The sequence below is a fragment of the Megalobrama amblycephala genome, linkage group LG7 (assembly GCF_018812025.1).
Source record: "Megalobrama amblycephala isolate DHTTF-2021 linkage group LG7, ASM1881202v1, whole genome shotgun sequence".
Lineage (NCBI taxonomy): Eukaryota > Metazoa > Chordata > Actinopteri > Cypriniformes > Xenocyprididae > Megalobrama > Megalobrama amblycephala.
In genome coordinates, this window is record NC_063050.1 from 50,692,799 (window position 1) to 50,748,521 (window position 55,723).

The window sequence follows — 55,723 nt, forward strand, 5'->3', positions numbered from 1 at the left end:
ATAATCATGTTGGAAAGGTCACGCGTGACGTAGGCAGAAGTACCGCGGTAGGGCGAAAAACTCCATCTCATTTTCTCCTCCAACTTCAAAATCATCCGACATTGTTACTTTACCTTTTTTGTAAAGGCTGTTTGACTTAGTCTTTGCATGGTTCGCTTTGTAAACACTTGCTCTGTACTTCCTCCTTTCCAACATGATTACGTCATGCGTTGTGCATCGCAGAGCAGTGCAAGACAAGCATTTGTGATTAAAAAGTATATAATTATTTTTTATTTTTTTTTTTAGAAAATGACAGATCGTTTCACTAGATGAGACTCTTATTCCTCATCTGGGATCATGTAGAGCTCTTTGAAGCTGCACTGAAACTGACATTTGGACCTTCAACCCGTTGAACCCCAGTGAAGTCCATTATATGGAGAAAAATCCTAGAATGTTTTCCTCAAAAACCTTCATTTCTTTTCGAATGAAGAAAGATATAAATATCTTGGATGACATGGGGGTGAGTAAATTATCAGGCATATTTGAATTCTGACGTGAACTAATCCTTTAAAAGCAATGCAGCCAAATTTGCTAACTTGAAGTTTTGTGTACCAGAATATCTCCCAGCAACTTTATTTTTTATTCGAGACATATTTAATAGTAAACCATTCTTCACTCTAACCAATTTTAATAAATAAGACCATCCACTTTATAGGTATATAATATAGAATATATTAGTTTAGTTATTCTTATGAAAAGAAATCTTTGCGTTGAGAATTTGCAGTCGTGTCCTGCTCAGCCTCTCCTTCCGCACAAATCCTACCAGCCCTACAAGCAAATAAAACTCGGCCCACATGGCTTGTTCCCATGATGCATTAAACCCTATGAAAACGGTCAGCGTGGGACTGATAAACCAGAGGGCTCTTGTCAAAATATGCATACAGTAAACGATTCAAACTTGTACGTCTATTTTAAGTTGCTTTCGAAATCCGAGTGGCTTGATTTGAGGTGATTTGGATCGGTCAAAAAAACGTGTGTCATACATTTTGCGACATACACCAACAATCACAGTGATCTCACTGCCGAAAACAACAAGAAAGGCATAGTTGACTGCGACATTCCCTTTCACAAATCATATGTCAGTTATGGTATCTACATGGACTATAAATAAAATAAACAGTTTAGATGATGGGAAGCTAGGAATCCTGCCGGTCTGCATGCTGCTGACTGCTTGGGGGCGTGTCTGTGGAAGCCCCGCCCACTTCCTGTCCATCAACACCAAGGCCCAACCCCTCATCCATCTGTTCCAGTTCGCTTTGGTCCAGTAGCTCAAAGTCCTCTTCTTCTGTGGGTACAAGCGTCACGTCCGGCTGCTCTTCGATGCTCGCTTCGGTGACGTCAGCGTCCTCTTCCTCTACGTCGGCTTCTTGGGCAGACGGCAACTCGAGGGGCGATTCCATCGGGCAAGGAGGCATTTCGGTGGGAAGGAACGAAGCCATGGACGAGCCTTCGCTGGCCTCCGTAGACCGCAACAGGGCTGAGAGAGTGTTCTGTACTACGGTTGAGATGGCCGTGCTCACTATCTCCTCGCTGAGGGCTTCCAGGGACCTAGCGGGTTTTGATACCGTTCCCTCTTTCTCAGTACCCACAATGCTTTGGTCTGCCCCCGCCGCTTGTCTGTGTCCATTGAAGTGCGTGTTGACAAAGTGGAGCGGAGATGCTAAGTGCTGGATGAGGAGGCTGGCCGGAGACAGGGCTTCCTCCTGGAGCTCGGAGCTCGAAGCTCCCGCCTGCTCAGACCCGATAACGCCCATCGGGAAATGGAACAGACCCGGTTCAATAGAAGGCATCTCGTCCACCGACGGAAACTCCGCTAGGTCTCTAGTGAACGCCTCCTCCGGTTCACTGTGCACGCTCTGCTGATCCAGATCTGCTGATGAAAACAGAGCGAAAGCATTAATAAGAATCATCATCAATGTTAATTAAACAGTCATTCTGAGGTTGATTCTCCTGAAAAAATATGAACAGTGTGTCTCAGTGGCGCTTTCAAAACAATTCAATTACATCAACTGAATTAAACGATTCAATTTTATTTCGTATAAAATGAATGCACTACATTTACACACAAAATGTAGTGATACTGAAGAAGGAATCTTTTACAAATGATTTACTCAAATTCAAATTTACACAAAAAAGTTTAACAAAAGACTTAAACATAAATTTGAAATTGTGCAAGGTTTTTTTTACATATAATTTAATTGTGTTTTCAAAAATATATGTATCAATAATGAAAAATCTGAAACGGTTCCAATCCTCCGCCTTTCTGCAGTATTGATACACCGATACGAGCTGCGTTTTCTTGCTTTCTCTTCTCTTCCGACGGCAAAGTGACACACCCGCCCTCTGTCACTCATTCGTCTCATTCACTCCGGTTGAATAATGCTTGTATTGTGCATAATTTTAGTAATTTTGGGTTCACACCAAAAGTGTGCGAACCACTGACCTATAAGTGACGCTTTCATAAAGCCGCCTCTTAAACAGCTCGCGAGTACCAAATTGAACTTCTTTTTTCGTGGCTTATTGCGCTTAAACAGTCAAATACATACAAACTTATGTCAAAATGGCCGTCTTACGGAGCAAGTCGGTTTTGGAAAGTAAATAGTTGAGAGAAAACGCATGTTGTGTAACAGTATATTGGATCCGTGCATCAGCTCTTAAAGTGACAGCAGCCTAATAAACCTGCTGCTGTCTGTCATGTTCATCAAAGAACAAAAGAGAAAATCACTCGCTGCTCTTTACTGAATATGATTTGTAACTTTAATTTTAAGCATTAATCTTCATTTAATTTTTACAATGAAGATCAACAAATAACATATTATCTGTATGTTCGGTAGATAATGTCAGTTTTCCCTGTGGTATCGAAAATCAATATTTTTCAAGGTATCGTATCGAAGTTGGAAATTCCATCATGACAACACCAATATAATTTACATATAAATTCAAATTTAATTCAAAAGTTTCAACAAATTATTACAACAAAAATCAGAATTTAAGATTTAACCTAAGAAATTTGGTACTTGCTTTTAATAATTAATAAGGGGTTAATAAGGGGTTTATTTTATTTAATTGAACACAGTCTGGACTAGCTGAGAATTTAATGTTTCTAATATATATTTGCATTTTTTTGCTTAATATTGCTCAGTAAAACTTTCACTGAAACTGCATTATCAATTAATTTATGTTCAAAAACTTGTTAATGTTTTTAAAAAAAGTTTTGTTTTCAAGTTTCAAATTATGATTTTTAAATATACATAGATATCCAGGCTAAATTATTTCACATAAATGATACATTAAGAGTGGTAAAATTTAACAGTTAAAGAAAATCTTATGAAATATATTAAATATGTTATTATACACGTTATATACACTACTGTTCAAAAGTTTGAGTTCAGTACGTTTTTTTTTTTTTTTTTAATTCAGCAAGGACATGTTCAATTGATCAAAAGAGACAGTCAAGACATTTATAATGTTACCAAAGATTTCTAATTACAAAAATGCTGTTCTTTTGAACTTTCTATTCAAAGAATCCTGAAAAAAATGATCACAAATGCACACAATTTCATAAAAAGAGCTAGTTTTAAGACTGTGGTGCACTGAAGCACTGGTACCTTCAGAGACGTCTGTGAGCTGTGGTGTCGTGGCTCTGGACACGGAGAATCCTCCACTCTCCAGGATGGACGCCTCCTCATCGGACAGCTCAGAGTCTGTGATGGCCATCGCCAGAGCCGTAGTCTTCACATCCACCTGCTCCAAGAAGAAACCAATCAGTGACTGGAATTACACTAGCCTTCAAAAGTTTGGGGTCACTAAGATTTTTTTTTTTTTTTTTTTTTTTTTTTTAATAAATAGAAATGAATCGTTTTATTCAGCAAAGACCCATTATTTATAAAGACATTTATGTCATTGCAAAAGTTTTCTATTTAAGAAAAAATTTTTTTTATTGTTTGCAGTATTTGAGTACACTTGAGCTTCTTGTTGCCCGTCAGATGTGCGCACTTTTTAAAAAATATTTTTGATTTTTTTTTGCAAATTTATTTTCTAATTCAAATAAATGCTGTTCTTTTGAACTTTCCATTCTTAAAAAGTCCTGAAAATGTATCATGGTTTCCACAGAAATATGAAGCAGCACAACTGTTTTCAACATTGACAATAATAAGAAATATTTCTTGAGCAGCAAATCATAATATTAGATTGATTTCTGAAGGATCATGTTACTTTTTCACATGTATTGACTGAGCTCTCCTGTGCCCATGATGAGAGAAATAAAGCACAGAGGTGTTGTGTGCACTGTGTGAACATGGTATTGTTATTCTAGACTAAATAAGAACATGCATTTACTCATCTCACTTGCACAAAAACATTCAGTATTCCTCAAAATGAATAAAAACTGTGAATGCAATCTCAGAATTTTATGCAAACCTGTAATAATTAACTATATTAAATTACACAAATATACTTTATGCATTTAATCTCACTTTATTATCCAATGTCTTTGCTGCTGACCTTCAATTATCTAATTCAAGCATTCTAAAAAGCAAAAACTTTGGATTAGATTTAGAAATAAGAGTGTTGAGCTTCCTTTGCCTGTATCCTGTTCTGTATCCAGAATGGCAGCACAGCGGAGAGGTTTGTTTGAGCTGCGCCCTCTACTGTACAGGCGTAAATATGTACTTCCTTCAGCCTGAGGTTTATTCATTTAAAGGTCCCGTTTTTCGTGGTTTTTTGAAGCTTTGATTGTGTTTATAGTGTGCAATATAACATGTGTTCATGTTTCGCGTGTAAAAAAAAAACAGTATTTTTCACATAATTTACTTATTTGTATACCGCTGTTTCCACTGTCATAAAAACGGGCTGATGACTTCCTTGTTCTATGAAGTCCCTTCTTCAGAAATACGTAACGAGTTCTGATTGTGCCAGCGGTTCCTGTGTTGTGATTCGACAGCTCTGAGCGCACCGTGCCCGGAAAGGTCACGCCTCTTACCATAACGTGGAGATGCACGCGCTCAGTGTTATTGTAAACATGTCTTTAATTTTACCCTATCAATTTGAGCCGGAATCAGACCCGGTGATTGGACTGCGGGATGAAAATAACAGCGTTTCGACGACATGGCGACAAACACACTCTACAAACGCAACTCTTGTGTATTCCTGTGGGCGGAGGTTAGTCAAAAAACTGTTTTAGTGACGTCATTAAAGAAGGAAGTAGAGGGATGTAGTCCAAACTGGCCGTTCGATGTAGGCGACTTCTGTTAAATAAAATATCTCGCTTGGCATTGAACTTTGAGCTTTAAAATTTTACAGATTTTATTTATACTCTAACAACAACATTACACACTAACTAAAGTTTGAAACATGGGATCACGAAGAACGGGACCTTTAACTTTTGCTGTGAAAGGGTCTTAACATTTGCCGAAAATAGACCTTTCAAACCAGCCTAGATGAGAAAACGTAATGCAAAAGTATTGTAATGCATTACTTTTCATAAAAAGTAACTAAGTAATGCAATAAGTTACTTTTTTAAGGAGTGATGCAATATTGTAATGCATTACTTTTAAAGGTCACTTTCCCCAACACTACCCAACACTGTCTATTAAATATAGAATATGGATGAGATATAGTGTTAGGTTATGACCCCTCATCACCAAAGAACATGAAACTAAGACCCCTGTGTCAGAGGACACTCACAGTAGGAGCGAAACAGGACAACTCCTCCTCACTCTCGCTCTCCGTCTCTGCCCTCGGCTCGTCACCCTCTTCCTGCTCCTTCTTCAGCTCTGCGTGCACACACACATGCACACACACAGAGAGAGAGAGAGAGAGAGTCACACTAACAGGAAGGGACACACTTAACAACCTTCTGTGTAAACAATATTACTGATGTCAGCAGCAGAAACGCCCAATATGTCGACATCATTATTTTTTTGTTTGTTATCAGTTGTTATCAGTCTGATGATGCATGCAAATAATATTAGGGATTAGTAATTTCGTTTATAAGTACAAGCAGAATACTCAACTTTTTTTTTTTTTTTTTTTTTTTTTTTTAACTCTATTAACATCTTAATGCCTGATTTCACTACTTGCAAAATATAGTCTATTAAATAACAATTTTCTCATATTGGTAAACCTCTAACCCTAACTAGCAGCTTAAAATCTTTATCACCATTTATAATTTAATTCCTAACCCAACATGCAACTGTACATAATATTATCTGTCTTTAGTATTTCGTGTTTATTTTGATATATATATATATATATATGATATCATTAGCAGTCTAGGACACTAATTAAAGGCAACGCTCTCACTTCTCTTGTCGTATTTGCGGCGTTGTGTGTCTCCTTTCATGCTGTAGTCGAGTTTCATCAGTATGGGCTCCAGTCCGGTGTACATTTTCTGGATCAGCTCATGATAGACCACCAGCGGCCACAGCAGCACACTCAGCACTAATGCAGGAGACAGAAACACACAGTTAACCTTTTCACACACTACCGTTCAAATGCTTGGGCTCAGTAAGAGTTATTTAATACTTTTGATGTTCGAAAATGGGTAACACTTTACAATAAGGTCTTATTCGTTAACATTAGTTAATGTATCAACTAACATGAACTAACAATGAGCAATACATTTGTTAATATTAGTTAATAAAAATTAAGTTGTTCATTGTTTGTTCATGTTAGTTCACAGTGCATTAACTAATGCTAACAAATACAGCTTTTGAGTTTAATAATGTATGAATAAATGTTGAAATTAACATTAACATTAACTAAGATTAATAAATGCTGTAGAAGTCTTGTTCATTTTAACATTTAATTCATGTTAACTAATGTAGCTAACTAATGTTAACTAATGACACCTTGTTGTTAAGTGTTACCCAAAAACATTTTCAAATTATGATGTTTAAATACAAATAAATATGTCTAGGGTAAATTATTTCATTTATCATTAAATTTGTTCATAATTTTACCACATTAGATAAAATTTATCCCGGACGAGCCCCCAAAGGACTACTAAAGAAAATCATATGTTAATAAATATGTTATATACAAAGTGGGGTTAGTAAGATTTTTATTTTTTGGAAAGAAAAATGAATACTTTTATTCAGCAAGGACATAAAATTTAACAAAAGTGACAAAAAAAAAAAAGTTTTACAAAAGTATTCTGTTTCAAATAAATGCTGTTCCTTTGAACTTTCTACTCACCAAAAAAATCATGAAAAACATTGATAATAATCAGAAATGTTTCTTGAGCAAGCAAATCAGCATATTAGAATGATTTCTGAAGGATCATGTGACACTGAAGACTGGAGTAATGATGCTGAAAATTCAGCTTTGATCACAGGAATAAATTACATTTTAAAATATATTCAAATAGAAAACATAAAAATAATATTTCATAATATTACTGCTTTTACTGTACTTTCTAGAAAAAGAAATGTTAGAAATGTGACATGATGAAATATACTTAATTTTAAGTCTTAAATATTCACCACTGAACCTGAATTAGTTCCATTTAAATAAAAAAAAATCTATCTATCTATCTATCTATCTATCTATCACCATATTATATCTTCTGGAGCAATATAATCATCTTTTTATTTGCTTCTTTAATATTTACAGTAGCAATGCAAAATACAGTGTGCTAGTGTTATGTAAGTGCAGAGGTGGACTTGAATGGTTTGTGTGTTGCATAATTTGAGTAGCTGGTGCAAAAGGGCATCAGTGTGTGCAAAAGTGATATATGGAAATAAACAAACACAACAGATGGAAGTTTGCTCACATATGATGTAGGAGATCATAATCCCGGGAATGTAATGTCCAACCAGGGCCAGCAGTAAACATCCTGAACACATCATGATGCAGAACTGATAAGATGAAACAGAAAGATTGATTAGTAAACCCTTTCTGGACATACACTACCGTTTAAAAGTTTGGGGTCAGTAAGATTTCTTAAATGTTTTTGAAAGAAGTCTCTTCTTAAATATTATTACAATTTAAAATAACAGTTTTCTATGTTCATATATTTAAAAATGAAATTTATTCTTGTGATCAAAGCTGAATTTTCAGCATCATTACTCCAGTTTTCAGTGTCACATGATCCTTACAGAAATCATTCTAATATGCTGCATTTCTTTTTAAGCAAGCTTTTTTGTACCTTTATAAATCTCTTTACTGGCACTTTGATCAATTTAATGCATCCATGCTGAATAAAAGTATTACTTTCTTTACAAAATAAATGAACAAATAAATACCATCCCCAAACTTTTGAACCATATTTTAATTCCAAATCATATTTTTTCCACAGAAAAAAAAAACGTAAAACCGGGTTTGGAAAGACATAAGGGTGAAAAAAAGCAGGAATGATAATTTTTTGGATCATTTCATTTAGGTTACAGAATCCTTCCCCCCACCTTGCCGTGGTTTTGTCGTTTGTACTGAAGCATTTCTTGGATGTAAAGGCTGAAGGTGAGGTAACTATCGGCGAGATGATGGCTGAGTTCCTCCACGCTTAACAGACGAGGCTGATCAGTTAGCGTTTCTCTGTAACAACATGCGCAATATTAACATGCACAGTCAGTACAAATTTAATAAGGAAACAATCTTAAGATACAGCAGAGCCAATATTATGCAAGGGATCCGTCCACACTTAAGGGACGGTGGTGCTGTTGAGACATGCAGAGATTATTCAAGGCACATACCGCTCAATGACAGACGCCTCTGGATGCCACACTGTAGAGAACAGAAGGATAAACATGAGCGAGGACAGAATAAAAGAGGCCCCTGTAACAAAGCTGAGAACATCTGAGCCTTGTGCCATTCTTATAAAATAAAAAAAATACATCATGATGTTTTTGCAGGGAATACAAAAACTAGGCAGCATTGTAAATTGTGCATTTTAATTGGTCATTAAGCTCCCTAAATACTATTTTATTGACTAGTTTTGCAATCCCTCCTTGTTTCGTAACACAGAGTTTATTTTTATTTATTTATATATTTTATGAATTTATTTAATGCAGGTAAACCGTATCATTGTGGAAACATTTTTACACCATTTTCCAATGGAATATATTTTAAAATTGTAATTTATTCCTGTGATCAAAGTTGAATTTTCAGCATCATTACTCCAGTCTTCAGTGTCACATGATCCTTCAGAAATCATTCTGTGCTAATTTGCTGCTCAAGAAACATTTTTAACTATTATCAATGTTGAAAACACTTTTATTTTGCATCTACTTTACCCATGACTATGTTCCCAGTTAACAAAAGACATTTATAAAGAAAATGCATTTGAGTAATAAATTAAACATTTGCAAAATTGTGTAAAACATACGGTATGTTACATAAGCTATGTTGCCTAGTCCTATTGTGTATGCGTTGTATGTGATGCTATGAATCAAAAACACAGTATAGTGTATCGATGCATTACCAGTGATCTGTGGCAGCTTGTCTTTCCATCTCTCCAGTAGAGTCAGTCCAATGAGAGACACGCTCAGGAGGAAGAGAGGTCTCAAAGATGTGGACGACAGGAGCCTAAAACACACATACACTGATTAAATAATCACATTCAGTTATAAAAACAACATATGACTCAGTTATATGATAGAAATAAGTCATGTATGTAACATCCAATATGGAATATCCTGCATAGCAAATCCATAATTTAAACAAAATTGGCTAATTTACTTATTTTATGTCTATTAATGACAAATATTTCTCAGTTTTTATTATGTATATGTTTAATACATTTTAGTTTTGCCATCTTTCGGTGAATTGTATTAGTGATCATAAAGAAAATACATATTTTGTATTTGTTCAGAGGGGGTGTACTCATTTACGCTGAGCACTGATATACAAACCCGATTCCAAAAAAGTTGGGACACTGTACAAATTGTGAATAAAAAAGGAATGCAATAATTTACAAATCTCATAAACTTATATTTTATTCTCAATAGAATATAGATAACATATCAAATGTTGAAAGTGAGACATTTTGAAATGTCATGCCAAATATTGGCTCATTTTGGATTTCATGAGAGCTACACATTCCAAAAAAGTTGGGACAGGTAGCAATAAGAGGCCGGAAAAGTTAAATGTACATATAAGGAACAGCTGGAGGACCAATTTGCAACTTATTAGGTCAATTGGCAACATGATTGGGTATAAAAAGAGCCTCTCAGAGTGGCAGTGTCTCTCAGAAGTCAAGATGGGCAGAGGATCACCAATTCCCCCATGCTGCGGCGAAAAATAGTGGAGCAATATCAGAAAGGAGTTTCTCTGAGGAAAAATTCAAAGAGTTTGAAGTTATCATCATCTACAGTGCATAATATCATCCAAAGATTCAGAGAATCTGGAACAATCTCTGTGCGTAAGGGTCAAGGCCGGAAAACCATACTGGTTTTCGGGCCCTTAGACGGCACTGCATCACACACAGGAATGCTACTGTAATGGAAATCACAACATGGGCTCAGGAATACTTCCAGAAAACACTGTCGGTGAACACAATCCACCGTGCCATTCGCTGTTGCCGGCTAAAACTCTATATGTCAAAAAAGAAGCCATATCTAAACATGATCCAGAAGCGCAGGCGTTTTCTCTGGGCCAAGGCTCATTTAAAATGGACTGTGGCAAAGTGGAAAACTGTTCTGTGGTCAGACGAATCAAAATTTGAAGTTCTTTTTGGAAAACTGGGACGCCATGTCATCTAAAGAGGATAAGGACAACCCAAGTTGTTATCAGCGCTCAGTTCAGAAGCCTGCATCTCTGATGGTATGGGGTTGCATGAGTGCGTGTGGCATGGGCAGCTTATACATCTGGAAAGGCACCATCAATGCTGAAAGGTATATCCAAGTTCTAGAGCAACATATGCTCCCATCCAGACGTCGTCTCTTTCAGGGAAGACCTTGCATTTTCCAAGATGACAATGCCAGACCACATACTGCATCAATTACAACATCATGGCTGCGTAGAAGAAGGATCCGGGTACTGAAATGGCCAGCCTGCAGTCCAGATCTTTCACCCATAGAAAACATTTGGAGCATCATAAAGAGGAAGATGCGACAAAGAAGACCTAAGACAGTTGAGCAACTAGAAGCCTGTATTAGACAAGAATGGGACAACATTCCTATTCCTAAACTTGAGCAACTTGTCTCCTCAGTCCCCAGACGTTTGCAGACTGTTATAAAAAGAAGAGGGGATGCCACACAGTGGTAAACATGGCCTTGTCCCAACTTTTTTGAGATGTGCTGATGCCATGAAATTTAAAATCAACTTATTTTTCCCTTAAGATTATACATTTTCTCAGTTTAAACATTTGATATGTCATCTATGTTGTATTCTGAATAAAATATTGAAATTTGAAACTTCCACATCATTGCATTCTGTTTTTATTCACAATTTGTACAGTGTCCCAACTTTTTTGGAATCGGGTTTGTGTATATATACACTACCATTCAAAAGTTTGGAAACATTACTATAATTAATGTTTTCGAAAGAAGTCTGTTCTACTCATCAAGCCTGCATTTATTTGATCAAAAATACAGAAAAAAACAGTAATATTGTAAAATATTATTACAATTTAAAATAATGGTTTTCTATTATAATATACTTTAAAATATAATTTATGTCTGTGACTGTGATGCAAAGCTGAATTTTCAGCATCATTTCTCCAGTCTTCAGTGTGACATGATCCTTCAGAAATCATTCTAATGTGCTGATTTATTACAAATGTTGTGCTGCTTAATATTTTTTTATAACGTAATAAATTTTTTCAGGATTCTTTGATGAATAAAAAGTTAAAAAAGAGCAGCATTTATTTAAATTAAATCTTTTGTAACAATATACAGTACTGTTCAAAAGTTTGGGGTCAGTAATTTTTTCTTTCTTTTTTTGAAAGAAATTAATATTTTTTTTCAGCAAGGATGTGTTAAATTGACAAAAAGTCAAGTATATTGTAGAAAATATTTCAATTTAGAATAAATGCTGTGCTTTTTGACTATTTATTCATCAATGAATCCTGAAAAAAAGTATCACAATTTCCAAAATATATTAAGCAACACAACTGTTTTCAACATTGATAATAACTGAGTATCAAAATCATATTAGAATGATTTCTGAAGGATCATGTGACGCTGAAGACTTGAGTAATGATGCTGAAAATTCAGCTTTGATCACAAGAATAAATTATATTTTTAAAGTATATTAAAATAGAAAACCATAATTTTAAAATGCAATAATATTTCACAATATTACTGTTTTTTTTCTGTATTTTTGATCAAATAAATAAATAATAATAATAATAATAAGGGCTGTTCAATGTTTACATAATATATGTGTGCATACTATGCATATTTATTTTGTATTTATATACACATACATGTATATATATTTAAGATTTTTTTCCCTTAACTATATACACGTATATGCATGTGTTAGTAAACACAATTAATAATAATTAATAATATATATTACAATAATATGTGTTATATTATAAAACTGATATAATATAGATAGTAATACCATGATAAATGCCCGAAACAAACATGGTATTACCATAATAATAGTCTAATAACAAACCATAATCATACAACATTGTATTTACCCCTTACAAAAGAAGTACCATGTTTTTTGAACACATATCATTGTATTCTTAAATCTTTCAGTACAGTGTAAATACCATGGTACTGTATATGAATACGACATTCATGGCATATACAAAGTACCATGACTGTACTATAGTACTACCATAGTATTTTTGGTAATAGTATGCCACAGTAATCATGTGGTAATGTTATTGTACAGGATGACTTGTTATGTAGCATGATATATGTCCAAACCCCATGGTAATACTATGGTATATGAATGTATACTATGATATTAACATGGTTCCCCAAGAATACCATGGTAATCTAAAAACATAGCACATGTCCATAGCAACACCACGGTAAAAGTAGCGAGGCTTCCACAAAAGCAACACGGAGCACCTTCGACCTGAAGCATCTACTAACGAGCAGATTAACCAGATTACGAGCTACTCTTGAGGATTAACACCGTCCCTTCCCAATGAACCGCTTCATTCGCCGAAACCGAGCGTGCCTCACCAAAACAGCGTGTTGAGCGCGAGCGCGGCGATGATGCTGTGCAGCGGCCTCTCCCACACCAGCAGCCGCTGCGCGTAGATCACCGCGGGCTCGCACTGCGACAGCCACCCGCGTAGCCGCTCCCGCAGCCGCCGCAGCTCCGGCTCATCCTCCCCGCTGCCAGGCGCGGGGAACCAGGCCTCCAGACCCGCCGAAGAGGAAGACACCGAGGCCCGTCTGCTCGCCATTGTGACTCGTCCAGTGTTGTTTGTGTGTGTTGTTGATGACGGGGTTTGGTCAGGAGAGGCTCGTCATGGATTATTAGAAAAAACAGAAACACACTGTGGATCTTACAGGCTCTTACAGTGTCACATGTTCAGTGTTTACTGCGTCCGTGGGTGACATCTGCTGGCTGCAGCGCACATTTATTAGATTGTTTATTTACCAATTATTTGTTTTGATATTCTTTTTATAGTACGTATTAATTAATATATATATATATATTTTTTTTTTTTTTTTTTTTTTTTTTTTTAGAAATAGACCCTTTTCACAGACTGTGATGACGCGTTTTAACGGTCATCAATACCGTAATCCTGCAAAGTTTTTTATATTTTCATTTTTTTTTTAAATGTATGTACATTTATAACACTATACTTAGTATTATATTAACGTTACATCAAATTACAAAGAAAAATAACATAATAATAATGCTTGTTGTGCAAACTGAAACACATACTCGTTCACCGCTATAAATTATTTAACGGCTCTGACAGGGTTGCCAGGTTTTCACAACAGAACAAAACCCATAGACATATAATAAACAATATCCGCTTGTTAAGTCATGACGTAAGGAACGCCGTTTCCGGGTCCAAGCCTCGACTCATTTCACTTGAGAATGCCATCGACGACCGTTTATGAGTGCTATTTATTCATTTTAAACATCAATCATTTTAAAAAGTTAAACATTTGAAATACTTACAGTCTACACAACAGTCTCCGTGTTCACTGCGTCACAGACATTAACATTTTAACGATTTATAAAAGATGAATCATTGTCTGGCCATCTGGAATTTTGGTATGGAGATAAAGGTTATGATTATAATTTTTTTGTAGTATTACACCACATCATGTGTGTATATCAGCACCATTTGTTGTTTTCTTGTGGTATGAGATAGAGCGTTAGGACCCGGAAGCGCTGCCGCGTGACGTCAGACTTAACAACCGGATATGTCTATGACAAAACCTGCCAGTTGTGACGTCACTGTCGGCCGTTATGTCTGCGGTTACGCCCACTGAGTGGCAAAAAGAGTGAGTGGCGGTAGGCCTATTGGTTTTCAGCGTGAATGTGGCGAAAAACGATGGGTTACTTCTTTAGCTATTTGTTATTTAACGGCTCTGACAGGGTTGCCAGGTTTTCACAAAACCCGCCCAATTGACCCTTCGCAAAGACCCGCCCCTCCTTAGTTACTGTTGCTTTGTCCAACAAGCCATGGCGCTGTCACGCCACACGCAGTGAAAAATACATCGCGGAGCGAAGAGGACACTGACAACACGTCGACAGACAAGACAGAGCAGGTTACTTATGATATTAAACAAAGTCCTAGCTTTAAAAATGTGTAGTTTTTTAAGAAATTCAAACAATAAAAACCGTTTTGTGGCTCTTTAATGTGTCGTGACAGATTCGCTGTAGCGCCTCAGCTCAAGCGGCTCGTAAAGCGATCATCTCTTCCTACTAGTTCATTTATAGCATCAAATAAACATGAATGAACATCAGAAGGAATGTCGTTTCAAACGTGGAAAGACGTCAGTACACACCATTTTACAAGTTCAAGTCCACCGAGGTTAATCTTCTAACTCCTGACTGCTTTGTCGGACAAAATGGCGGATTCGGCATTCTGATTGGTTAGATCGCTTGTCAATCAAACTCCCAGCGAAGGGTCAATTGGGCTACTTTTACACTGTTGCCGAGGGTTGTTTTTTGTGTTCGTGGGGTTGAATCGACCCAAAATAACATGCTATTCTCTGGAATGCGAATTTTACCAGGGAAGCCCCTGAAATACTATTGGTCTAGTTTTGGGCTGGTTCTGAGGAGCAATTGGGCGGGTTTTGTTGTGAATACCTGGCAACCCTGTATGGGAGTGACGGTAAAAAAATCTTTTTCTCATCTGACTGCCGTTATCAGTCGCTTTCTAATTTTTTCCCTCTTTTTGAAAGTTATGTAAACACTATTGTGGAGTTTTTCCTTAGCTATTTGTGCAAATTGAAACACATTCTCATTCACCGCTACAATTTATTTAACGGCTCTGACAGGGTTGCCAGGTTTTCACAAAACCTGCCCAATTGGCTATAAAGTTATGCACGTGATGTCACCGTCGGCCGTTATGACTGCGGTTACGCCCACTGAGTGGCAAAAAGACTGAGCCGCAGCATTGGTTTTCAGCATGAATGCAGCGAAAAACACACAAAACACATCCAAAATGGGAAAGAGCTTTGCAATTGACTGTACAAGTAGATTTGACACAAAATCTGAGATATATTTTTACAGAATGCCAAAAGCTACAGAAAAAAAAAGAAGCAAATTGATTGCTGCAATTCACAGAAAAAAAATGGACTTCAGGCAGAAAAACGTGGATTTGCATTTATGAAATGTTGGATTTTGGGGTAAAATATACCCTATATATTGTATTGTTAATGTTGACAACCCGTCAATTAAATATTTACCATCTTATATTCTGCATAATCGGGTGTTTTTAAATAAACACTGACAAAAACTATACAAGTTTTAGTGCTGGACGATATGACGATATATATATATATATATATATATATATATATATATATATATATATATATATATATATATATATATATAGCATTGATATAAGTGACCACTCCGATTATTCAGACCTACCTATATTGTATTTATATAAAGCGTTCACAGGCAGATTTTGCTTTATGTATTTCCCCGGCGTCGAAATCAGACGTGTCTGCATGTCAATATCCATGGATAAGTTTTCTTTGACATGCTAAGGAACACTTTCGAGCCCAACCTTTAGTGTAATTCGTTAGTTTTACTCGCTTTTTCACAGTTTCCCCTATTAAATCCAGTCATGCAGCAGGTTCTTTTGCCACTCAGTCCAGCTGAGGGAGCGCGTTCCGATGGGAAAGTGACGTCAATGCATACCATATGCACGGAGCGTTCTTTAGAACTTCCGCAATAATATAAGCCAGCTGGAAAACTAACTTCCGGCGAGATGTCACTTGCTGGTGTGTTGAGCATCAATAGAGTAATACTTGGTTTATAATCAGAATATAGTGACTTAAATAGCATAGCATTAATTTAGTTATTCAAACGTAAGACGACATAAAAATAAAGACGTACCTCAGTGTTCTTCCTTGGCTAAATTCAATTCGACCATCAGTTTTCATACTTTCGTTTGAAAAAAAGCATCAAAAATTAAATATTTATTGTGCACTTTTAGATTCATTGACTGAGCTTGACTGACAGCTGCTGTTATTACAAAGGGAAAGGGCGATGCTCGCTTTCTGTGTAATTCACATGAAAAGTTATTGTTTTTCATGAGATTTTGTGAGTAATTCATGCCTCACATTGACAAACTTATTTTTAAACCTAGTTATTTTATAATGCTTAATATTTATTCAAAAGTGAAACTATTACAGGAAATGGCTAATATATGCACAAATAAATGCTACTATGCTGCCACCTGCTGGTTAAAGTGGTAATTAATGTCTTTTTTAATTTTTAAAAAAGTGTTTTCTATCAAATGTTGAAAACGTTCGGTTTTATAATGGGGACAATCTCAGAAGGATGAACAAATAATGTTTGTGGTCATCACATTAAAAATAACATTTGAAGCGCTGGAAGAAATTGCGTGTGCATGTCTAATTACAGACACTGCGTTTCTTAAATGGTCCCAATAGCTTCGTCTTTATTGCAACCAATAAAACTGGTTTATTGGCAAATTAGGTAAATGTGATAACTGCATTAAACACATGAATGCAACATTAAAAAGTCAACCATTGGTGGTTTTGTTGGTGGTGTGGGGGGGTTACGTTTTTTGGCAGGGATCCCGTTAAAATTCGCATTTTCGTGGGCTAAATATCATGTTATTGTGGTCGCTTCAACCCGCAAACATGAAAAACAACCCGCGGCAACACTGTTAAAGTAGCACAATTCTGCGGGAAAACCGTGGACTTGGCAACACTTGGCTTGGTTATATATTTTTGAAATTATATTTATTTATTAATATTTATTTTTTAAATATAAATATTTCAATAACATTGTTACACCTAACATAAAAATTTACTTTATTCATTTAATTAATCAAATATTTATTTTACAAATAGTTTAATTAAGTTTAATTTATTAATAAGTTTATTTTATTAATTTAGAAATAGAATAAGCAGCTAAAATGCAACAGATGGTTAAGATTAGCAACAGAAATTATTTTGTGGGATACAGTATTCACATTGTGTCCTTTGCTTTGTCTCTTTGTTTCATAGGAAATAGTGTGACATTTGATGTCCAATGGTTGCAACAGATGTTCTTTCTGGTTTTTAATTATTATTTCTTGTTATTTTGTGGAGTAGGCAATCAGGCAAAAAAAAAAAAAAGAGCACAAGGAATTTTTTATTAGGAAAAAACAAAAACAAAAACAAAAAAACATGATAATCTGTCTATACATTTCATAGCAGCACAAAAAGGCAAACTAGATGATCAATTTGATCAAAATCCCAGCCCTTGTGTGCTCACTCATACATAAAAACTTAAAGCAACACTTCTCTTTGTCAGTACTCATCATAAACAATCTCTCAGTTAAATGAGAAATTTGTTGTTTAATATATTATACACTCTACATGATCCATAAAGCTTTACAATGCAAATGCATCATGTAAAAAAGATATTTTTTCTTCATTCTTGCTCGCGGTCATATTTTATCTGCTCTGAATACCTGAAACGGGATAAGAGAATTCACTTACAAAGAGTAAAACGGGATTACAATGCTTTTTGAACTGTATAATACCATGTTTTTCATAAAAATACTTTCTAGAAGGACCACAATATCAGCAGAGAGAGGTGAGATGTCTGGACCAGCGGCTGTTTGTTGACATTATACTGTGTTTCCAACCACTCAGGTGTTAAATGACCGTAACAAAGAGACCCGGGGTCACGTCCCTGACCTACCAGGGTATTCTCAAACATTCACAGACTCATGCAACCAACAAAGAGGTCACACACATGCATAGAGCATGCGGGGAGTATGCTATTCATCAGCAATTTTCTATGATTAGTATTGCATCTAGGTGTTTTCAGGTTTTTCATTGCTCACTGGGTGTGAATAGCCAAGAGTAGAGAGAAAATGTGTCAGCACTGTGGAGAGCAAAATGTATTGGGAGTGGCTGCGATTCATGGGTGCTGGAGCTTTACATAACACAAGACATAACATGATGTCTTCAGATGATATGGTATACAATAATGATTATAAAAAATGTAATAATAAAGAAACATAATACTGTGGGGTAATTTACCAGTTCTAGTAAAACATTTGAACACACCTGAATTAATGCATGTTTTTGTGATTGTATGCTTTATGCTTAAATGCAAGAAATGTGTTTTGTAGGCAAATATAAATTAGGCATATGTATGATAGGAATTCCATATAATATTAATATTATTGTTATTTTTTATTATTACATTATATATTTATTAGGAAAGAAATACATTTTATTTGTTATTTTAATTATTGTTGTTACAATAAATATTATTATTATATATTTATTTGGAATAATAAATATTTAAACTTATTTAGAAGTAATAATTATTATTTTATTATTATTATTATTATTATTTACTACTACTACTACTAACTAATAATAATAATAATATACAATAATATAAATAATAATAATAATAATAATAATAATAAATATATATTTAAATAAATAATAAATATACATTTATACAGGAAAAATAGTATTTCTTATCTTAATTATTATTTTAATAATATTAATAATAATAATATTAATAATAATAATTATTATTATTATTAGAAAATATAATTATGTATTTATGTAATTTTTATAATATTATTATTATTATTATATTATTATTATTATTATTATTATATTTAAATACAATAAATAATATTATTATTATATATTTATATAGGAAAAATATTTCTTATTTTAATTATTATTTTAACAACAACAACAACAACAACAACAACAATAATAATAATAATAATAATAATAATAATAATTATTATTATTATTATTATTATTATTATTATTGTTGTTGTTGTTGTTATTTGGAATAATAAAGGTTATAATTTATTTGAAAATTTATTATTTGAATTATTATTTATTTATTTCTATTACTACTACTACTACTACTACTAATAATAATAATAATAATAATAATAAATCATATTTTTATTGGTTATTATATATTTATTTAGAAAAAATATTATTTTTATTTTATTAAAATTATTATTATTATTATTATTATTAAAATTATAATAAAATAAAATGTTTAAAAAAAACATTTTCTAATAAAAAATTCCTTGTGCTCTTTTTTGACTTTTTATTTTATAATAATAACAATTACTATTATTATTTGGGAAATATATTATTTGAATTATTATTTTATTATTATTTTTATTTACTACTACTACTACTACTACTACTACTACTACTAAAATTAATAATAATAATAAACCTTTCCAAATAAATTAGCTGAAGTGGATAGTGAAGGAAAAGCATCAACAAGTGAACACCTTCAATAATGTGTCAAATAACCCATGATGCACCTCAAATAAAAGAGATTTCTTTTATCACTACTTTAACATTTTTTTATCACTACATAATTCCATTCATGCTTTTTTATAGTTTTGATGACTTTACTTTAGTTATAAAACATAGAAAATAGTTGTAATAAAGAATGAGTAGGTGTGTGCAAACCTCTAGAACTGTATGCAGAAGCAATGCATGTGTTGGCAAAGCTAGGCAGGGAAGGCAGAGTAAAGCCTACCTGGTTACTAGTGCTGGTTAGATGAGGGAACAGGTGAAAACATATCCTCTCAGGTTAGGAAAACAGAGCATCAATACCTGCTGGAGATAAGACTATGGCCTGCAGCAGGTCTGAGAGAGAGATTATTCCCTGAACCACGTCATCTCTGTCCACAAGCACCAGCCTATGGACCTGGACACAGCCGAGATTAAACATCTCAGAAAAAACACACACACACGTAATGAGGGCATTCCATAGGCATAATGATTTTTATACTGTACAAACTCTATAGTCTATCCCTTAACCCTAAACCTATCCATCGCAGAAAACTTTATTTTGTTAATATGTTTTTAATATGTCATGACAGATCGCTGTAGCGCTTTAAATCAAGCGGCTCGTGAACTGATAATCTCTTGCTACTAGTTAATTTACAGCATCAAATAAACATGAATGTACATCAGAAGGAATGTTGTTTCAACCACGGAAAGACGTCAGTATGCCATTTTTCAAGATCAAGTCCACCGACGTTAATCTACTAACTCTCCTGACTGCGTTTTCTCGTACAAAATGGTGCATTTGGCGATATGATTGGTTAGATCGCCTGTCAATCAAACTCCAGATGGACAAAATCAAGTCCCGCCCTACATTTTTACTTGTTCGAGAAGACGTTTCACTTATATATACGTCATAATAGTAATATTATAAATACATAAATACATCATAATAGAAAGGAAAAGACTATCACAACTTGTTTCATGCAGAATTTAAATTAAATGACATTTGTTACAAAACAAAATAAATTCGAAAGAGGAAACTGACAATGCGTCGACAGACAAGACAGAGCAGGTTACTTTTGATGTGAAAGTACAAATTTTGTAGGTTTTAAAGAAATTTAAGCAGTAAATACTGTTTTGTGGCTCTTTACAGTGTCATGACAGATCACTGTAGCGCTTTAGATCAAACGGCTCGTGAACCGATCATCTCTATCTACTAGTTCATTTACAGCATCAAATAAACATGAACATCAGAAGGAATGTTGTTTCAACCGCAGAAAGAAGTCATTACACACCATTTTTCAAGATCAAGTCCACCGACGTTAATCTAAAATATCGGATTCGGCGATATGATTGGTTAGATCGCCTGTCAATCAAACTCCAGACGGACAAAATCAAGTCCCGCCCTACATTTTTACATGTTCGAAGAAGCCGTTTCACTTAGATATACATCATAATAGGAAAGAAAATATTATCACAACTTCCGTTTCATGCATTTGTTGCAAAACAAAATAGCATGACAAATCTAATTCGAAACAAAACAAAATAGAACATTTGCAAAACAATTATAAAATAAATATATATGGAGATATGAAATGGATTCATTTATATTTTTTATTTCTAAATCATTTATATTTCAATTTACTTATAAATACGATGCACACATTAATTAACATTTCCATAAATGTGCCAGTATTAGCCAAATGTAGTCCTTTAGCCAATTCAAACATCTCAGAAATAACGAGAGCAGCCTCAGTTTAGAATACACATACTTACCTCCGCCTTGACTATTCTGTCAATAACAGTTTCCAAAGTCTCGTCAGGATAGCATTTAATGACTCCTTCCACATAACAGCGCCTCCTCCGCACCGCCTCCTGCATGCTCATGCTCAGGTTATTATAGGTTTTCTGCGCTGCGAGATTCTGTTAGAGGAAACAGAGGCACAAAACTAAAATATCATCATTTAAGATATGGGTTACAAGTTCTCTCAGTAAGCCAATGCGGTTTTTAATGTCTGAAATTAAAAAAAAAGGAGAAGAGATTCTCACAATCACATCAAATCTGGAATACAGGGCAACCACCTTGCCTAGAAAATGAAACAGAAGGAAGGGAAGTACATTTATTTTGCTTTGTAATATATTCTTTTCTGACTTATTTGACTGTTATTGAGTGAAGCGTACCATCGTCATCCACCACTGGGAGAGCGGACACGCGTCGCTCGACAAACACAGAAAGTGCATCGTACACAGTGGCCGTCTGTGAGACTGTGGCTATGTCTGTGAAAGTTCCTATTCCCGCATCTTTGATTTGCATCTTCAAGAAGCGTGGCTTGGGCACTGCGGCTTCCTAGAGATGCAATCAAAATCAGATTTATGCAAAAACCTGCTGAACATTTCAAATAGAACCAAGAAATTGATTTTTTTCATCTTACAAATAAATGAAGGAACTTGAGGATTCTCTTATGGGTCAGTATGTGAAGGACATTTCCAGACTCTGGGTCGATGACCGGCAGCCTGTGGATTTTGTGTTTCAGTAAAGAGTAGACGGCATCAAAGAGGCTGTGTACGGACAGAAAAATGTGTTAAAGGGTTAGTTCACCCAAATAATGTCATTTTATTACTCACCCTCATGTCGTTTCACAGCTGTAAGACCTTCGTTAATCTTCAGAACACAAATTAAGATATTTTTGTTGAAATCCGATGGCATAGCCAGCAATGACATTTCCTCTCTCAAGATCCATTAATGTACTAAAAACATATTTAAATCAGTTCATGTGAGTACAGTGGTTCAATATTAATATTATAAAGCGACAAGAATATTTTTTGTGCACCAAAAAAAACAAAATAACGACTTATATAGTTGAAACACTGCTTCATGAAGCTTCGGAGCGTTATGAATCTTTTGTGTCGAATCATGATTCGGATCGCGTGTCAAACCGCCAAACTGCTGAAATCACATGACTTTGGCGCTCCGAACCGCTTATTCGACACACTGATTCATAACGCTCCGATGCTTCATGAAGCAGTGTTTCGACTATATAAGTCGTTATTTTGTTTTTTTGGCGCACCAAAAATATTCTCGTCACTTTATAATATTAATATTGAACCACTGTACTCACATGAACTGATTTAAATAAGTTTTTAGTACCTTTATGGATCTTGAGAGAGGAAATGTCATTGCTCAGGCCTCACTGAGCCATCGGATTTCAACTAAAATATCTTAATTTGTGTTCAGAAGATGAACGAAGGTCTTACGGGTGTGGAACGACATGAGGGTGAGTAATAAATTATATTATTTTCATTTTTAGGTTAGAATATATTATAAAATATATTATTAATATATTTTATATAGGATCAATTATATTATTAATTAGGGGTGTGACGAGATCTCGTGTCACGAGATCTAGCGAGACTAAACTGTGACGAGATTTCTCGTTGAGGCGAAAAGTAGTCTCGTGCTGTTGCCATGACAGAGTGGTAAGGATGATTTTACTGATGATGATGTATTTTAATAAAAAAACATTTAATTCAGTTGGATAACGGTCGCCGCCGCTCCATATTTACAGAGTTACGCGCGATCGCTGAAAGTGAAAGTAAACACAAGCGGTCATTCAAACGCGATTTCAATACCCCGCATTTTGAAAGCGGCTCCCTGATGAATACAATTATCTCTCAATATGAAAGCTATTTTAGGCTGGGCAGTGTAGTTGTAACCATCTCTTAGCTCTGTATCAAAGAAAAATTTGGTCTTATTTGCACTTTGAATGTTGAGAGAGTGCGATTATGGTTGCACTTATTGTAAAGTGTTACCATGAAAATGAATGACAGTTTTCTCTTAATCTTATTTAGCACAAACAATAAGGTTTCATTTGTTAACATTAGTTAATGCACTGTGAACTATCATGAACTAACAATGAATGACTATTTTTATTAACATAAACAAAGATTAATAAATACTGTAGCAAATATATTGCTTGTTGTTAGTTGATGTTGGTTAATACATGTTAATAAATGAGACCTTATTGTAAAGTGTTACCATTTTTATTTATACTGTTTTTATTTCTATGATCAGTTTGTGGAGAGGAGTTCAGTTAGGAGGTCAAAAGTTGTAGAAGCTCATAAATCATGTACAGTAAGATCTGAAGAGACTGAAATCATACAGAAGAGAAGTCAGTCAGTTGAGTTTGTAGCAAAACCTTTTACAGTGCTTGAGTATTGTTGTCTTTTACTGCATATGATAATTCATAGTAAGAAAGTAGAACTGAAATGACATTCATTATAAGATGATTAGTTAAAACATTTCAAATACACCTGCAGACTATTTTTTTCTAGTCATGTATTTCGCTATCTCGTCTCGTCTCGTGAACTCAATCTCGAGTCTCGTCTCGTCTCGTGATATACCTGTCTCGTCACACCCCTATTATTAATAAATACACTACTGCTTAAAAGTTTTTTTTTTTAAATTGTGCTGCCAATCTATTAAAAAATTAACTAATTAATTACACGTTTTTCTGTAATCGCGATTAATTGCACCTAACATTAAAGTTTTTTAATATCTTTTTATATTGTAATAATTTCATATTTAATCTCCAAATTAATGTAGAAACAACATAAAGACAGTATATTTAAAATATTTGATCTAACAGGTAAGAAGGAAACAGAAACTGAATAAAGTATCAAACAGTCTTCACTGCAGAAATTATACATTTAATATAGATTAATCCTTAAGCAACAAAAGTTATTCAGTCAAGAACAGTGTGATTTTCTCTTTGTCTTTTGTTCTTTGATTAACATTAATGACAGCAGCAGGTTTATTAGGCTGCTGTCACTTTAAGATCTGACGCGTATCTGACACACATCCTATTTCCTCAAAACTCTTTATTTGACTTTAAAAGACTTTATTTGACTCATTTAAAACTGTGCTTACGAGGATAACCGACAAAGCGATCATTTTGGCATAATTTTGTGTGTTTTTGTCCATTCAAGCTTGAAACAGAACTGAATGCAGCCGGCACACTATCTTCTTATTTAAGTTCTTATTTGTGTCTTATTGTGCTTGAATGGTTTAATGGCACTTGAATGAATGATATCAGGATCATATAATTTAACGCTAGCTAAAGGCTGACGCAATGCTGCGTTAATTGCGTTAAATATTAATTGCATACGTTAACGTGTTAATTTTGACAGCACTATTAAAAAATAATACTTTTATTCAGCAAGGATGCAGTAAATTGACCAAAAGTGACAGTAATGTTACAAAAGATTTCTATTTCAAATAATTGCTGTTCTTTTGAACAAAGAATCCTGAAAAAACAATTTACACAAAAACATTGCACAACATTGATATAAAAAAATAAATGCTTCTCAAGCTGCATATTAGAATGATTTCTGAAGGATCATGTGACACTGAAGACTGGAGTAATGATGCTGAAAATTCAACTTTGATCACAGGAATAAATTACATTTTAAAATATATTCAAATAGAAAACACTTATTTTAAATTGTATATATAATATTTCAAAAACATTACAGACCCCAATATTTTGAACGGTAGTGCAAACATGAATATCTATGTTGCATCTTATATATAAATTACGATTACAAATCTTAGGTATAGAAAAATCGTACATGGCACCTGCAATCCTGGCACCACCTCCAAAACTCAAAGTGTGGCTGTAAGTTTTTAATACCTTGCCTCAGGTGTGATACTGATGAGATATTGATCGTGATATTGCAGATAGACGTCTAAAGAAAGAAAGAGCACATGACAACAGAAACAGAAAAACATTGGAAAAAAATCAAACGCAAGTCGTTCATCTCAGGTAACACTGCAGTAAATTTGCCCTATAATCACACAATGACAGTCAATGACAGCTGCATGAGATATATTGAGCCCTGTGGAGATACAGCCAGCCTGTTAATGTTTCAATACTAAATATGTCATCCTAATATTTGAAGTAATGCAAAGAATGTATATTAAAAATGTTTGATTTCACTCTTTTCCTCTTCTACTTGTGGGCAGTTCATGCAAAGAGCTTGTTTCTTTTTTTATTATTATTAAGCAAAACATTTTACATAGTAAATGCTTTAGAAAGACAAACCAATAGTCCTTTAAAGGCACAATATGTAATTTTCGCCACTAGAGGTCGCTTCAAAACAAAGGCGTAGCTTGATGACTGATTTTCATGGTTTAAAATAAAACCGAAAATCGAGGATAACGTGGGCATGATGTCATTGATAGGAGACGCACGGACACAGTCCGTGTCCTGTTTGAAATTGCTTATTTCTCTGGATTTAAACATTCTTGAATCATTTAGGATAATGTGAGTACACAAGTTAACAAAATAAATAACACTGCTCTAGTGGTTCTTTGATATTTTAATCTAAAAATCGTACATATTGTGCCTTTAAGACATAATTCATTTGATCAAACCGGTAATGGCCGTCCCAACATCCCAACATCATCTGTTCAGATTATTTACTTTGAAATGAATCACCTCTCCATGTCTCAATCTTGTGATCCTCCAATTCATAGATCTGAACCTATAAGACAAAGAAAGCACCTATAAAATATATAATAATTAAAAAGTGTAATATAAATATAATATATAGACTATCTATAAATATAAACTACTTATCAAAGGTTTGGGGTCGGTACAAGGCTGTATTTATTTGAATAAATATACAGAAAAAACAGTAATATTGTGAAATATTATTACAATTTAAAATAAGTGTTTTCTATTCAAATATTTTAAAAATGTAAATTTCCAGTCTTCAGTGTCACATGATCCTTCAGAAATCATTTTAATATGATGATTTGATGCTCAAGAAACATTTCTGATTATTATCAATGTTGAAAACAGCTGTGCTGCTTCATATTTTTGTGGAAACTGTGATACATTTTTCAGGTTTCTTTGATGAAACAAAGGTCAAAATAACAGAATTTAAATGAAATCTATTGAAAATAGCAATCGTTTGTCACATTATAAATGTCTTCACTGTCACTTTTGATCAATTAAATGCATCCTTGCTGAATAAAAGTATTAGTTTCTTTAATAAAATGACCCCAAACTTTAGAACGGTAGTGTATAATCTACAAAACACATTTAAAAAAACATTTTTTAATCTAAAACTGAAACATTTAAAAATATTACTTCTCTTTATAATTATAAATATTGAATAAGAGAAGACAAAACATATCTGGAAATCTACTCAAAGCTGATGAGAAGATTCTTTAACAGGCTGAACTGTTACAGAGTCGACTGATTTACAAATCAAAAGCTCGAGATATCAGGTTAAGGAAATCATTTGTATGAAAAAGACTAGGGCCGAATACTGTTTCAAGGCACTTTGTTATCAACTAACAAAGAAACAATATCTGTTTCATGCAGCATTATGTGGACAGTCAATGCAAAAATCAATATGATTCAAACCGTGAAGGACAACACAAGGTGGGCATTAGAGAAGAGGCAGAGATCGCAACCCACCATAGGTGACTTGTAATACCGATGAAGAATATTGATAAAATCTGTGATTGTCAGCATACCTGAGGAAATGGCAAGGGGATGAAGTAAACACTAACGAAAGAGAACAATTTATATAGGCTAGATAAAAATAATATGCACATGCTCAGCGGAGTCGATCTTACCCACAAATCTCTGCAGTTTGTTGTCCCAGAGAGGGGCCGCTCTCAGGCCGTTCGCAACCAGAGCAAAGAAGGCCTTCTTCACCTGTGTCGATACAACAGATGTGTGTTCATCACCTCCTCTAAATGAATATTGATGTTAAAGGGGTGGTTGATTATGATTTTACTTTTTAACTTTAGTTAGTGTGTAATGTTGCTGTTTGATCATAAACAACATCTGCAAAGTTACGACGCTCAAAGTTCAATGCAAAGAAAAATCGCTTTTTAAGGACTACAACAAACGGCTGGTAGGGACTACAACGAGCTTCTTCCTGGGTTGGTGACATCACTAACTCCAAAATTTACATAAACCCCGCCCCCGAGAACACACAACAAAGGGGGTGGGGCCATGTTGGGCTGCTTTAGAGAAGAGGAAGAGTTGTTGTAGTAGAGTGTTGTTGTCATGCCGTCATTTTACGCCAGACTGCTTCACAAACGAGGGTCAATTCAATGCTGGATTTGCACAAAAGATTAACATGACGGCACATGCTAGTGGATGAGTTGAATCAACTCCACAGCAACTACATAAATTTATCCACTAACCATTCAGAAACGTCCAGTTTCATTCTAAAAGTTGTAACTTCTTCCTGAGTCTCTCCATCAGTGTCGACTCCGGTTTGAACAATGTAAGGCTGAACACCGTTACTGACAATCCTCATTTTGGCTGCATGAGATTCTCCAGCTTTGTTGTTGTTGAGATGTTAAAGCTCCGCCCTTTTCTGGAAAGGGGGCCGGGAGCAGCAGCTCATTTGCATTTAAAGGGACACACGGTGTGTTTTTGCTCACACCCAAACAGGGGCAAATTTGACAAGCTATAATAAATGATCTGTGGGGTATTTTGAGCTGAAACTTCACAGACACATTCTGGGGACACCTGAGACTTATATTACATCTTGTTAATAGGGGCATTAGGTCCCCTTCACATTTTAAATCATGTTAAATGATAACATTTTCTGTTACTGCATCCCAACCTGCAGTGTGGTGTCAAAAATGACCAGTTTGCAGCTGGTGGGAATCGCATCATAACAACAGTGTTTCTTCATGAAGTTCATATAAGCTTCTGCATTCGGATCGGGGTCTGGAGGGACACAAACAAACACATCGAAAAACATCTTCATTTTGAAGATGCCTTAACCTTAAGTGCTGTACGTAAATGCTCATTTATGAAATGTGTGTGTTGACCTACCTGTGCTGTTCATTATATAGTCCTCATGGCAAACGTCCTGCCAAAAAACAAGTATTTTAATTGTGTGCACTGATAATAATGCACCAAATGCATGTTTTATATACATCAAAACAGTAGTTTTCATTACAAAAAATTGTATGCTACATTGCTATGCTATCCTTTACAAAGAGTAATTGGAGGTAACATGGTACAGTTATGAATCAGATGGCTGAATTATGGTATTTTAACAGCATATATACCATAGTACTAAAATGTATGTATCATTGGGCTTCCAAACCACCATGGTTTTACTATTGTAAATTAAAAAAAAAGAAAACAAGGTAATTCCACAGTAGCACTGTGGTATTTTTTTGTAAATAATAACGTTAAAATATGGCATTACCAATGTTACCACTTCTAAAAACATGATGTTTACGTTGCATTCTCCATTCTCTCAAGCCTTTATTTTAACGCATGCATCCGACGCTGATTTACACCAGCAAGAGAAGGTTTATTACCTGCGTGCCAGTGTCCATTTGTGCGTGTGCACTACTGCCGAGCTTCTCCGTGCACATCTCCGCGTCCTGCGCATGCTCGCTTCACCCGAACTATATTAGGATCAACTGAGGTCGGTCATTTAAGACGCGACGCTGCCTCTAAACGCAGCACACAGACAGACAAAGGCAAAGCGGCGACGCTCTGGTGAAAAGAAGACTACCTATTTTAGGATATTGCTGTACGAGTCCTGTTAAATGTGGTGTAAAGGTGTCTGGTTTGACACTGACAGACAACACGAGAGCTGGCATGTAGGAGCGCGCACAGGTTATTCCAAAAATAGCGCGTGGCCTGTGCGATATGCGCGCGCCCACCCATTCCATCATGAAGGGTCCAAAATTAACTTTACGCCACACATGCCAAGAAATGCCTTTGATATTGCTCGAAATATTTAGCCATTAAACTTGGTTTGAACAATTTCCTTAAAATAAAAAAAACCTACACACATACATATATACATAGACACACAAATTATATATATATATATATATATATATATATATATATATATATATATATATATTTATATATTATAAAGCAATATATAGTATATAGTTTAAAGCAATATGCAATCTACAAATATGCAAAATGCAATATAAAATAATATATTTATTTATATATTATAAAGCAATATATAGTATATAGTTTAAAGCAAAATTGCAATATGCAATCTATATATCTACATATCTATCTATATATATATATATATATATATATATATATATATATATATATTATAAAGCAATATATAGTATATAGTTTAAAGCAATATGCAATCTACAAATATGCAAAATGCAATCTATATAATATATATATTTTATTTATATATTATAAAGCAATATGTAGTATATAGTAAAAGTAAAATTGCAATATGCAATCTATCTCTCTCTCTCTCTCTCTATATATATATATATATTTCTATATTATAAAGCAATATATAGTATATAGTTTAAAGCAACATGCAATCTACAAATATGCAAAATGCAATCATATATATATATATATATATATATATATATATATATATATATTTTTTTTTTATATATATTATAAAGCAATATATAGTATATAGTTTAAAGCAAAATTGCAATATGCAATCTATCTCTCTCTCTCTCTCTCTCTCTCTCTCTCTCTCTCTCTCTCTATATATATATATAAATATATATATTTCTATATTATAAAGCAATATGCAATCTACAAATCCATTCTTAAAAACATTTTCTACTGCATATAACAACAAAAATATATAATAATAATAATAATAATAAAATAATAATAATAATAATAAAAGACAAAGACATGTTTGAGATTAAGGTGTTTTTATTACTTTTGTTGCAGCTATATGTTCTTTTATAATTTCTATACAAAATGTACAAAATTCATGAAAATACAGAAGTCATGAAGAAATTATGGTGGATATGTAAGAGCTCACTAAATCAGGTGCTTTTTTATGCCCAAGTCCTAATATATCGTTTGCTTAATTACATTTAAAGAACATAAAATAAAGTCAAATTAAACTCATTAACAAAGCAATGAACCCAAATAAATCTATTGAATTAGCCCGTTCAGTAATTCCAATATGTTATCACTTCAGGATATCAAAATATCGAGGATCGTTAGAAAACAGTCAAATAAAGCGTTCTTTGATCAGTGCTTTGTGGATGAGGTATGGCATCAACTATCTGAACATTAGGTATATCTTAAACTAAACTTTAAAACTGATCCCTTTTCGCTTTTCTTCAACCCGTCCTCTCTGAAACCAAGTGAACAAAACCAGGCTTAAATTCAAACCCAACTTGAAAATAAAGGCTTTCACAGGAAGGAACTTCATAACAATACAGCCCTCATCAGCACATCGCCATCTTGCGCAAAGCCAGACGAACTATTCAAAACAAGAGCACGCACTTCCGGCACAAGAGAAGACCCTTTTGTTAACTTATGTAACATTATTTTTGTTTGGATGCTTTGGAGGTTTCATGTAACACCTAAAAACAGCCAAACACATCCGGAAAAAGAAGAAAAAAAAAAACGTTCATTTATACTGCATTAGCGTGCACTGCATCACACACGTCAAGATTCAAACTGTCAATAAGCACTTAAGCATCCTAACCACCTTCTCCCCAACATACTGATATCCCACCACAACCTGGTTATATCCAACCTATATCACTGGTTCATATACAACAAGGAAAACCAAGGGAGTTGACTGCGCATGTAAACTTAGCTGGTTTATTTTGCTAGAAGACTCATCTAACCGGGCATTAGAAGAGATGGCAATTTCCCATATGGCAAAGTAGTCTCTGGGCAACATGGGTGACTTTGAAATGGTGGCATAGAGCTAACATGGGGGTCTGGAAACATCAGGCCTATGCTAAACTGACCTAACCCAAGCCAATGTGCAGTGAGACGGGAATACCACGGAGAGGAAAGAGTCGTCGAGCCATTGCGAGCTATTGCGAATTGGGGGAAACCCCCCGTGTGGCCATTACAGACCACTTCGGATACCAAACAGTCTTGTGGCTGGATGTCCAACAAGGGGTTTGAGTAGGAAAGAGTAGAGAGGATGGAGCCCCAGAGACAGAGCGCCATGTTCTGATAGGATGAAGAGGTAGGCTGCTCGGGCACAACGGTGGGGCGCGGCTTCAAGCTGTCGTTGGTCAGGACGCAGCAATGGAGGTTTGAGGTTGGCCGAGGTATGTCCAGCAAGAGCTCAGGGAGGAGCGCTGGTGTCTGAAGGGATGTGTGCGTAATCGGGTCCAAGTAAGTGTGGCTGGTGTTGGGAAGACGGCTGAGCTGGTGGATGACAGCGGAAGAAGCGATGAGGCCGGCTACGCTTGTCAAGTACAGGAGACCCAACATACAGGTGATCTGAGGGAAGGAAAAAAACAACTGATTAAAGATAGGGCTGCACAATGAAACCATAATCGTGCTCAGTTATTAAATCGCAAAGGCAGTTTTCAGTATGTTCATTTACACGCGAGCAGCTCCTGATAACAGTGTTGTCTAGAGCTGGGTATCGATACAGATGTCCCGGTTCGATTCGATTCTCGATTTGATTCAATGAATCCAATTTTCACTGGCCCCACCACAAAAAAGTAATAAATGAATAAAATAGTTATTGTTTTTTGTCGTTTTTGACCTTGTATTTTAATAAATAAAGTTGACACTCAAATTTTAGATACCAGTGAAATTTAGCGCAACAAAATAATATCAATGAAAAACATTTATAAACCGGCTGTTGTCTACAAAAGAGAAGCTTTAAGAGCTGCCAATGACTTACCACCAAAATAAAAGCTCAATGATTTAACATTTGAAATTGAAGAAATTATGACAGCCATAAATATTAGTATTGTAATTTTAAAATTATAATTTTCAGTATATTATTTTACTTGAATACATCTTTTTTTGTTTTACAGTGAAGTATTACAACAGTAATATTTATTATTTTGTTTAATAATTTAGTAGTAAAAATTGTTTTATATATATATATATATATATATATATATATATATATATATATATATATATATATATATATATATATATATATATATATATATATATATATATATATATATATATATGTGTGTGTGACCTGTGCTGGCAAAATGAGTCGCAATGAGCAAATTTTCAAAAATGAGTTGTTATTCTCATATTCTCTATTAAAAAACCTTCAAAGTCAATTTTGAGAAAAATCAAGTTAAAGTTTTCTGAAGGTTTCAAAACAAAATCATCTCGTTATCATACCTTAAAATTCCTGCTAATACCACCAAATTTGGCACAAACCATCCATAGGAAAAAAAAACAAGTTAACCAAACGTTCATAACAGATGTTTGCGTGAATACTCGCCAAGACAGATTTTTTTGAAATACTGTAATTCTGTGTATATTTCAGTCAGTCAGCACAAGTAAAATTGTTTTGTTTACATCAGCATGAGTTTGAAAATCATATTTCATTCCATTGAGAATTCGCTATGAATATTCACAAAGTTGGAATGCTGCGCTTTACAACGATACCAAACTTAAGCTGAGAGAAGCGCCAGTCGTCCAGAAGCAAACAGTGACAAACAGCATTTTTCATGGTCAAAGGAAAGGTACTCCTCTCAGAAAACATTCAAATAAAGATACTTTTAGATGTTTAATTGATACTTGGAGCATTGGGATTGCTAGACGAGGGCTTAATGAACTAATTTTTGTGAAAAGCTCAAATTCAACCAAAATTTACATTTTTCACTTGTTTTGCCTGTAGCTCGAAATTAACCTGTGCGCATTCAGACTCATTTTGCCAGCACGGGACACATTATTTTATAGTCATATTGATATATAGTCAAAATTTTTGTCCAAAATTTTGTCAAATGAGCTACTTTTATTTTTTGGTGGATTTATTAGTGTTGTCAAAAGTACCAACTTTAGTACCAAGTCGGTACTGAAATTTTGAAAATGTGATAATACCAGCATTTCCCACAAGCATTTTGAGCAGATTCCTACACGCCTCTGATTGGCCACTGTGTTCATGCACTCAACAGATATGTCTGTGATTGGCTACAATGATCAACGCTTCAAAAACATGTTATAAATAGACATCTTTGCACTTATACAGATACACACAGAGTGCTTGAAAGCAGGCGTTTATCAGCGGATCCTTTTAAATGCTCCCATGGGTACCTGTTCAAGCACCTCAGTATAGATGCGTCAAAGATGTCTATTTATAACATGTTTTTGAAGCGTTGATCATTGTAGCCAATCACAGACATATCGTGTGAACACAATGGCCAACTTGGCTAAAGTCGATACTTTTGACACTAGTGTTTAACACTAGAGCTCATAAGGTTTAGCTGTGATTTTTCACCTTGGTAAAGTGCTGGTAGATAGCCAGACAGGGCTTCCCTCCAATGGGTTTGCTCCAACAGGACGCAGAGATCCGTGTAGGTAAACCAGCCTCGCTTCATACCTTGCCGCTCCGCAATGCTGCAGGGACGAAGCACATTAAAATGCTGAACTTTTTACAGCAGAAGTCATAATAACATTGTAACAACAAAATGTGCACATGATTCACAACTTAAGAGAAATGTACTGCTAATCCAAATCACTCTGATAAACAGATTAGACTGTAAAGTTAAAACAAAAAAACTTAAATACTCATGAGCTATTAAAAAGGGTCATGCCATTAACAATTGTCTGTGATCTTTTGAAAAGAACAAAAATGTATGCTGTGACTCAAAGTGTATGAGTATAATAATATTATTATAATAACATTATTTAGATGTACTGTTACGACACAGTAAATGCATGTTAACCAACCTACCCGGTTTCCACCTGACTTAGGACCTTAAAGAAGTCACTGGGCTCGGTGAAGAGATTCCAGTCCTGTAAATGTGAAATATCTTGTTTCAAATCAATTTCGATAGAAAAATCACAACCTAGCAATGAAACTTAGTCTTAATAATTCAAACTGTGTATGAAAGGACAAAACCAGTCAAACTACATTAATTTGATTTAGTTCTTTGGAAGGTCACGCTTACGATCGCATTGAGGAAGTTCATTTCCAGAGTGTTGACAGTCTGAACATCCAGTTTGGCCGCAGTACCCCATTCATCGTTGAAAACCTCCTCCTCTTCTCCTTCATCATACAAGTATTTGCTGGCAACCATCTGGAGATGACAGGAGAAATCAGTGAAGTTGGCCAGAATAGTGAACCAGAAAAAATAAGGCTAATAAAAATGCTTGGATGCGTACCATGGATATCAAAAAGAGGTCTGAGGATGAGATCTGTTGCAGGTATTCGGGGTTTCTGTGTCGCAGTCTTTCAATGTATATCAAGGCCAACATCATAGCGCAAGGAGATATACATGCTTCCCTGTAACACAAAACAGGGTTTGATATTGATCCAGTGAATATTTAACATATACAGTGTAGTAGGTATTATAATGTACGGAAGAGGATTAGGGCCAAGCATTAATTAAAAAACAAAGACAATAAAAAAACTCTCGAGATTAAAGTCATTATAACGTGAGATTGAACTTGCAGATTTTCAAGAAAAAAAGTCGAAATAAAATGTTGAGAATAAACTCATTAATTTTGAGAATAAAGTCATCCTATTTCGAGAAAAAACTTGTTAAATTGACAAAAAAGTCGAAATAAAATGTCAAAAATAAACATTACATTTTGAGAATGAAATCACCGTTTCAAGAAAAAACTTTTTAAATTTCCGGAATAAAGTCGAAATAAATTGTTGAGAATAAAGTCACCGTGTTTTGAGAAAAAAAAAATCATTACATTTCGTGAAAAAAGTCGCAATAAAATTTCAAAAATAAACATTACATTTTGAGAATGAAATCATTGTGTTTCAAGAAAAAACTTGTTAAATTTCCAGGATAAAGTCAAAATAAATTGTAGAGAATAAACTCATTTAGATTTGAGAATAAAGTCGTCGTGCTTTAAGAAAAAACACGTTAAATTTTGTGAAAAAAAGTCAAAATTGACGAGAATAAACTCATTTAGATTTGAGAATAAAGTCATTTTGAGGGGGGAAAAAAAGTAAAATTTTGTGAAAAAGGTCAAAATAAACCGTTTAGAATAAACTCATTAAATTGAGAATAAATTCAACGTGTTTCGAGAAAAAAAAACATTAAATTGAATGTCATAAAATGTCAAAAATAAACATTAAATTTTGAGAATGAAATCATGGTTTCAAGAAAATGGAATTTCCAGAATAAGGTTGAAATAAATTGTTGAGAATAAACTCATTAAGATTTGAGAATAAAGTCATTGTGTTTTGAGAAAAAACATTAAATTTTGAGAAAAAAAAGTCAAAATACAATGTTGAGAATAAACACGTTTGAACAGAGTTCATTGCATACTGATAGAGGACATGACAGAGTTGGATCACTTAGTCAACTCTGAGTTTGATCTCGCATTATAATGACTTTAATCTCAAGATAATTTTATTTTGACCCTAATCCTCGTCCTTAATAATGAGATTTGATGTTTTGAAGTCAAAGATATAATACAGCAATCCTACCTGGCCACATGTGCAGCATATTTCTTGTGGAGTTTCCTTATGGGGCTTGGGGCAGATTTCTGAAGCAGTTCCACAGCAATATCTAGAGGAAACACAATTATAAGTGACGAATATAAAGCACTGTACAGCATAAACCGTCATATGTATATTACGCATGATAAAAAGTATCTACCCAAACATGGGATAATGTAGGAATGCAATTATGATATACAAACTTTGCTTGAATTTCATGCAAAGACCAAGTACTAATATAAGTAAAAGGTATATTTAATTTTAGATTTAAAATTAGATTCTTAGAATTGTAAATATAAGTATAAATATAAATAATTAAGTCGTAATAAAAGTATACTTAATTATTCAAATAATAATTTTTCTCGTAGTTAGTTAAAATAAACTAAATATTCAAACAGCAGCATGCACATAATAAATAATTGTAAAAATAAAATTTAAAGGATTAGTTCACTTCCAAATAAAAATTTCCTGATAATTTACTCACCCCCATGTCATCCAAAATGTCCATGTCTTTCTTTCTTCAGGCGAAAAGAAATTAAGGTTTTTGATGAAAACATTCCAGGATTTTTCTCCATATAGTGGACTTCAATGGGCACCAAACAGTTAAAGGTCAAAACAGTTTCATTGCAGCTTCAAAGCATTCTACATATACGATCCCAGATGAGGAATAAGAGTCTTATCTAGAGAAACCACCACTCATTTTCTTAAAAAAAAAAATAATAATAATAATAATAATAATAATATATATATATATATATATATATATATATATATATATATATATATATATATATATATATATATATATATATATATATATAAATGCTTATCTTGAACTAGCTCTCTTCTTTATTTGAATTCCAGCATTGTAGACACTGCTAAGTGTATTACTGCCCTCCACAGGTTAAAGTTTGAACTAATTGTTATATACTTGCACTACCATATTGTATATGACAATTTAGTTCAAACTTTGACCTGTGGAGGGCAGTAATACACTTAGCAGTGTCTACACTGCTGGAGTTCAAATAGAGAAGAAAAGAGCTAGTTCAAGATGAGCATTTATGGTTAAAACATATAAAATTTTACATTTTTTTAAGAAAATGAGCGATGGTTTCTCTAGACAGGACCCTTATTCCTCATCTGGGATCACTGTAAACTGTTATTTTGACCTTCAACCGTTTGGGCTCCATTGAAGTCCACTATATGGAGAATAATCCTGGAATGTTTTCATCAAAAACCTTAATTTCTTTTCGACTGAAGAGAGAAAGACATGAACATCTTGGATGACATGGGGGTGAGTAAATTATCAGGAAATTTTAATTTGAAAGTGAACTAATCCTTTAATTAAAATTATTAGATTAAAATATTACGTAACTTCAAAATGTTTCAAGAAATTTTCCATGTAAACACAGAAGACAAAACAAGCAGTTAGGTGAAAAAGACAACTTAAATGACATTACAACGACAGTTTGCACTAGGTTTACTAGTTGACTCACCTGTCATGGGACAAGATAAAGCATCCAACGGGCTGTCAGAGTCAAGACCATAATACAGCCGTTTCCTCACTCTCTCTGACCAATGCTCGTGTTTAGGCAGGAACTGATCATGATTACAGAATACAAAACATGTTTAAATGTATTAGTTTTTATCTTAAAAGAGGTATGACTACTTAACATCATTACATCAATAACATAACATTACTGTTATGCGTGTTTCTTCACACCTAAACACTGGGCCTATAATGAAGCCTCGAACTATATTAACACTCAAAGCAAATAGTTACAGTCTTACATACTGAAATAAAGGAGACATTTGCTGTATTTGAGAGTAATCATGTTCTTCCAGTCTAATATTCTGGGCTTTATACTGAAGGAATACATTAAACACATTAAAGTTCTCGCATGAGACAGTTTCGCGTGAGTTTCTCGGTCACCCGCCAAACAAAACAGAACAAAAACACCCGAGATACTGACCGTAAACTCTTGAAAGTCAGAAAAGGTGAAAGTTCGCTCGTCAAACAAATCTCCAAAATCCATTTTGGGCCTCCAACGTTCATTTAAAAGGACTGAAAACACAGAAAGGCCGAAGAAAGGCGTCGTGAAGGCGCCCTGTCTCTGGCGTGACAGATGCGTAGCGTCGAATTCAGAATCACAGTTACGCAAGTCAATGCGCTCAGTTGCGTAGAAATAGAATAAGAGCGTAAACAGCAGTTAGTGTGAGTTCGGACAGGGGCGGGAGTTAGTGGACCGAAGTTGAGTCAAATATAATTATGGTTTCTGGTTTGTCAAGTACAGCGTGTGAATTTGTATTAAAAGGCTATTTTTTTATTCAAATCAGACAAATATTTAAAAAAAAAAAAAAAAAAACAGCTACAAAAGTCAGACAATTATAAGAAATTACAACATGTGACTGGTGAAATTCTGAAGAAACAAATGTAAAGATATTAAAGCAAAATATGATGTATATAACGAATAATAATAATAATAATAATAATAAAAAAGTAAATAAATACGAAATATCAATCTAACGTGGAACGTGTTACTTTTCTCACCGCTGTTGTTAATGGACCAATCACAGTCGTTCATGATTACTCGCTGAGGCGTTTTTAAAATAGTTTTATTTCAGATTGCGAAAGCGAATTTCATGCGTAGCTAATCCACAAAATGGATTCAAAATATTTTTATTCAGTGTGCAAATATCTTCATTTACACACAAAAACACCCAGTATTTCGTTTTTGGCCGTAAAGCGCCCACTAGAGGAAAGAGGCATTTGTGTGTGTTACTTTTCTAAGTTATTCTTTTCTAAGATCAGGTTGACAGTTTATTTGTCCTATTATGGCGAAAGCCTAGACTGTAAAAAAATAAAAAAGCTTCGTCAATGTTATCATACTCGCGTCACTTAGTCAAGCGTCCAATCACGTAAGGTATTTAATATTCATGAGCCATAGTTTTCAGCGAATCATATTCACCGGTGATATTTATGATAACTGGTGTGGTTATAGTTCAGTAGGTGCTCTTTTTGATCTAAATAAAAATTTATTACACATTTTCATTAATTGTGTATACAAACTAATTCCAAAACGCCCCATGATCAGCACTTGAGATCAATAATAATCACATTACCAATATAACAATAATGAACCAAACATTTATATTTATAAATCATAATTTTTCATTTTTTTTTATTTTTTTTTAGTACTGTCCTGAGTAAGATATTTTACATAAAAGATGTTTACATATAATCCACAAGACAAAAAAATAGCTGAATTTATTAAAATGACCCAGTTCAAAAGTTTGTGAAGTTGATTCTCAATACTGTGTGTGGTTACCTGGATGATGTATGACTGATTTTTGTTTTGTGATGGTTGTTCATGACTCTCTTGTTTGTCCTGAGCAGTTAAACTGAGCTCTGTTCTTCAGAAATTTAAATTAATCAAAAATTAATCAGTTTTCCAGCATCTTTTGCATATTTGAACCCTTTCCAGCAGTGACTGTATGATTTTGAGATTCATCTTTTCACACTGAGGACAACTGAGGGATTCAAACTCAACTATTAAAAAAGGTTAAAACATTCACTGATGCTCCAGAAGGAAACACGATGCATTAAGAGCCGAGGGGTGAAAACTTTTGAATTCAAATATCAAGGTAAATTGTATTTAATCTTTCTTCCGGGAAACATGAAAGTATCTTCTGTTGCTTCAGAAGGGCAGTACTAAATGAAAAGCAATGATATTTCAATAAAATAAGACAAATTTGGACCTCTTCATCCTGTTCAAAAGTTTTCACAAAACACAAAAACAGTGTGGATCATCAGGTAACCACACACAGTATTGAGAATCAAGGGTTCCCAAACTGGGTTATTTTAATAAATTCAGCTATTTTTAGTCTTGTTAATTATATGTAAACATCTTTTATGTAAAATATCTTACTCAGGACAGTACTAAACAAAAAATAACATGCATTTTGTATTATCTCTCTTATTTTGTTACATTTTTTCACAGATTCTGCAAGTCGTTCACATACTTTTTGTATAATTAATAATTTTAGATATTTTAATTTGTAAACAAAATTTGAAGGGACTATATGAATTTGATTTTAATGTACAATACAGACAATATTTTATGCACAGAATAATGTATGATCAATAAGCAGAATAAACATCAATATAAACATATGCATGTCTCTAGCTTTATTGTACAATAAAATACACATTTTTTTCACAGACTTTAGCCATTCGGTCACAACTGAATTACTTTATCTAAGGCAAATTCTGTCAGTCTGTATCTACTTTAAAAAAATGTAGATATGTTTTTTCCTGGTTTTCTTTTTCAATGACTAAAAAAAACATCCCAATGGCTCATTTCAACCTTGTCCCCTGAGTTTAGTGTCAGTGCTATGAAGTGAGTGATCTCCTTTGTCCCTCTGATGAACTGGAGTTGTACAGTATAGCAATATATTGCATCTAAGCAACAAGTACCACTCCACACACACAGCATAAGAAAATATGATCTTTAAATACACAAACGATCATAAAGAACGTAAAAAAGTCAGATGAATATGCACATAATGTCAGAAATTAACATTAAAATTGATTGACAATATAGTTTCTTCCCTTCTGCTTATAGCATATTCCTAAATTCAAATTTAATCTTAGTCTGTACAGAAATTCAAATATCAGCATTATTATTATGTACTGATATACAATGGCACCAGAAATATAACTATCCCTTTTCAAATTAAATAAAGCCTCAAACAATGTATACGATCATATTTACAATTACGAGCAGTTTTCCTATTACAAAGAACAGCAAATTGGAAGCATCATAGAATCAATGCAACCACAGAAATTCACTTAAATAACAGAAAGTACATTCATCATAATAACGTCTCCGCAATGTATTGCCTAAAGTTATAGATGTGGAGGGATTTATATAATGTACAATAACTGTCAGTCTTCTCTCATTAATGGTGATAGTATTTAGCATTATAAATGCACTTCAAAAGGTAATGAGTGGAAAGCATGGAAGCTTGTTTCCGCCACGTAATAATAAAAAAAAAAAAATAATAATAATAATCATAATAAAATGAATAAATAAAAGAAACTTTTTTTCTTACAATTTTGACTTTTCTCTCAGAATTGTGTGATATAAAGTGCTATTGTGAGTTATATAGTCAGAACTGTGGGATATAATTGTGAGTTATCTCTCACAATTCTGACTTTTTTCTCACAATTCTCAGTTATAAAGTCCAATTCTGAGGGAAATTGCGTGATATAAAGTCACAATTGTGAGTTTAAGAATTCTGACTTTTTCTCGCAATTCTGATTTTTTTCTCACAATTCTGAGAATTTTTCTCAATTGCAAGTTATAAACAAGCGCCAACCTCCTGCGGTCTCTCTTGAAACCAACATGGAAGTTGCAATTCATCGACTGCAATTCATCGACTGGCCGCTAGAGACAGACTCCAAAAGGGAGTCAAATCTGTATCTCCCCCATGTTAAAATGCCCAACTTTACAGCAGAAATAAATATGTTTACAGCCTGGTACAAAAAGTGGTTTTGGCATTGGCTAAAAGTTTTGTCCGTCAGATTTACTACAGTGACAATGGCTAGAGAAAATGCCTCTCAAGACACCACAAAATCCAACAGCACTGCTTGGATATTATAACTAAAACTGCTGCACTATTTTGATTTTTTTTTACCAAAATTTACGTTTGGATGCTCAGAATTTCAACTTTATATCATGCAATTCTGACTTTATAACTCGCAATTGTGAGTTTTTATCTCGCAATTCCGACTTTAGAACTCGCAACTGTGAGTTTTTATCTCGCAATTCTGACTTTAGAACTCGCAATTGTGAGTTTTTATCTCAAAATTCTGACTTTAGAACTCGCAATTGTGAGTTTTTATCTCACAATTCCGACTTTAGAACTCGCAATTGTGAGTTTTTATCACGCAATTCTGACTTTAGAACTCGCAATTGTGAGTTTTTATCTCGCAATTCTGACTTTATAACTCACAATTGTGAGTTTTTATCTTGCAATTCTGACTTTAGAACTCGCAATTGTGATTTTTTTTCTCGCAATTCTGACTTTAGAACTTGCATTGTGAGTTTTTATCTCACAATTCCGACTTTATAACTCGCAATTGTGAGTTTTTATCTCGCAATTCTGACTTTATAACTCACAATTGTGAGTTTTTATCACGCAATTCTGACTTTAGAACTCGCAATTGTGAGTTTTTTTCTTGCAATTCCGACTTTAGAACTCGCAATTGTGAGTTTTTATCTCGCAATTCTGACTTTAGAACTCGCAATTGTGAGTTTTTATCTTGCAATTCTGACTATAGAACTCGCAATTGTGAGTTTTTATCTCGCAATTCTGACTTTATAACTCACAATTCTGACTTTATATCACACAATTCTGACTTTATATCTCACAACTCTGACTTTATAACTCGCAATTGTGAGTTTTTATCTCGCAATTCTGACTTTATAACTCACAATTGTGAGTTTTTATCACGCAATTCTGACTTTAGAACTCGCAATTGTGAGTTTTTTTCTTGCAATTCCGACTTTAGAACTCGCAATTGTGAGTTTTTATCTCACAATTCCGACTTTAGAACTCGCAATTGTGAGTTTTTATCTCGCAATTCTGACTTTAGAACTCGCAATTGTGAGTTTTTATCTTGCAATTCTGACTATAGAACTCGCAATTGTGAGTTTTTAATCACGCAATTCTGACTTTATAACTCAAATTGTGAGTTTTTAATCACGCAATTCTGACTTTATAACTCGCAATTGTGAGTTATCTTGCAATTGAGAGAAAAAAAAAAGACAGAATTGTGGGATTAAAAAGTCGCAATTACTGTTTTTATTTTTTATTCAGTGGTGGAAACAAGTGAATGCAAAGAAATATATATATAAAACCTTTAAGGCAATAATCCTTTTTAAGAACTGCCAAAAACATAAAATATTAAATTAAATAATCATTCTAATATGCCAAAACAGCATCGGACGAGCTTAAAATGCACACAAAACCAGGTTTTATGTCCCAACATGTATCTAGTGTCCCTTGTGTCCTGTAGTGGATGTTTGTGGCTGTAGTTTCTCTGATTTCCTGTCTTTAGTCTCGCTGTCAGAGGCCGAGTCTGAATCCTGAACCTGCTGCTGTTTCTGCCACATGTCAGAGTACAGCCCTCCCTTCGCCAACAGCTCCTCGTGCCTACGACAAACAATAATACTGGACTTTAACCTGCATAGTTCATGTATTAACCTATATTGAGTCAGACTTTGCGTTCAGAGTACTAGTAAATGAACTCACCTTCCTCTCTCCACAATCTGCCCATCACGAAGTACAAGAATCACGTCGGCTCCAATGACAGTCGACAATCTACAATATATGCATTATACAATAAGAAATCCTTTAATGTATAAAAGACTTTAATATCTTGTTTTATGGCTTATGCTTAATAATCCATGGGAGTTGATTTGAGTAAAAACTCTCTTAATTCATTTAATCATGTGTTTACCTGTGTGCCACCACAATGGAGGTTCTGTTGGCGCAGACTTTAGCCAGTGATGCCTGAATATTTCGCTCAGTCTGTGTGTCTAGAGCAGATGTGGCCTATGGGTAGAGGATGAGTAAATTAGTCCATGAAGAAAAAAGTACTTGAGTACATAATGCACTGGTGATGATGATGATGTACCTCATCGAGGAGGATGATTTGTGGAGCTTTGAGGATGGTGCGAGCGATGGCGACTCTCTGCTTCTCTCCTCCACTCAACTTCAGCCCCCTCTCACCCACCTGAGTGTCATAGCCTACAAATATAATTCAATCATGAACTCAAACATTATCATTATGGATGGCATAAAAAGCAAAATGTTGCTCTCTTTCCAGCACAAATGATCTAAAATAATCTGAGCTCATTTTATAAAGGTCTGTATTTCAGACACCCTATTTATATTCAATGCTTACAGTTTAATTATAGTTTTTCAATTGCAAAATGGTTCTCACCGTCCGGGAAAGTTATGATTTTGTCATGGATGTCAGCAGCAATCGCAGCCTCCTCCACCTCCTGGTCAGAAGCAGCAACTCGACCGTAACGGATGTTGTTCCGAATATTGTCATTAAACAGGACGGTGTCCTGAGGGACGACACCAATGTGAGCGCGCAGAGAGGTCTGCTTCACCTGAGACACAACCAGATGTATGAATTAATAAGAGCTTGAAACATAATATATGAAACATAACACACGCCAACCAGTAACACAGATTTAATTTTATTTTATTTTTTTTCAATTTTAGTCTTTTAAAAAGGCATCTGAAATAATAAACTAAGTGCAATGTAGTGTTGTCAGAAATATCGAATTTTCGATACATATCGATACTTAAATATCTGAAGCGCTTTCAATATTCATTTTCCGCAGAATAGATACACGATACCAGCTGCTCTTTCTCTCTCTCTCATCTCTCTGACAGTGAGTTGACACACAAACCCTCCTCTCCTCACTCACGTTTCATTTGTTCCGGATGAATATTGTTGGTGTTACAAGGCTTGAATTTTGGCGTGGGATTGCGCGTATTGCACATAATCTGACTCATTCCTACAGATTCTGTTCTCTCACCCAAAGTGCGGCACATAAATCCGCCTCTCAGTACTAAATTGAGTTCTTTTTCGCTGCTTATTGCTCTTAAACAGTCAAATACACACAAAATAATGTCAAAATCGGTGAGTATTCACGTAAACACAGTCAGTTATGTTTTAAGTCAATGTAAACAGTTGAGAAAGAAAACGCATGTGTAACAGTATAATGGATCCGTGCATCAGGTCTTAAAGTGACAGCAGCCTAATATACCTGCAGCCAAATTATGAGATAATATTAAAAATATCTATATGGCAGTTTTTCCCCATGGTATCGATGTCAAAATTGTGGCCAGTGAAAATGCTGAGTGGTTGGAAAACCTTTGTTCACCTTTGAGATGTCTTGACCGTCTATTTTTATACACCCGCCCTGAACGTCATAAAAACGGAAAAGCAGACGGATGATGGTGCTCTTTCCTGATCCAGACTGTCCAACCTGAAAGAAATCCAGCCAGTCAAATTGTGTGTACTCAAATATAAACTCAAAGTCAGTTTAGTGCAGAATAGAATGGCATAAAACAGAAAAGACTTACAAGTGCGACCGTCTGTCCGGGAAGTACAGAAAAAGAGACGTCTTTTAGAATTTCTTTGCTGCAAAAACATCCATATCATATAAAATAAAATTATTAAGTGATTATTGCTCATTTATAAAATCAGTTCCTCTAAAAATAAATAATAATGAAGAATAATAGAAATACATCTAACTGAAGCTTCTTACCCTTGCGTGTAGCTGAAGAAGACATTCTCAAATTCTACTTTTCCCTGCCTGAAGTTGAGGTTTCCTGCATTGACATCATCCTTCACCTAAGCAATAACCCAAATTACCATGTCAGGAATTATTCAAAAGCTTCTCTGAAATGAATTTCAAAGAAATTCCACTCACTTCCTCCTCCTCAGTGAAGAGCTTGAACATGCTTTCCATATCGATGAAGGAGTTCTGGATCATTCTGTTCAAGGAAAGATACACGCTTACTTTCATCTTTGTTCTTTTGAAAACACATATAAATAGTGATCTATATACACTGATGATAAACTATTAACCAAGATTAAAAAAAAAAAAAGCTCCATACCTGTAGTATGTTCCAAACCAGTTGAGAGGAGTGTAGAGCTGGATGATGTATGTTCCAAACAGCACATAATCTCCGACCTGGAAGACCATGATGAGTTACAAGCAGTTCATATCACATGGGAAAAAAAAAAAAAAAAAAAATACATTATTTATATTTTTTATATATATATTGTCAAAATTGGCGCATTAATGCATGCAATTAATTTTTTCAGTTAATTCGTTAAAAATATTTAACGCAATTAATGCAGCATCCGTTTTTTTCCATCATAATTTGGCTAGCGTTACATTATTTGATCATGCTCTTATCCACACAAATGCTTTTAAACCATTCAAGCTCCAAAAGACAAATGAGAATGCACTGTCTGTGAATGTCATGTCATGTGACACACACGACTCGTGTGCACAGAAAGACGCGAGCCAATATCGAGTTATCTTTTGCGCTTGAAACAATAAATACACAGAATGATGCCAAAATTCCCGTTTTGTTGAGTATCCTCATAAGATCAGTCTTAAATGAGTTAAATAACATATTAAATGAACTTAAAGAGTTGTGAGAAAATGAGATGCACGTCATGTTCGGCAGCGGCAGCTCTTAAAGTGACAGCAGCCTAATAAACCAGTTGCTGTGATGATGTCTGTCATTAATGTTCATCAAACAACAAAGGTAACAGAGACAATTGTAGCTTTAATAAGGATGAATCTATATTAAAATTTATAATTTATTCAGTGAAGAAGTGTTTGATAACTTTATTCAATTTCTGTATATCTCCTACCTGTTAGACAGCACTAATTAAAATACATTAAAATAATAACGTTTTTAAAATGAATTCTGCACTTAGTTTTTTTGCCAGTGCCAGATGAATATTTTTTTTTTCCTCAAGCCATTAAACCCACCACAATCCAATAAAATACTCTTCAGAGACAATTCCAGTCTTTAGTGTCACATGATCCTTCAAAAATCATTCTAATATGCTGATTTGCTGCTCAAGAATCAATTATTATCTTATTATTATTATCGCTGCTGAAAACAGTTGTGCTGCTTAATATTTTTTAAATATTTTAATAACCATCACACTTTTTTCAGGCTTCACTGATAAAATAGTTCAAAAGATCATAATTTGTTTGAAATTTTATAATGTTTTTTTAACATTATAAATGTCTTTACTGTGACTTTTGCATCAATTTAATGCATGCTTGCTGAATAATTAATTTGTTTCTTTTTTATTTGTTTCTAAACCACAGATGATGTGATGGCTTCATAAGATGGCAGTGGTCTGATTTCTGAGGTTTTCCTGACTGTTCGTACCTGAAACTTCCCCTCTGTCACGAAGTACGCACAGAGCAGAGATCCGGTCAGCAGACCCAAACCGATGATGAGGTTCTGCGTTTGATTTAAAAACGCCAGAGACGCGTTGGTCTTCCATTCCGATACCTGAGCAAAACAGAATATAATTATGAAAATTGTATTTATGATTTATGCTATTAACCAATAAACTATAAAATACACGTTATAACAAATCTGGCCTGGAGAGCAGTCTGAAAACATCCTTAAAAAAATACTACCTGATATTTCAGGATGGCATCCTCAAAGCGATTTGCTTCATAACTCTCTGCATTGTAATATTTCACCTGTTGACAATAACACAATTCAATCACACCATATGCAATTTTTTCCTTTTTTTATTTTATTTTACTTTTTGTAACACACACTCTGACATCTTAGCCAAACAAAGAGGGAACAAAACAAATCCATACCGTCTCAAAGTTCAATAAAGAGTCCACAGCTTTTGATTTGGCATTGTTATCTTGTGTGTTCATATCTCGTCTGTATTTGGTTCTCCATTCAGTGATAACGATGGTGAGAGCTGAAAGAGACACAGATAGCAGAGCAGTCAATCAAATGCTGATGTGGTATATTTCTATTCTTCAGTCTTCAGTGACTGCTGAGACGAGGAGAATCAGTGCAATAATCCTGCAGATTTTAGCTATATTCAGAAAGCCAAACTACATACATACATACAGTACAGTCCAAAAGTTTGGAACCACTAAGATTTTTAATGTTTTTAAAAGAAGTTTCGTCTGCTCACCAAGGCTACATTTATTTAATTAAAAATACAGTAAAAAAACAGTAATATTGTGAAATATTATTACAATTTAAAATAACTGTGTACTATTTAAATATATTTGACAAAGTAATTTATTCCTGTGATGCAAAGCTGAATTTTCAGCATCGTTACTCCAGTCTTCAGTGTCACATGATCCTTCAGAAATCATTCTAATATGCTGATTTGCTGCTCAATAAACATTTATGATTATTTTCAATGTTGAAAACAGTTGTGTACTTTTTTTTTTTTCAGGATTCCTTGATGAATAGAAAGTTCAAAAGAACAGCATTTATCTGAAATACAAAGCTTCTGTAGCATTATACACTACCGTTCAAAAGTTTGGGGTCAGTAAGAATTTTTATTTTTATTTTTTTGAAAAGAAATTAAAGAAATGAATACTTTTATTCAGCAAGGATGCATTAAATCAATCAAAAGTGGCAGTAAAGACATTTATAATGTTACAAAAGATTAGATTTCAGATAAACACTGTTATTTTGAACTTTCTATTCATCAAACAATCCTGAAAAAAAATATATTGTACACAAATATTTTGTACAATTGTACACATTAAATGTTTCTTGAGCAGCAGATCAGCATATTAGAATGATTTCTGAAGGATCATGTGACACTGAAGACTGGAGTAATGATGCTGAAAATTCAGCTTTGATCACAGGAATAAATTACTTTGTGAAATATATTCAAATAGAAAACAGTTATTTTAAATTGTATTAATATTTCACAATATTACTGTTTTTACTGTATTTTTAATTAAATAAATGTAGCCTTGGTGAGCAGACGAAACTTCTTTTAAAAACATTAAAAATCTTAGTGGTTCCAAACTTTTGGACTGTACTGTATATGAATTTTCTATTTGCACGGAATACCTTGACAAATTTGCTAAATTGTGCAGCACACTGTATACCACAATGCAATGCACTAGACTACTTGACCTTCCATTTCCAGTGTGATGAATAAGCCAGAAGTAATCAACTGTAATTTTAACATAACCGTTTATTTACATAGTCATAAATGTGCACCAATTGCAGAATTAAGCCGTAAAACGAGGTTCTTTGACAGTGTTATTTTAATATTATTTATATACTACTAAAGTATTTATATATATTTTGAATTATCTTTTATTTAGTTATTTAATTTTAATGTTTTAGTAATTTTGTTATGAGCTTTTGTCATTTTTATTATTATTTTTTAATATTTCAATTTAGCTTCAATTCATTTTTATTCAGTTTTAGTAATTTTAGTACTTCAACTCTTCATTTAGTTTCCAACACATACATATTTTCTTCATCTAATATAGCATGAATATATGGACACTGCTTTCTGTTTCACAAAATACATTATAACATATAACATGCTAGAAACATAATAATCACTGCAATAATGATCCATTCATAGACTCTAAAGTATTTGCCTATTAAAATCCAAACAGCGAGTTTTTTTGGCCGGGCAGTGTATATATGTGTGTCAGTGTGTGTGTTTTCATATATACACGTTTAGAAATGACCATTGTTAGATACTCACTTAGGTAGAGTGCCATGCAAACGAAGACTATGAGGCCAAACCAGGCATTGAAATTGGATATAAAATAGATAATGGCGATGACAATGTCAGCGATGGTGGGCAAGATGCTGAACACGATATAGCTGTTGGAATAAGACAAATAAAAAAAAAATATTTCAAGACAATAGAGACTGGGATCTATACTTAAGGTGTGTATGCATCCAAGACCTAAACAGTCCTAGTTGACCTTGTTTATGTATCAGTACTTGCATGTATCATGTCAAATTTCAAATTATTTTTTAGCTGTCACCTCAGCAGGCTGTTGATGGAGGAGGTTCCTCTGTCAATGCTTCTCAGGACGTCTCCGGTGCGGCGGCCCAGGTGCCAGCGCAGAGACAGAGAGTGCAGGTGAGCAAAGAGACGCACCTGGACCACACGGTTAGTGTACTGCTGCACTCGAATCCACAGGAACGAACGCATGTTACTCACAAACCCAGACGCACCTGCAGATGAAGATGAGATTGTGGTCAGATTCAAACTGATAATCCACATCAAAGATATTATTAAATTAAGTGATGTTCCCTCACCAGCTCCACCACCCTGCAGGAACTTCAGGAGCCCGTAAAGACACACTGTAGTCGCCAGAGTCTTCCAGGAGCTCCCATCTGTCAGCTGGTTCACTGTAAAAGAGATTCATAAAAGTACAAATATTGCTTAGCTATATGCTCTTTGAGAAAAGGCTACTAACCAAAAGTACAATTCCTCACCTATGTTCTTGTAGTAGATGGGCACAAACACATTGATGACACGTTCCACTCCCAGCATCCCGAGACACAGCAGAACCAGCAGCTGAAGCACGACGCTGCCTTTAGGCCACATGTACGGCACCAACAGACGCACCTTCTGCCCAAAGTCTTTCCACGTGGACTGATTCTCGTCAGAATTACCCAAGAGAGGCTGAAAACATGCAAGAGATGCATTAATCAGATTGATGATAGTAAGATGCATGTACAATAGCAGAGAGCATCTAATGTCTTACTGCTCCATGCTCAACGTCTCGCTCATCTTCATTGACCAGAAGCATGTACGGTCGGCGAGGCAATCCTGGAGCTTTGAGGCCCAACAGGAACAGCAAACCTGAGCTGAAGTACCGCACCAGCCAGAAAGCAAACTCTATCTGCAGACACAGTCACAATGAACAATATGCATAGAGGGATTATTGTTTGCTATTGTTTGTATCTGCTAAAATCTTATCATATCATCTAAAGAGTAAAGAGTGACATCACTATAATTTGTCTCAGATTTTTGGTCATTAGCATTTAAACAAAGGACTTCAAAGATTTTATGGTTTCTTTGGCCTTAAAAAAAAAAAAAAAAAAAAAAAAACTTATTTTGTGGCTTGAATTTGACTCCAGTGTGTCTTACTGAATTTGTCTTCTGTAATTAATAATTTGCCAATAAAAACAATTGTAGTGTCAGTATGGGGTGCCAAATTTAAAATAAAGCACATTAAAGAAAAAATATTTTAAATATAAAATATTTAAACTGAAATGTAATATTAAAATGTTTAAATTTAGTTTTAAGTTTTAGGTATACTTACCTTTATAATAATATTATTATATATTTAAGAGTTATATTTTATTTTTAAACTTATTTACTATTTAATAATTTACAATTATTGATTATGTGTAGTTTAATAAATAAACAATATATATATATATATATATATATATATATATATATATATATATATATAATTAACTTATAATGTTTAATTAATAATTAAATAAATATAATTAAAAATATGTATAAATAAACATATATATATATATATATATATATATATATATATATATATATATATATATATATATATATATATATAAAATTTATAATTGTTTAATTAAAAATAATTAAATAAATATAATTAAAAATAATTGATTGAATTATAACAATTAAAATTATATATATATATATATATATATATATATATATATATATATATATAATTTATAATTGTTTAATTAAAAATAATTAAATTGAATATAATTACAAATAATATAATATATAATAATAATAATAAATTTATTAATTATATATATATATATATATATATATATATATATATATATATATATATATATATATATATAAAATTTATAATTGTTTAATTAAAAATAATTACATGAATATAATTACAAATAATATAATAATAATAATAATAATAATAATAAATTTATATAATATAAATATATATAGTTATATAAGTTATATATATATATAAGTTGTACAAACTAAGTGTACTATTTTTATAACATGCATTTTTATAATATGTATAATAATAATAATAATAATATAATAACTTTTATCAACTTTTGCATTCCACATTCAAAGTTTAGAGCAAGACTACAGTGAGCAGAGTAAAACTGCTACGTCATGCAGTGTCACATAAACTATGATGTTATCTGATTGGTCAAACTTAAACGGTTGGGGTGTGGCCAATGAGGCCAGGAAGGAATGCAGCCAGAACTGAGCATGACTCGACAATATTGTCACTGCCTATTATTTAAAACCACAAAATGACTCAACAATACATTTTTTTAATGACAATGCAAACTTGACAGAATTGCAGAGTCATTCAGAGTTGGATCCTCAATATTTATTGTATACAAATAATCCTTTTACAAAATCACCATAATGCTGAGTCATGGTGTGTGAGCAGCATTCCTTCATCTGTCAACACTTTCAAATCCTTCCACTTTAGACAGGACAACAGAATCAATGACAAAGGTTACGCCACAGAGATCCATGATAATGCAATATAAAACACTACAATCTGGTGCATAACGTGATGTTTAGGCATTTTTTTTCACCTTGTGGTTGATAAACATGCCCATATTAATGCAAAAAAATTAACATATGCAAATCCTAATTGATAGACAGCATTATTCCTAACCAATCACACACGTACCTGTTGATCGAACGTCTCCAGAGTCCACCACCACTGAGGGCTCACCCACGACACAAACGCCAGGTTTTCAGCCGCAAAAGCCACGGCCCAGTACAGCAACAGTACCGTACTGTGTCCTCTGGTTCTGTCCCGCACCAGAACCCTCTTTCTCTCCAGACGCAGCAGGGCCACGGCCCAAAGCCAGCCCAGCATGGAGAGACAGCCGTACAGAACCACGTATCCCGGCAGCTCTCCGCTCCGAGCGATCCGAAACACCATCCAGCCCAGAGCCAGCAGGGCGAGCAGCACCGACAGGCCCACTTGGAGCCGGTAGAGTCGAGAGCGAGGAATGAACTTGGGCTCCATGTCTGTGCCGTAGCGGCCGTAGCATATGCACAGGAACGTGCCGAAGAGGAAGGAGAAGGTGAGAAGGACGGACGGCACCAGGGTGAAGTAGAAGCAGAGGGTCAGGCCGCCCTCCACCCAGACCTGCTGCATGGAGACTCCGGCTTCACAGTAACTCTTCATCTCCACCGTGATGATGATGATGGTTCCACACAAAGAATATCTGGAAAACATTAGATGGTGAGGAACCAAATAAACTTGTGTTTCCCACAACAAAAACCTACTGTGGCAGGACCATAGTACAGGGATGGTATCAGATGGTAATACCATGGTAATGTATGCTTTTCAGTTTCCATATTCACATGCTATGATTGAAATTGTTTGAAATTACTCTAAGGTACAAAGAAGACCACAATAATGTCATAGTGCATGTGTACTACCATAGTAAATCTACAAAGTACTGTGGCTGTAAACATTTTAGTTAATTAAAAATTATATATATATATATATATATATATATATATATATATATATATATATATATATATAAAATCAATTCAAATATTCTTCAGATATTTTTGATATATTTTTACTAGTGGGTGCAGGACACTATAGTTATTTTATGTAAATGAGGATAGTAAAATAAACTGTGACATATTATACCCAAAAATTCTTTATACAGTGGACTACCAGTAAAAGTGATAAAATTTTGGAACCAAAAATTATTCAGACACTTTGACCTGACCATGTTTGCTTAAGTGTTATCTGACATAATTAGGATTATTTTTTTCAGACACATTTTAACTCTGAGATCTTGTAATATTTTATTACCATTTTTATACTATATAGTGAATAAACTATTAATGAATGAAATGTTCAAGGTGTCTGAATAAATTTTGGTTTATATTTATATATATATATATATATATATATATATATATATATATATATATATATATATATATATATATATATATATATGTATGAAGACTTCAGATGCAAAAGCCTTTAAGTGCCATCTGAAATTTTCTTATATTATGATATGTTTATATAAGTTTATGCAAAGGACCTATTAATTGCCATTAAAGTGAAATAACTGAACCTAAACATACGAGTTTGATAAAAATGCTCATTTTATAAGAAAATTTCTGATGGCACTTAAAGGCTTTTGCATCTGAAGTCATCATATATATATATATATATATATATATATATATATATATATATATTAGTACTAAACATGGAATGAAAAATTTATTAAAACTATATAGATATATAAAATAACTCATAAAAATTACAAAAACGCTCAACAAAATGACTAAATATTGGATACAAATATTCAATATTTAAAATATAATAGTATCACAACAATACTAAAATAACACTGCATGGTACAGCGATAGTTTCAGACACTGATATCATAGTAAATATTAGAATGATTAACAGTAATATACCATGGTATTTACATGGTACCCCAAGGTACTTTTAAATAATACCAGAATATTACCATTATTCATGTACAAAAACATCACCAACAATAAAACTATATTTTTTATATTTTTGTTGTACTGAACAAAAAATATAGCATGTTAATATCATAAATAATAATATGTATATGTATAAAATTGATATTAAAACGTTCTAATTAAATATAATAAATAATAATAATACGTGTTTAAAAAAAACAAGGTTTATTGTTGATGATGTTCATTAACAAGTCACTATAATAACTTACATTTCAACGCAATACAATTATATTATTACGTTTATTTATTATTAGGATTAGCCTTTATTAAAGAAAATAAAAACCATGGTGCCTAATTTATTTAATATATTTATATTTAAAAAAAAAAAAAAATACACAAATACACTACCATTATAAAACATGCATGCATAACATGATACAACTGCTGTATCACGTACAACGAACATGGCAGCTCCACTGCTGTGATTTATTACCACATATAGTGTTATTTATTACCACCTCTACACCAAAGTACCACAGTATTACCGTGTGAACTTGTGTTAGGCCAGTAAGAATATGAACTCACCTGTTTCCAATGTCAGTGAGATCCTTCTGGTCTGTCGTGTGCGTCCTCGAGTAATTATCCCCTCAGATAAAGGATTATGGTGATGTTAGAGCTCCTAAAACATTTCATCGTATGTGTTTGCTGTATGTGACCTTACAGTCAGAAACTCACGCCGTTCAACTCCACAATCCATGACTTACACAATAATAACACCGGGACACACCGGCGCCTCATGGTCCTAGTGCCGTGAATCAAAGCGTACGTTGCGTCATAGCGCTGTGTCACGTGGTAAGTGTGACTTTTCTCAGCGCAGGTAAGGATGGTCCAATCAGAGTTCCTTGTGATCACTTACTCGTTGATTTCCATAGAGCAGTTTATTGTAAAAGAATAAACTGTTGGGCCTCTTTAGTATGTCTACATTAAGTCAAATACATCCTAAGATTTGAATGGGACTCAATGGGACGCCGAGCGCCCTTGAAAGGAATGTATTATAAAACAGTTGTTATGTCTATGGTTACCATGTGATATCTGCCGCCCAAACCTGTATAACAACAAAGGCAGAACAAAGGCAGAAGTTCCTACTGCATACGGGTTATTTTTAAAGGGTTTGTTCACCCACAAATGAAAATTCTGTCATTAATTACTCACACTCATGTCGTTCCACACCCGTAAGACCTTCGTTCATCTTCTGAACACAAATTAAGATACTTTAGTT

The 55,723-nt window shown here is 33.9% G+C and overlaps 4 protein-coding genes across 11 annotated transcripts; all 4 read right to left on the minus strand.

Annotated features, from left to right (window-relative positions):
• Positions 1 to 646: 646 nt before the first annotated feature.
• On the minus strand, positions 647 to 13,542 carry retreg2 (reticulophagy regulator family member 2). 2 transcript variants are annotated; one of them, XM_048197993.1, is made up of 9 exons: positions 13,131 to 13,542; positions 9,461 to 9,564; positions 8,733 to 8,763; positions 8,445 to 8,574; positions 7,814 to 7,898; positions 6,343 to 6,480; positions 5,725 to 5,813; positions 3,648 to 3,783; positions 647 to 1,912 (listed from the first exon to the last, which is right to left on the minus strand). In XM_048197993.1, exons 1-9 carry the CDS (start codon positions 13,355 to 13,357, stop codon positions 1,176 to 1,178), a joined length of 1,677 nt encoding a protein of 558 aa, XP_048053950.1. In that variant the 5' UTR covers positions 13,358 to 13,542; the 3' UTR covers positions 647 to 1,175. The 2 variants fall into 2 exon arrangements, with proteins under 2 accessions (XP_048053950.1, XP_048053951.1); XM_048197994.1 differs by having other exon boundaries at positions 647 to 1,909; positions 13,131 to 13,539.
• Positions 13,543 to 17,739: 4,197 nt separating this feature from the next.
• Positions 17,740 to 29,627, minus strand: prkag3a (protein kinase, AMP-activated, gamma 3a non-catalytic subunit). Of its 7 annotated transcripts, none has more exons than XM_048197997.1 (13): positions 29,281 to 29,627; positions 28,784 to 28,820; positions 28,569 to 28,675; positions 27,562 to 27,643; positions 27,401 to 27,459; positions 26,396 to 26,456; positions 25,604 to 25,658; positions 22,346 to 22,472; positions 22,095 to 22,260; positions 21,963 to 22,000; positions 21,690 to 21,836; positions 20,238 to 20,355; positions 17,740 to 18,082 (listed from the first exon to the last, which is right to left on the minus strand). In XM_048197997.1, the coding sequence occupies exons 1-13, from the start codon at positions 29,335 to 29,337 to the stop codon at positions 18,066 to 18,068; spliced, it is 1,071 nt and encodes a 356-aa protein (XP_048053954.1). In that variant the 5' UTR covers positions 29,338 to 29,627; the 3' UTR covers positions 17,740 to 18,065. The 7 variants fall into 7 exon arrangements, with proteins under 7 accessions (XP_048053954.1, XP_048053955.1, XP_048053953.1 ...); XM_048197998.1 differs by having other exon boundaries at positions 20,161 to 20,355; positions 26,411 to 26,456; positions 29,281 to 29,626; XM_048197996.1 differs by having other exon boundaries at positions 20,161 to 20,355; positions 29,281 to 29,626.
• A 992-nt stretch (positions 29,628 to 30,619) lies between these two features.
• Positions 30,620 to 38,509, minus strand: cnppd1 (cyclin Pas1/PHO80 domain containing 1). Its single transcript, XM_048198003.1, is given in 9 exon segments — positions 30,620 to 32,185; positions 34,167 to 34,190; positions 34,192 to 34,285; positions 34,623 to 34,684; positions 34,840 to 34,968; positions 35,054 to 35,174; positions 36,339 to 36,420; positions 37,847 to 37,949; positions 38,324 to 38,509. Coding segments are annotated over 9 exon segments (1,296 nt in total). The 5' UTR covers positions 38,387 to 38,509; the 3' UTR covers positions 30,620 to 31,567.
• A 4,643-nt stretch (positions 38,510 to 43,152) lies between these two features.
• Positions 43,153 to 55,292, minus strand: abcb6a (ATP-binding cassette, sub-family B (MDR/TAP), member 6a). Its single transcript, XM_048198004.1, has 20 exons — positions 55,030 to 55,292; positions 52,655 to 53,201; positions 50,723 to 50,860; positions 50,451 to 50,640; positions 50,271 to 50,363; positions 49,994 to 50,186; positions 49,705 to 49,826; positions 47,816 to 47,925; positions 47,624 to 47,689; positions 47,367 to 47,492; positions 46,062 to 46,138; positions 45,875 to 45,938; positions 45,710 to 45,795; positions 45,525 to 45,582; positions 45,323 to 45,427; positions 44,365 to 44,539; positions 44,056 to 44,168; positions 43,879 to 43,973; positions 43,671 to 43,739; positions 43,153 to 43,571 (listed from the first exon to the last, which is right to left on the minus strand). Exons 2-20 carry the CDS (start codon positions 53,159 to 53,161, stop codon positions 43,412 to 43,414), a joined length of 2,547 nt encoding a protein of 848 aa, XP_048053961.1. The 5' UTR covers positions 53,162 to 53,201; positions 55,030 to 55,292; the 3' UTR covers positions 43,153 to 43,411.
• Between the last annotated feature and the right edge of the window lie 431 nt (positions 55,293 to 55,723).

Bases quoted from the DNA above. Each gene is read 5' to 3' on its own strand.
- retreg2 (XM_048197993.1), bottom strand. From the start codon at position 13,357: ATGGCGAGCAGACGGGCCTCGGTGTCTTCCTCTTCGGCGGGTCTGGAG. The intron at 8,764-9,460 runs GTAATGCATCGA...TGTTCTCTACAG, and splicing joins CAAGCTGCCACAGATCACTG to TGTGGCATCCAGAGGCGTCT. The intron at 1,913-3,647 runs GTACCAGTGCTT...TGTTTTCATCAG, and splicing joins GCTCACAGACGTCTCTGAAG to CAGATCTGGATCAGCAGAGC.
- prkag3a (XM_048197996.1), bottom strand. From the start codon at position 29,337: ATGTGCACGGAGAAGCTCGGCAGTAGTGCACACGCACAAATGGACACT. The intron at 22,261-22,345 runs GTAAGATGAAAA...TTGCATCTCTAG, and splicing joins TCAAGTTCCTTCATTTATTT to GAAGCCGCAGTGCCCAAGCC. The intron at 20,356-21,689 runs GTAAGTATGTGT...GTTTTTTCTGAG, and splicing joins ACAGAATAGTCAAGGCGGAG to ATGTTTAATCTCGGCTGTGT.
- abcb6a (XM_048198004.1), bottom strand. From the start codon at position 53,161: ATGAAGAGTTACTGTGAAGCCGGAGTCTCCATGCAGCAGGTCTGGGTG. The intron at 49,827-49,993 runs GTGACAGCTAAA...TTATTCCAACAG, and splicing joins TCCATCAACAGCCTGCTGAG to CTATATCGTGTTCAGCATCT. The intron at 47,493-47,623 runs GTAGTATTTTTT...TGTTTTGCTCAG, and splicing joins ATGCCATCCTGAAATATCAG to GTATCGGAATGGAAGACCAA.